The following is a 60,948-nucleotide window of genomic DNA, read 5'->3' as shown; positions in this document are numbered from 1 at the left end:
CTCAGTCTCTCCATTGAGCCAGTTCAGATGTTACTTTAAATCAGATACAGAAATGAAGCATTTAGCAGTGCCAGTCTGTGTACACAATGTGCAACATCGTACATGTGTAATGCGCTCCATTCCTCAACTGAAGACGATGGAGGGCAAACTCTTTGTGTGATAATATCTGTGTTCATAATCTTGGTCTATACATGTACATTTTGCAAACAAGACCTGCATCAAAATAACTGATGTGGTACCTGTAGAAATACCCGGAAAAAAACTGTTGAAGAATGTTAATAGTCTTTTTCTTGTACAACTCTCTGCCTTTGCAGGACTTTGCCCTTCTGTGTATGTCGTCCATGCACCTTTCTCAAAGGAAAGGCTGACATCTAGTGGCCAAACTGTACTGTGCTACACTGTTAAAAAGGAACACTGTATTTGGAAGCTTTTTCTTTGTTTTAAGCACAAAAATGTAAGAAGTAAGACATGTTTTGAATTTTTAACAGAACTCCCCATCAATTCATTCTCAAATTAAGGAATTTCAATGCACGTGCAACGGAAACCTAATTGAAAGTGAAAGACCCAGTAATTTGTGTCAAATGTAGTTTCCGAATTGTTTAAGTTTTTTTTTATTTACTTAATAATCTAATCTTGAGTGCACTTAACAGTAAGTCAGATAATGTATTCTTATCTACATTTCGTTACTTAATGATGGCTACACCTCCGTACTAATTTTGTGTGCACTTAACAGTAAGTCAGATAATGTACTATTATCTACATTGTGTTACACCTTTTATATTTACACTTACATTACTTTAACACCTACAGTACCTGTAGCCATTATGTAGCATCAATATGAGAATCAGAATGTCATCCACTTGAAGCTTATGTTCAAAACATCCTGTCACCAATCAAGACTTGATTAACAAACTTTATACTTGCTCTTATTTTTCTTTGTACAGTTGGAGCCAGAATAGAATCTTTTTGTTGCTATTTCAGACTACCGCTGATGTTCAGACAGTTATTTCAAATGTGTGGCTTCCTGTTCTGAGTTTCTACTCCTGCTTCTATGAACAGCTTTTGGATCCAGCTAGGTTTTGTGGTCACAGCCGCAATAAATTCTTCCTCCTGGCATCTTTGTAAAGTTGTGACTTCTCAGACTGTAAATAAAGACTTTTAGAATAGATATATCCAACAGAGACCAGTGTTCTTCTTAGATGATCTACTTATCAAACAACATGGTTATCATGTGCACTAAATTACATAATTTAGGGGTCATGTGATATCTTAAGTTAGTATTAACTACATTTATTAAGTAGTTGTTATAAACGCCCCTCTTCAAACCCCCAGAACATTTAGCTGTTGTTTGGTTTTGGTGTTTGGTGTATTTAAGACCCCAACGTCGTCTTCCAGGCAGCGCTGCCTGGAAGGCACTAGGATTAGGCAATGGTTAGGGTTAGGGTTAAGGTTAGGTGCCTTGTAGTCGATGGTCGCAGCGCTGCCTTGAAGTCGACGTTGGGGGCTTAAAACACCATCGAGCATTGTTTTTAGGCTCAGAGTGATGGACACTAAATAAAACTCAGTTAGCACTTGTATTGTCTCACGGTAGCTGATTGCAGGATGCTGCAGAAAAACCTTAGTTGCCCTTGACTGAATAAGCCTTTTAGTTAATGCTGCTCCTGTTTTTTTAAGAATACGGGGTTCTGTTGCTGAGAACAGATTGTACATAATCTTTAAGAACATCAGCTCTTTGCAGACTTTGGTAATCCCCACACTCTTTGGCAATAGGGAATCCTGTTGACCCCTTTCTAAACCCTAATGCCATCTTTATACAGGAAATACACTGACTCGTCTGGCATCAGCTAAGCCCTTATAAGAAAGTTTTCTGTTGTCAAGCACAATAATTTATTCCACTGGGCTCGAATCAGTGTGTAAAACTTACCTCAGATCAATACACATATTTAACACTGGAGATGGTAGAAAGGAAAAACAAGGCTTTCCTGCACTTTTTCTTTGTGATTCAGACTTAATCAGGACGGGAAATTAAAGGCTTTGCAAAGTTGTGCCTGCAGCTGTGTAATGGTCGACTTTCAATGAGAGGAAAATGATCACACATGATTTATAGCATTCTCATGGGTTCACATGGATGGTTTTACAGCCAAAGCAAGAGTCTGTATTGTTTTATTAATGTCACTGAACAGCATTAGAATAGACACTTAGCCTACAGTAAGCTGTGTCTACAACACATGGCAATAGAAATCAGGCTTTTTATTTGTTTGGCCTTTGGCTCAAGAAAAAAAAAGGCCTAATAGTTAATAAATCATTAATTATTTAAAATGTAAACAAAACATTAAATATATTAACACAACTCCGAATTTTTCTTATTTACCTTACGCAATTGTTTAATAAACTTAATAAATACTCAACAAAATAATCAGTTCACACAGAGACTTTTTAGTATTTACCAGGTTAATCACAAACAGCAAAGGAAACTCTGCCACAATGTGCATGTTTTCTACACTACTAGTTTCAAGTATATCTTTAGAATAAGTGACTGCACCAAGGAGAGGGACATAGTTTTGTTTATTTTACAAATGGCAATAAATAATTTTTTTTTATTTTGGGGTCATTGGAATAAATAACACTTTTTGAAAAATCTCAACAAAATTCTTCACACAAAACTGAATAAAAGATGTTGCTGCAATTTTGTTAATTTTACAGGGAAAAAAACACGGTTATTATTAGATGAGGAGCCTACGATCAAAATGATGAAGTTACGGTTTTATGCAAGACAGTTTTTACATGTTGTGGTCAATTTAGAGATTTTGGTCTCTTTTGCTTTTATGTCTTCTTTTACTCTAATGGAAATAAAACTTCCAAAATACATAATTAGATGGTATTTGTTTTAGGCTGCATCTGTAGATTTCTTCTAAATGAATGTACATATTTAAACCTAACATTTAAGGGGGAAAGACTCTTAACTCATTAACTGGGGAAGTTCTGTGCTAATATATTTGAGTTATTTTGTTAATCCTGTTCACCTGCAGTACCTTGTCAAATTAATGCATATTAGCGCATATTAATTAGTTAACGCCTAATTTGCATATCAATGTGGCGATTGTGATTCAATACCCCCATGCCAAATTTATGTCAAAATGTCCTCCTGACCAACCATGACAATGTAGCTCAAGAACAGATTAATTTCATGAAAATGGCTGTAGATATTAACGGTCCCCAGAGAATGAATCCTAATTTTTATTTTGTGAACTTGATTTGTTCTCTATCTCATTAACAATTCTACTTGAACACAAGAAATCTGATGGGCAGACAAGCCCACAATGTCAACCTCACGGTGGCACTAGAGGAAACATCAGGGGATCAGCGAAGTCAGGAGACTTCATCCTCTGGAGACTTCATCCTCTGGAGACCATAAATGTCTGTACATAATTTAATGGCAATCCATCCAGTGGCTGTTGAGATATATTAGTTTAGACCAAAGTTAAAACTGACTGACTGACGTTGCCATCACTAGCGTGGGTAATAAAAATGGTATGTTGTTTGTTCCATCCAACACCTTTATATCAAGGGCTGTATATTGCAGCCTCTCGTGGTGCTAGTGGGGCATTAGTCCAATTGGCATAAGTGGGGAATCATCTTGTTAGTTTACACACAAAATCTCAGGCCGTGCTGATCAAAGTTTCATGGAGGGGAATGATAATCTATTTTGGAGTAATACTATGAGGGATTTATTTCAGACATGTACAATATGGCAACAATAAGGACCTGCCCTTTCACTGAGGCTTTTTGGGTATATGTAGATGCAATCATATTTTCAATCATAAGAGCTCTCACTGAAAAGCTCAACCACCCTGCGAAAGCTTTACAAGTACAAGGGAAACTGGGGGGAAACTAGGGGGCATAAAATCTGCAGGAACAAAGCCCCTCTTACAGGTTTGCTAACATTTATTAGAGGACCCTCTCAAGATCTGGAAAGAGAAATTGTTGCTCATTCTTGCAATTTCTGCAACCATAGCAAATTGTGACTACTAATGAGGGCTCTACTTTGACTAATGCAATACTTGTTTACCTTTCTATTCATCATCTGCAAAATCCTGAATGATACAATTTTGATTTCCACCAAACTGGGGAATGATAGTCATTGGATCCAGCATTTTTTAAATTACATTGATCAGCCTAAGGGGGCGCTACAACATGTATTTGTCCATCAAACCCCCCCCCCCCCAAAAAAAAGAAAAATTGTAAGGCCTGACATATTTTCAATATATTTAAATGTATTGTGTTATTGCAATACATCATACTGTTTTATAAATAGGCTAGTTGTGTTGGTCTGTGTATTTTTGTATATTACAGCCTAGTGTAGGCCTATGTCTTTTGACCAGGGGCCTCTAGACCCTGAAGCATTAAACTGATTTAAAATAAGCTGTTACAGATAATTCTGTTAACCATATATGGGAGAGAGGCCCCTGGGCGAGTCTTTCATTGCAAACAATATGGAAAGACCTAAAGCACATGCACAATGCACTTTATACCAGTTGTTATTTGTATAAACGTTCGTAATCACTGGTCATTTGTTCACAAAATGTTTTTGTTACCCATCTTAATAGTTATTTAAATGAGTCTAATACCGAGAGGTATTGTTTTCAGTATTTTGTCCGTAATTAAAAATCATGTTTCGCGATTATATTAAATTATTCGGCAATGAATTCAATATTCATAACCATAAATTACATTTTGTAATCGACGTAATGCTCACGGCTTTAGTTGTAGGTGTATATGATAGGCTGCAATGCTGAAGGGAAACCATTGCAAGCATTTTCAGTGCACGTCCTACTTGTGAAGCTCTACAGCAGGGCGATTTTGCGCGTCCCCGTGACTCGCCATAGAAAGCAACGCTGAGCGTCTTCCATAACAGCTAGGGGTGCAGACTTGAAGAATATCTGAATTTTTCAGGAAACATCATGCTGAATATGGATGTACAGTGGGTGTAGCATCGTTGGAGACCGAGCCTTCTCGGCTGGGGTGACAGCAGGACATTAGCGAAACTGACGAAAATAACATCAGTGTTTTTTTTTCTCTGGGTGCTTTGTCTTGTCCACCTTCACGATAGCAAACCATCATTCCCATTTCAGTTGCAAGATATTCAGCTAGTGACTACTAGCTGCCGCCGGGATGTATCATCATGTTGTCACCTTAAAGTAACTGGTAGGACGTTGGATTGTGAAGGAAAAGCGACACCCTCTCCGAGGTCCCATCGGGTTGTCACCAGGACCTGAATCTGTGTTAGCCACAGTCGCGGAACCCACTGTATTCGGCGATATGGCGGAGCAGGGCTACTCATCTTGGTGAGTGCGCACAGGCATCGCGCTGCCGATTAGTAGTAGCTAGCTAACGTTAGTTGCTGCTGCTAAGCCTGATTGATATAGCTAGCTAGGTCACTAAACCAATGAATTGTATTTCTGACAATTTACGAAAATACTTGGTTCTTCACACATACGCCTTCAGATACATTTTAACAGCGTCGTTAGAGCAACATGTCACTAATCCAATTTTTTAATACTGCTAACAGCTAACTTGAAGCAGCAGCGGCTAATCAGCTCCACCAGCTGACGCTATGCTAACGCTATCCAGGTTCGGTCAATTCCAATGGTGCTTTTGTGAGCGAGTGCTAAAGAGCTAGCTGCCTAGCTAACTGCTTGATAAGCTCATTTGGGTTAGCGACTTGGTGAATGACTCGTTAGCTCACATTATCAGCACTTGCTTTCTGAAATTTGTAATTTTGCACAAGCAGCATAACGTTGCATGTCAGTGTCAAGCAGATTATTGAACGTAAACTGTGTCAACAAATTAGTGTTAGCTGATTAGATAGCTAGCATTAGCTAGTCGTCGACCCGCTGCACACAATAACAAAGGTTCTGCCGTAGAGCTAACGTTAAGCTAGCTAACTGGCATCGCAGTCATATCACAAAATGCCAGTTTCAGGGTGAGCTTGGCATTGTGACCTTAATATATAATACATCCATGATTGTGACACACGACAGATTGTCAAAAGATATATGTGCATAATTGCGAGGTATAGGCTACACATTTAAAGCCAGGTTAACGTTATAGTTTAGTTGTAGTACTTGGTAAGGAATAGATTAAGGGATGCCAGACATAGATTAAGTAATTTCTGAAATGCGTTGTCCCCATGCATGAATATGATCTGACTTCGTTGAGGCCTAGCTAATTGATGTAGACTTAGTTACGCTTGTTTGATCCTAACAACACGGGTTGAATGTTTTAGTGATCGTTTTTAGAGCAGCATCTTATGTATGGACTCCAAACCAGTAGCTCAACAGCAGAGGTTTATTGAATGGTAGAGGTCCACAGAAATGCTGTGTTTTGATCTTATGGGTTTGTCTAACTCTCATTTAATGTCATAATTTGTTGTGATTATTTTCTGGAAATGTCATGTCTTTATAGTCTTTTCATATCAATTGTATGACTTTTATCAGTTAACTAAAGCTTTTCTGCAATTTGAATTTTTGTGAACACCATGACTTTTTTACTTTGACAAATTTTATAATGGCTTTGTGTCATTGAGGTTTTCATAAACCTCATGTCATAAAGCTGCACAATTAGGGATGTTGCTTACAAGACTTCTTATTAACGCATAATTCACATTTATTAACTGTTTATCTAATTTGTCTTGCATATTGATACAGGAGTTTGTTGTTTTTCTCTTTATGTTTGACCTGGATTCTGTAAGGTTAGCGGGGAACTGGTGTGACATCCATTTTTACTATCAATATTTAGCATAGGAAGCAGCAGTACTGCAGGGAATGCGAAGTGACATTGTTTTAGAAAATCTATTGGGTTGGGATAATGTTTATTTTGGAGGTTTTACTTTTTCAGAGACTCAGTGTATTGTCTAAAATATTGTTTTAAATGCAATGTGGAGAATGAAACTAGTGAATTAGTTTATTGCCATTAACCAATGATAAAAATCCTATTTAAAGGTTTTTGTTTGTTCAGGATTGAGTAAAACAAACTAAAGGGCTATGGCTCTGCCCAAAACAGAGTTGATTTAGCCTAATATTGATTTGATGTTTTAGGTTTTGCATGGAGTGCTTCTTTAGCTTTTTTAGCTATGGATTGTCACAGCATTTTCTAATGATCAGAAAACAAAGACACAAACACTTAAAAATGCAATCTAAGGCCCCATTTACACCTGCACATGTGATCTGTATCGGGATACATTATCTGGATAATTGCATCCAATCCATAGGCCTTAGCATTTACACTTGATATTAATAAGGGTTTTTTCCATTCTGCATGTATTGTGATTCGGATCTCTATATACATATAGCAAAATGAGGCAGAGTTGGATGAGCTTGCTGAGTGGATTTCTTTCTTAAGAATGTGACACTGTATGGATTGCATTCACCTGGCTGAAATCCGATCACATGGCACCTCCAGATGTGTTCAGGTTGATCTGATTGCACACTCAACACAATGTGTTCCGCATGCATTTAAACCTGATGATATCATGCTTTTACCTCGTCCAGATAGCGTATCCAGAGACCAATCGCACGTTAATGCAATACAGAAATGGTGTCTAAAATACACAATATTTAGACTTGTTAAGCCAAGCTTAGCACAAAGGGAAAGGCAAAGGGAAATAACTAGCCCTTACCACCAAAAAAGAGAGAAATTCACTTTCCAGCAGCTTCAGTATTGTCTTGTATACATGTTTTTGCTTCCAGTCTGTTAGACTAAACATGTTTTGGACCATTTTCTGTATGGGGCACACAGATGTTATATTAAGATCAATAAAATTAAAATGTTGGTATTTTCCTTCAAAACCATCCCATCTAAATGGGGCCTGAATGTACAGTTGCTTGTGTTAATATGAAAGCTAAGCAGAAAAACATTAAGGACAGTGACCATCTATTGTAGAAATGGCTTACATTTCACTGAAGAACTTCAGAGATGAATAATGAGTGAAGGTGGCAGAATAGTGGAAGCTTAAACAATACTAAAGCTTGTATGTTCAGGCTAGAATATTGTTTTGCTTTGCAACCAAATTGGTAAGTCACATTTCCTTTTTATTAATAATAATAATAATAACTTGGACTTATATAGCGCCTTTCATGGTACCCAAGGTCGCTTAACAAATAGGGGGGTTAGGGGTCAAAGACAGCCAATGTGGTAAAATTATAATAAAGTAACTTAAGTCGCAGAAAATCCTCTGCAAAATGTTACTCTTTTAAATGTAGAAGTTTTAAATCAGGCTTATCCAGTATCACAAATCAAGCTATCCTCAGCAGCGGAGGATGGTCATTTCGAAGCGTTACTTTTGCCAGTTTTGTCTGTCTTTGTTACTTTACCTTGCATGGCAGCTGGATTCTTGCAATATCGCAAGATCACGCAATCATCACAGGATCAAATATCGCACACAAATTCATCATGTCGTGCTTCAAGTAATGCGTTTGTGTCTGATCTGCCAGCTCATCAAAACAATTAGCATCCTGTTAGGAACTACTGGCAGCGACGGGCGTGGTTTATGTGTGGTGTGTGATGCCGCGACAGTTCGTTCAAAACAACAATGGTGGACTAGACATCCAATCACCTGCCAGGTATTTTTTGCCTGCCCTTTTCCAAACGGTTAACAATGACCGATTCTCAGATGGTTCCGTGTAACAAACCATCTGGCGCGGCAGGTTATACTTAACCATCATCATATAACATCTTGAGCCATTCAAAGCATCCCCTTGCTCCCATTACCTTGAAAGCAGACATTTAAACAACCACAGAATTGTGACATACCTCTCACATTACAAGTCAATGTTATGCTTTATGAGCATCTAAAAAAACAATTATGCATTTTGATATTAAAACCATTACATTAAGCAACCACAGGCATACTATAATTTATTGTATTAGTGGCATAGTATGGCGGTGTTAGAAGACAAAGACCTCTAATGATATTGTACAGACATTTGGTTTGGATGCTGTGCTTGGCAGTATTTGCACGTTCTGTTTGCACAATTAGTTTTATAGCTACAGATTACTGCTTGGAAAAACTGCTAATAAGTAAACCACAGCAAGCCCTATTTACCCTTGTGGTGACCAACTGGCTGATGTACAGTTTTGAAGGTGTCTTGTTTGAAAGCTGGAAAGTTGTAGTTTGATGCCACTTTCAACAGCCTTCACAGCCGCAGGTAGCTTTGCAGCTTGCTTGAGCCCTAACCTTCGGTAGGTGGCTATGTTACATTACACTCGTACATCTATGTGTTAATGGGTTTTTTTCTTGTTTCTTCATTTTCAGTTTTGCACCTTGGCAAATGCATGCTGTGTAAGTCAGATCTTTTCAACCATCACTTTTTAGGTGAAATTGAAAGTGGTGCTCCCTGAAATGCACACAGTAATATACAGTCACACAGACATGTAAGAGCAGACCTATGCAGTTCTCGTATAGTGTTTATTTTACTTCTTCATCAAGGCAAATGTCAATTGTATTTGTATCTGGGAAACATTGATCAGTCACTGCACTTGTTGGTGCCCTCGTGAAAACGTTTAATCTGCAAATTAGGAGTGAAATAAGTAATTATCTTAATAATGAACCATTCTGTTTTGCCATTATTTTTATTTGCTACCACGGGGAGACCCAGTATAGACATAATGAAATATTGGCCTGTATTCTGTGTACATTTTATTCCTAACTTTTGCTGTAGCCATTGTTTTTGCCCAATTTTGATGTGCCTTTGCTTTGGTTTAGCATCTCAGTTGAACGCTTTGTTGGACAGCCAAAGGGTCCGGTCTATATTATCTTCAGGGCTGGTTGTAAGAGTGTGATTATGTGGTAAGTGCATATAATACATGTCCCAGTAAGTTTGAGATTATGAATTAGAAAGACAGGACTTTTCTGATGTGGAGAGGGAGGGAGATGGTAAGCATTACAGCCAAGTCAACAATCAAAGGTTCGATGTAATGCGGTTCCGTTTAACTTGGGGCTTATTTTTTCGATTAGTAATTTGGTCAAATGTCAAATGATGAAAAATGTCAGTGTTTCCTTCAGCCCAAGATGACATCCTCAAATGTCTTGTTTTGTCTACAGCTGAAAGATATTTAGTTTACTGTAATAGAGTGAAGAAACTAGAAAATATTCACATTTAAGAATCTGGAATCAGAGAAGTTTAACTTTTCTTTCTTAACATTTACTCAAATCAAATAATTTATCAAAATAGCTGGTAATTAATTTAATAGTTGACAACTAATCGATTAATCTTTGCAGCTCTAGTTCAACTACATTGGGTTTCGGAAAACATGGTCACAGGGTTCAAAATGAGCACTATCCACCAGCCAAATGCTGGTAAATTATGCAAGTGGCTAGTAGATTTGCTTCACTCACCAGCCCAAAAAAAAAAATGGAGTGGCTGTTAAAATATGACCATTCGCTAGCCATTTTGCTGGTGGACATAAACATTAATTTTGAACCCTGCATGGATGTGTTCACATTTGTTGGTAAAGTAGCAGACAACACTTTGTAATACATGGGTAAACAAAGGCATCACCTTGCTTCATGACCGAGCTCTTGCAAACCAAAGGGAAAAAGGTAGTATAGTTAAACCACTCTGCCCACACCGTCAGGTGTAATCTCCTTATGTGAACACAGCAGCAACCACATCAATCAAACTAAAATTCTGAAATTCTGCTTGGCAATATTTGCAGTGTTTCCCACACGTACCGCAGGTTTTTGTTGGCGGACGATAGTTATAAAGAAGCCGTAACCAGCAATATTATTTTCTACATGATAAGTGAGTATCTGAGAATTGATTCGTAACCATTGCTGTCCACGTGTGGAGAAAATCTTTTGTTCAGTGTGATCCCTATTTTTCAGTATCAAGCAAAACCCAAGCATGTTACGATACTTGTGCAGCCATCTGCTAAACTCACCACTGCAGCTTGTTTTCCTGCCTTGCAAAATGTTTTTAGAAGCTTATCATGGTTCTTTCAAGTGTGGTGTGAGGTTGTTGTGTTTTACGGTATGTTTTCAACAGTCTTCTGTACTGGTAAAATTACCTTTTTAGCTTATGGACACAGGCAGAGGTTATTAGCTAATGTGTCAATATATTTTCCATCAACAACAATAGATGTTCTTTTTCTGCAGTCCCAATACGAAATCAGCCCTGTAGTAGAGAGAGGGAGGTTTAGATTTCTTTTTTCTAGTGTTTTTTTTTTTATACCTCCACGTCAGTGAAAGCCGTGGCCGAAGCCATTATGTTTTTGGATTGTCCGTCTGTCCCATTCTTGAGAATGTAATATGTCAGGACCCCCTGGAGATACTTTTTTTTTCAAATTTGGCACAGACTTCCACTTGGACTGAAGGATGAACTGATTTGATTTTGGAGGTTAAAGGTCAAGGTCACATTGACTTCACGTCTGTCCCATTTCTCATGAACGTGATATCACAGGAAAGCCTTGAGGCACAAATGTAGTTGACTTGTTTGACTGGTAATTGGTTGATCGTAGTCGCTGCCTGCCATTAGTTGTTACTAGAGGTGTGACATCACAATTTAATATGTCGCGATATTAAAAGGTGAGTATTTTTTCTCGTCGAGGTAAAAAGTTGTCTCTCGATCATTACACAAGTGCAGAATGACGTCGAACCTCCAAGGACCGATTCACCTTAAATCAAGCGGTGCCAAATTTCGGTACATGTAAGCGCGAGCTTCTCTGTCCTCCCCTCTGCGTGTTTGACAGAGAGCCGGGCTCAGTTCTGACCCACACGCAGAGGTGCGGTGCAGACAAAGCGAGACTACGTCGTCTCGCCAGCTTGTTTAAGTCACAGCGAGTCATGGCAATGCCGGTAAAGCGGTCGCAAGTATGGTTACAGTTTTCAAAACTTCACACAGACAGCGTTTGCTGCGATATAAATTAATGGCGAGATTGCGGTGCAGTTAAGGTTACACTTCCGAGACAGACGGGCACAACAGTGTTTATATGCCCTGGTGGGAGACTGACAGGCTGAGGTTGTAGGGCAAGGCAACTTTATTTCTATAGCACATTTCAGCAACAAGGCAATTTTAACGTGCTTCACATAAAAGCAGGGGCGGCGTCAGCCGATTTTTGCCGGGGCTTCAGCCCCGAATGTTTTGAGTGTAGCCCCGAATTTATTTTGAATAGTTGACTGACAAATATGAAACCGGTAGCCTGGATGCCAGCCCCGCCCAGGGCGTAGCAAGGGGTTGTTACTGTATTAACAGTGAAAACACACCGGAAGGGCATAGATACGTGCCTGATCGCCTGGCCATTCATACCGGACGCTTATTTCTCCGCTCACAAAGCGATTCTCTCTCGCTCTCTCTCTGAGTGGGGGAAAGTGTGTGTGTGTCTCTCTCTGTCCGTCCGTCGGTCTCTCCCTCAATGTGCCTGATCGCGTCTCGCTGTGAGAAGTCAAGACTACCAAAATCACCATGAACAGTGAGAACTCGCCTGCTCACGGTATCGACTCATCGAAGAGCCAGCAGATCAGATAAGCAAAGCCCATGACGTGTTGTCGCCATAGCGACTTCAAGCAACGGTGATTAGACTGTGTTGAAAGCGCAACTTTTCAAGCTGAAGCCAAGAAGCGCTCTACCATTAGGCTACATTCAGGTTAAAGTGGTGTGAGAAGTGGTTCAACTTGGAAATTGCAACTAAGGACTCAGCTCTATTAACCTTAACCTTATTAACCTTAGCCTACATGTTTTGGGGATGAATCTAATGTGCTGGTGTTTCTGGTTGTTACATGCTACAAGGTGTAAAGGGGAATCTAGCTCCTTAAGGGAGTGAATACGTTTTGATAAGGTGAAAGAAAAGGACAACATAAGTTTTTTTTAAGTACTCCTCCAAATCGCAGAGAACACAGATGGGATGAGTTATATTTTGAATGTGCACAAAGTTTTGAACATGAGCAGAAATCTTGCTCAAACACATTTGAAATATTACAGTCCAGGGGTTTATTAATTCATTAAAATTAATTAATGTATCATTGAGGTGAATAATTGTCATATGCACATTAAAGGTTACTTCCCCAACAAAAGACGCAAAAGAGGACGGAGGAGTAAATGATGCCTAGGCTACATGTGTGCTGACTCAGATATAATTAGAAAAGTCGAGCCAAAGGAGAATAAATAGATGAAAGCAATACAGAATGCCTAAGAGCCTTATTGCAATATATTCCATTATGTTTTTTTTACAATTTGAATTGTCCCCAATGTTTCTATTTACATGAAGATATTTCCAGCATAAATTGGTTCAGAAAAAGGTAGAAATATGTGCATAAAAATTGACCTGAATGCAGGATGTGTTTAATGTTCAAAATCTTCTGGGGGAGGACCCCAGACCCCCCGCATCATAAGTCGCCACACAGATCTGGAAACAAAACCTTGGCCTTTGGGTTGCCAGACCAGTTATGATTAGACCAAATATTGGTGCCATCTAACTAACATCTACAAACTGGCCAGCTAAAATGAATATACACTGGCTATTAACAAGCTGGGCCAATTGCTGTTTTTCATTGCCTTCAGTTTATTTAAATGGGTCTGGGCTAAGCCCTGAACCTCCTCAAGTCCTAGAAACGCTCCTGCATAAAACATGAAAACAAAACAGGCTAAAATAGAATATTACAAATACAAGAATACAAGTTACAGTGCAGTGTAAGAAATGAATAATTATTTGATTTAATAGGTTGTAGGGACATGTTTGGGAGGGGAGAGGGAGGTGTTTTATTTTGTGCGGTGCGTAAAATGTTCTAAATAAATAACTAAATGTTTTATGTAAATTATAAATAGGTTTGGAATTATTTTTACAACTGAAATACATGTTTTTTTTGTAACCGAGGGAAAGTACCGGAAAGAAGTTACTGTTGGGTACCGGCACTGAATTTCATGTACTGGTATTAGGTCTGAAGAGGTTAGTTACACTAGAGAGAAGCCATTTGAGTTTCTGGCAAAAACCTTTCAAAGTTTTTCATTTGATTGAATGTGAGACTATTTTGTCGCGAACCCAGTCTCGTGTATCGTCTCGTCTCCTGAGCTTCGTGTCTCGTCACACCCCTAGTCGTCACTGTCATTACCTCAGACCACATCCTGATAACATGGTGTCGTCCACAATCTGTTTTTCTGAGATTAGAGCAGGCTATTCTCCAGAAAGTATGATCACATTGATTTTATAAAGTTTTGTCAAAATGTAATCTTAAATAATCCCTTTTTAATATTACTATAATTATAAATAATATGAAGATGTTATCATGCAATAAAAATGAATGAGATGATGGCTGCAGGTCCATTTTGGCAACATACGCTAAGTAGTAGTCCAAAAGAATCTTTTTCTCTTTCCCTTTTGCCTTTTTGTTAATGAATTTAAGAAAAATCCTTCCTCAGGAAACATGGTTATTAAAATCTAATCCTAATAATAAAACTATCCACGGTACAATCTAATTCAAGCACGACCTTTCAAGACACTGACTACTCAAACATTTGCACAACTCACAAAGTAGGTAATGTTGAAAATGTTGACTTCTGCAGGAATGTCAAGTGTAAAGGATTTTGTAGTCTTTTTGTGATGAAGAGCTGTGGTACACCGAAGAAGATAAATGACAGCAAGCACTGTCCCTTTTTAGATCTTCTGTTATACAGTATGCTCAGCTATGTAGACACAATTATGCTGCTGTGTTCTCAGCTAAGAGCACACATCTGACAGATTACTGAAGCACCTGTTGCTTGTGTCTTGGAACAAAAGCACCACTTTAGATGAGCCTTCAGAATTCCAAAGCCTAAATAGTTTTAATTTGGAGATGCAGGGGTCTAATGCATCTTAAATTCTGAGCCTGACACTTTTACTTATTGTATACATGTGCTCTGAGAAGATAAACAAAATGATTAAATCTGGACCTCAGTCTTGATATCTGTGACCAGCAGCAAATATGGCTAGATCTCTCTTTTCCCTAACATTTTCTAAAACTCATCATTCTGCAGGGCACCCTTTTGCCTCCAAGCTGACTAACCAAACCCAGGACCTCACATGCCCTCTAAAGTCAATGATTTCTGTCAATTTGTATGTTGAGACCTTATTAACACATCTATACAAAGAACAAATGCCACTGAAGGGTGTACACGCATACCAGAGCAGCAATTCGGGGGAGGTCTACTTATTTTCCTGGAGGCAAAATAGTCACTTTTGATCACAGATGACATTCTTGTTCTTGAATGATGTAACCCATTTCATCTGTAATTGGATGAGAAAGTGGAGGCTGATGTATGTTAATTCCCAATTGGCGCTCCAATGGCAACTCCACCCAGTGGCTACTGTAAGCTGGAGTGTTACAGCACATGCGAAAGTTAATATATATGCTCATGGCTCACAATAATTCAGTTTGTGTATTCTATCCCCATTTGTATATCTGGTGAGAACTGAGTGAGATATTATTTTAAATATTCACGCCTCACACAGGCAGCATAAAAGTCTTCATTGTGGCCTGGTGACCTGGCCCTTAGTGGTCAAGTCATGCATGCAACTGGCTTGATGGAGGACGGTATTGGAATTGTGTTATTGAAAACCTAGTCTGTCAGTGAACAAGGACGTCTTATGGCACTTTGGGCTGCCATCCAGCCCTCAACAGTCCGGGATTGTATTTTGTTTTTAAATGTTCCATTCATCTATCTCACCCATGTTCTACAGGCTTCTGTGCCCAGAATTCAGACGAACCAGTTTGATGCTAGAATATGAATTAGATCTGTGGTAGATTAAACTAGCTGTCTATCTGCTCGCTGTGTTGACAGTGAGGCAATGACATCATTAGTATCTTGTTTGTAGGAAAACAAGGTCAGTTTCTTAATCACTTTCTTAACGCTTGAGGCCAAACTGTTGGCAAGACATTTGAATTAAACCTACAAAAAAGAAACTCGTATTTGGATCGGCTATATTGTTTGACGTTTCTTATGACCTACATGTAGGGTCAGGTACACCAGCCACTTTGTAATGTGACGAATCTGTAAAGATGATTCCTGCTGAGTGTGTTTTTTAGTCATTAAGTAGAGGCCTTTATTGGACAACCAAGACTGGGGCAAAGCTACGTGATGCAGTATTGTCCCGGTGTCCTGTTTCCACAGTGAACTACATGTTACAACTCTCCTTCTAGTCACCCTGTATTCATTCCTATTCTACTGAGTGAATATAATTGGTGGCTCAGCCTCTTATCTGCCCCGTACACGCCCATTTTTAACCATAGTCAATGCAAAGCACCTCGTGAATGCTGATCAGTGTATGAATGACACTGGTAGTTGTTACACCGAATCATGATGACTGGCGGAGAAAAAGCAAAAAACTTTTCAGACGTTCAGGAATTGCTGCAAATTGAATCATAATTTTGGCCTGTTCTGTGTATGGAAACCTGATCTATAACTACATATATTAATAATACGTCCAAAACGGCAGGCATTACGGAACTCTGGGACAGCTTCGATATACCTATATGATAAGATTTAACAGAACTATATATTATATCCAAACAAGCCTTAGTGATAAAGTTGAAGATTATATTTAATATTTATTAAAAAAAACACTTAGCTGTCTGACATTTCCCTCTGGAAACAGCCGGTTTCCCCCAGAGTGGCGAGGACCTGTATATGGACCGGGATGGCACGGTTCCAGCGCGTTGCCCTCTCTACTGGACCCAATTCAGTACATAGATCCAAGAGCTCAGCTTTAGGGAATCTAAATCGGCATATTAGCCAGTCATCGTCATGGTCCCTGAAGTCTCTTTTTCTCCTGATTCTTCCATTAGCGTAGTCCTCCTGCAGGGCCAGCAGTGCCATCATGCAGCATTACGCACGGGGTCACCGCATTGTTTATGTTTACAACAATTTGTGGTTAACACCTTGCCAACACAGCATCAACTAGTGGTATCCCCCACCCCGAGATACAATCTGAAGACGAAAGAAAGTCTAATAGGCAAACACACTTTTCTTCATGCAGGTTTTGTCACAAAAGGTATTAAAGTTCCGACCGATAAAGAGGACATTAAGGGTAAAGATTGCGCGAGAGCTTAACTGCTGTATTTTCAGACTTTGACATTTGATGATATATGCTCAGTATTAAAGACAGATATTTAGTTATTTACACTGTGTTCTGCCGTTATCTAATGCTTGGTATTTGATGCTATCCTGTATTCCATGGAGTCGGGCCATCTCATCCTCCTGCACTCCGTTGCAGACAATGTGACTGCGAGACCGTGCTGATTAAACATTAAGAACATTTTTTTTATTTAAGATTTGAGTTGGAGGTGTTTATGGAACAATTATCACTCAGTACAAGCGCAAATAACACTGCTGGATTTAATCTTCATGATATGGATTGAAAAAATGTGCGTGAGGCATCAATACTTGAAAATATTACGAGTAATCTTTATTCCCATTTACTTCTGCAGTCTGACTTCAGTTTACCACCTCACCATCTGTGTCGCCAATTCCTATTTTGTCTCCAACATGTGCGTACGCATGGGTCAGAGTTTGCGTGGAGCACCGCACATTCTCCCGTCAAGTTTGTTTTTTTATAAATCACAACCTTTGCGTAGGAAGTGGTGTACGCACATTTTCAGCCCTGTTTTGTGCGTACGCCACGTTTATAAATGAGACCCCAGGGGTTTTCTATGTGGTTTATAATAATGTAAATATTTTGTGAATTTCACCTGCAATAGTCATGAGGCAGCCTGCATGATACAGTATGTTGCAGAGGAAAACCATTTTGTTGCTTCACTATAACCACGTAAGGATTGAGTGTGGAGCATCTGTCATCACGACTGTTAAGACATCCCCTCTGCCACTTTGCATCCTCTGTAGCTTTGTCTCTTTGTCTTAAAGATTTGTCTCAATATAATAAACTATAATAATTTACTCTATAGTGAGCACTAAATTCAAGTACGCTTTTACGAACATCGCCCAATAGATACTGAATTCTTGAGGCTGATGCAGATATGAGAGTTTAAAATATCTGATAAGGATCCCTTAAATTATTGGGGGGGGGGGGGTGTTTGTACGCAGCGTGACATTTTACAAAAATAAACAGCTGTATGGAATACAAACTATGCAATTTATGACTATTTAGTAACTACCTCAAACATATTTGGCATTTATCTACTGCAATTTCTTGTCGGGCAACATATTCATATATATATATATATAAATATAATATGCCGATATAGCAGTCTAACTTGCGGTGTGACACAAATGTAATTTTGTATTAATAAAATGTGACGCATTGCATTATGGGATTGTTAGCAAATGTAGTGTACTTTCCTTGGACACTATGGGTGTTTGAAATACTGACGTACTGCATACTACACATTCAATGTGTGTACTGCATACTGTCTAATAATAAATGATTAAGTACCATAATCAGCAGACCTTGAAGTACACTTAAACAATCCGTCTTCTCTGCATCATGACTATCAATCACGACATTACCGGCCCAAGCTACAAATGTTAATCAACATTAGCTCTTCCACTCAATGCAATATTTTCCAGTATTCTCTTAAAGTGCTCATATTTCTGCTTTTTGGCTTTTGCCCTTTCCTTTATTGTTATATATCTCTTTTGTGCACGTTATAGGTTTACAAAGTGAAAAAAGCCCAAAGTCACCCCAAAGGCACTTACCTTCTCCAACAGAAAACACTGTTCACAAACTGCTCCAAACAGCTCTATTGTAGTCCAGCCTTTACTTCCGTGACAAACATGCGTAATTACTTTTTATTTTACTATATATGTTTACATAAATATTTTTTTCTACTACTATGGGCTAACAGTTAACATAGAAACGATCAGACATACATTTAAATGCCCTCTGTAAATAGACAGTATTACATGGCTATGCTGCGGCCTTGCTGGTAGGGGCAGTAAATTATAACTTGACCCACTTTCACTTAACTACGGTGCTGTAAAGTCTAGACTCAATCAGATCTGCGTGATCTGCGTAACAACAGCACAGTGGAACGTTTGCCTTTAACAGAGTGATAGTAAGACCTAATATACCATCATTACTGAGATTAAACTACATTCACAGATGCGCAATATTAGCTCACACGTAAAATAGCACCCGCGTGAATTAGCCTACTGTTGCTAACGTACATTCATAAATCCTACATAACATCGTCCCGTACCTACAGGACATCAGACTTACTTATTGATGCACGCACACAGTAGTGTCGACAAACTTAGTCCAATGAGGGGAGAAAGGAAAGTGTGATAGTGTTCCACGTTAACGCCTTTTCTCTCTTGTTCGAGACCGCTGTGTCCAAGGCGAGGCGCATGACCTTACTGCATGCCGATACGTTGCTAGTCCAGGTAGAGCAAGCTACTAATGACAGGGGGAGAGAGAGACTGTATCACTACAGCCAATCCAGTCTGCTCAAAGCGATGGTCTTTTTCACAAATAGGTTGCACGTAAGGGGGGAAAGTAGCTTCCACTGAAGGGGCCCTATCTTGCACCCTGCGCAGCACAGCGCAAAGCCCGACGCAAGTGTCTTTGCTAGTTTAAGACCGACGCAGTTGTCAAATAAAATGGCGCAGGCTAAATGTAGTGCTTTAAGTAGCAAAATAGGGACAATTTTAGACCCTGCCCATGATTGTTTTAATACCACAGTGTAAAACAATATCAGTGTCTTCACTTAGTTGAGTAGAGCTGATAAGTCAGACCAATGGATATGCTGACAGCTAGTCTAATAGATGTCAGTGTTGGATGCATTGGTGCCTTTTAAGGCACTGGTAACATTTGGGGGAGCTAAAATGCAGACTAAGATGATGATGACATTATATGGGGTCACTGTTCTTAGTTTTCTGTTAACTCTGGCCCGCATTCCTCATCCTTGGCCAGAGGGTTTGACAGGAGATGGACAGGTCAGGATTGGGGTCAAATCTGTACCTCAACTGAAGGCAGCAACTTCACAATGCCAGCCTTGTCTTGGCCCCAGAAAAAGGCCTGCATTATAAGGTTGCATATTAAGTCTACGCTCAGTCAAAGCCCCAGATCATTGATATGGGTACAATTTGATGCTTAGACGCAGCGTCAGTCTGCAAACTAGAAGCCTGATTACACATTTGTCTAAAAAACCTGAAATTTTAGGATTAGTTGAGGTTGTTTTAATTTTACAACCTCTTGTTTCTTAGATTCCAGAAAATCTGTTTGTTTGACTGATTAGCAAGCTTAGAGATGAGCTGGATAAGCAAAGTGTTTAAGACACATTCATTCACAAGGACTAAAATGCCACCATCTTCAATATAAAGTGTATGGATACCATTTTTAACAGTGACCCTTAGCCGAGGACTTGCATTATGATGTCCTTCATCACTTCCTGTTTATTTAGTCTAGTCTGTTTCACAAAACACAATAACATGTACAGATTACCAGGGGAGAATGTAGGTCAAGAGGTATTTAGATTGTTGTTGTTTTTTTTTTTTTTGCTGTGTTACTTGAGTAATTTCAGTAAGGTCTACAGATTACTACAGACTGGTATGCTGTATTTTGTAATGTTTGTTTGCAATACTAGATAGTATAGAGAAGACTGATCTTGCAGGAATGTCTTACATGAATAGCATGGTCTGTATTTTGTATCAACAGGATCTTGATAGTTTTTCATTAGATATGTTGCATTCAATGTGATGTACCATACAACTAATGCATACTGCTTTATATTGTTTGATTTTATAAAAAAATAAAAAATAAAAAAAATCGAAGAAAAAATTAGACTACTTATTTTTCAAACTCTGGGTGAGTCATATGCTACCAAATTACATCAATAGGCCTAATTAAAATTTAGAAGACCATACTGTTGTTGTGAACAGAGACACCCTTTTCCTTTGTAAACTGTTTCTAATATGCCAAAAACTTTATGGATCACATTTGCCTTATTGATTTCCATAATCAATAGCTTGTTTTTCCCCAGTTCTTTTTTTAATGCAAAATGTGCAATTCTAATGTTGCTATCACATTGTTTCACTTTCCTTTCTTTGTTGCTTTCTTGTGTGTAATTATGAAGCCCACTGATCTCAGTGGGACAGAATATGTTTGGCTCTGTGCAAAGCAGCAGCCTTTTCGTGTAGCGTGCAGTATCGGCGTGTTGTGTGGCGATTTAAAAATATATTTTAAACACAATGTTCTCGTCGATGGTCACTGAAAATAATTTAAAATTGTTCTCATCTTATTTTGACGACCGTGATAATAGTCTAACACTTTAATTAAACTGGGCCGACCCAGTTCCCCTTATATACACAATGCACAGGTCAGTTGGCCATTGCATAAAATGGATTAAAAGCTTGGTTAGTTAACACTTGCTAATACAGTACTGTCTAATCTCAATTCCTGAAAAAACATTTTCTTCACACACACACTAGAGCTGAACGTTTTGGGGAAACATATTTTATTTTTCTGCCAGATATTGCGATTATGTTTTTTTATTATTATTTTTTAAGTTTAGTTAAAGTTCAATATTCACTGTGTAACAGATTAAACATGAGCATTATAACACGAGACACCATCATAACTGCTCTATTATTATGCAAGGATGAGAACATAGATTTGAATTGTCAGCAATAAGTGTTTTTCTTCTAATAAGCATGGGACATTGAATCTGTGATATGTAATATATCTTATGAAATAACCGTAAATACAATAATAAAAAGGTTAAACCAAACATTCAACTAAATATCGCGGTCTTCATGATTAGCTAATCGCATTCTTTTAAATCACGATTTAGATTTGAAAACGATTAATCGTTCAGCCCTAACACACACGCACGTTAATTTTGTTTGTCGAAGTATTTTAGCTGTGTGCTTTGGAGTGGGAAATGTGCCTGCAGGCATTCAAAGAGGATGTGAGATTGTCAAAGTGCAGCATCTGAAATTATTGACTAAAATTACAGTTGGCATACCATTTTTCCCACAGCATGGTGGTATAAAAAAAATCTGAGAACTGTGTAACCATGATTTCCAACTAATGGTTTGTACGTCTGAATTGATTACAAAGTAGTTGGAAAACCACCCTTATTCAAAGAACAAGCTATACCTGCGCAATTTTCCACAGTTATACAATTCAAAGGGTAGAATTTTCTGGCAAGGTTTGAAGCTCAGATTTTTCTCTCTCATAATCCAAGTTAAAGTGGACGTGGCTAGAATCAGGTCTGTCTCTCTAATAACTTATTTTGTGTAGGGCTCTATTTTCTTTTTGCTAGTGACAGAGGGTGGACATTTGAGTGCATTGTTAGAAATAATAAATGTGTAGTCAGGTAATCATACAACAGTATTCTGTAATATTTAACTAAAATAGTGTCCTTTAGCTAACACCTCCACTGTCACGCTTGGAAAAGCATGAAGGCTAAAATGGCAGCGGCCAGCGGGACCGATTTTTCTCTTTCAAAAATGATCAGAGAGGCTTAGAAACATTAAATTACATAGTGAAAAAATGTAATTGATCTGAAGGATAACAAGTCTGAGCGTGTCAGATGGTGATTTCAACTCAAACATCAAAAGTGTTGTCACTTTGTAATGAATCAGCAATTTGGTCAAAAATAAAACCGTTGTATTTTGGGTAGAAAACATTTCCAAAACTCATTTAATGATAATTATTAATATCAAGTTGCAGTCAACTTGCGGTGTGTTAACGATTCCAGTTAGGACCAACAAAAGGAGGAAGCAGCAGATTCACAAGAGTCTTTTCACAATACAATTTGCGTGTTTTAAGGCTGATTTACTTTCCTGCTGTTAAATGAAGTGGCAGCTTGTGTGTGTGTGTGTGTAGCAGAAAAGTAAACGATACAAGTTGTTAAAGTTAATCAATGTAATGTCAGTATGAAGAAAGTTGTTTTGGAAACTGTTTTTAAGTTTTGCAGCAAAACCATTTTTTGTCTTCAGTATTAGGCTAAAGGTGGTGCCTGTGCAAAACAATTCTTTTTCTAGTTTCATTACATAGACGTTTGTGCTCAGAGTCTCATGTTTGTATCCTCTCTCTCTCCTCTTAAGGGCGTACTCCCTAGTTGACTCCAGCCAGGTGTCCACCTTCCTCATCTCCATCCTTCTCATCGTCTATGGCAGCTTCAGGTGAGTCTCACTAAACAATCACTTCAGCTGTCAAGAGGACAGTGGACAGTGGCACATCTTTTTTTGCCACATGAGCAAGGACCTATAGCTTAAAGTATCATTTTTTTTAAATAACAGTCAATACTTATTGTGAATATATGTAAATATGTGTTTATTTACCATGCAGTTGATGTATGGACCTATTCCCCATGGTTTAGTCTAGTTAAAATGTACATCTTCTGGTTAATGAATTAGGTGAAAAACACTTTTTGCAGTACTGTCGGACTCTTTCACAGTCCAAGTGTACCAGGTGAACAATAGGCGTAATGTGATTTTGGTGCGTGTAGTGCATCGAAATCCACAGTCCTGCACCTAATGTTGTTTTGATTGCTTTAGTTGCATTAGGATATTGACCAAAACACATTTGTTTTAGAGATTATGATTAAGTAAATGGCTTGAGTTTGATTCTCAGGCTGAATTCAGAGGCAGGTATGTTTTGCTCATCCATCTGTTATTTATTTGACTAGTACAGTGCCCGTTCAAAATATGCCTGTTTGGAACGGGCCGATTGCTTTGCTGCTTTAAGTTTTCTCCAGAACCATTGTACGCCAAAATTACTTACAGAAGGACCCCAAAGCACTTAGCAACCACAATGTATCACCTAATACTGACTTACTGTGTACTCCTACTTCAGAGAAAACCATTGTACTCACAGACATTTGCCTTATGGAGTGATGGCGGTGCGCCATGCAAATATCTGCGTTAATCAACCAGTTTTTCCGCAGTCTTTTAGTTTTATTCACAGTTTAATATCCAACGCTGTCCAAACTGCTCCAAATTCCAAACCCCAAGTTCATTGGCTACCCAGGAAACCAAGTGGGAAGTAGATTGGATGAACGGTTCATGAGATATTTCAAAGACGGACCACACGCACGCACACACACACACATACACACACACACACAGATACAGAGGCTTTCTGATTTATTAGATAGATTAAGCTGCAAAATCAATCAGGTCTCTGCTCTCGAAAAACTACATCTGTAAATATACATGGGCTACTGATGCAAACTGTCTTATCTACCATCTAAATATGCTCCATCCTCACTCCCTGATACAGGCCTATTAGCATGCAGCAGAAAAACACTTCAGACAAAAAGTTGTCGGAGCACATTATGGTCGTTTGGTGAATTGTAGTTATTATTTAGAAGTCACTGAGGTGTAAAGGTTCTTGGCTCTTTTGCTGATTTTAAAATGCGCGCTACATTTGGATGGAAACGTGCCAATAGCGATGTTTAACAATTCTACTTTGTGATGTAAGATGGGAATATGCAGGGGAAATCATATTTTTATAAGCGTATTTGATTTTTACAACTAATTGTATGGCTGTGTTCAGGACTGTTGATGTCAAATATGTACAGGAAAGAAAAACAGGAAGCAAACGAAAACATTTTGTGGGTCGACATGAGACTCCTCTGCAGGTTGCGGTGTAGAGCCACAGTTCAGCTTAAGTTCATGGACATCCCACTCTCTGCTAAATCAAGCCGTCAGTTCAACATTTCACCCAAACTTCCTTCCTTTTTCCCCCCAAAATTCTCCAACGAAAGATTGAGTCATCTTCCATTGACAGAGATATTTATATGCATAAGAACTATCGCTTTTCAGGGGTCGTTAGTACTAGTCATCAGTGAACTTATTCTAAATTTGCCGTAGAATACGTCTTTTTAAGTCTCATACACAGCTAATGTCAACAGTTTACATGCTTTTGAGATTCTGATAACTGATGCTTTCCCCCCTTCTGCAGGTCATTAAACATGGATTGTGAGAACCAGGAGAAGGATAAAGACGGTAACCCCACGACAACAGGGGCTTTCAATAACAGCAACACAAACAGCAGTGAGTGTTACATACAGGGCAGGGCCTGAAATATACAGACAAAATGTTTTCTTGGATGTACAGGTGCTGGTCATAATTAGAATATCATGAAAAAGTTGATTTATGTCAGTAATTCCATTCAAAAAGTGAAATTTGTATATTCTATTCATTCATCACACACAGTGATATATTTCAAATGTTCATTTCTTTTAATTGTGATGATTATAACTGACAACTAATGAAAATCCCAAATTCAGTATCTCATAAAAATGTTGGCCAACTGAAAAGTATGAGCATGTACAGCACTCGATACTTAATTGGGGCTCCTTTTGCCTGAATTACTGCAGCAATGCGGCGTGGCATGGAGTCAATCAGTCTGTGGCACTGCTCAGGTGTTATGAGAGCCCAGGTTGCTCCGATAGTGGCTTTGAGCTCTTCTGCATTGTTGGGTCTGGCACATCGCATCATCCTCTTCACAATACCCCATAGATTTTCTATAGGGTTAAGGTCAGGTGAGTTTGCTGGCCAATTAAGAACAGGGATACCATGGTCCTTAAACCAGGTACTGGTAGCTTTGGCACTGTGTGCAGGTGCCAAGTCCTGTTGGAAAATGAAATCTGCATCTCCATAAAGTTGGTCAGCAGCAGGAAGCATGAAGTGCTCTAAAACTTCCTGGTAGATGGCTGTGTTGACCCTGGACCTCAGAAAACACAGTGGACCAACACCAGCAGATGACATGGCACCCCAAACCATCACTGACTGTGGAAACTTTACACTGGACTTCAAGCAACATGGATTCTGTGCCTCTCCTCTCTTCCTCCAGACTCTGGGACCTTGATTTCCAAAGGAAATGCAAAATTTACTGTCATCAGAGAACATAACTTTGGACCACTCAGCAGCAGTCTAGTCCTTTTTGTCTTTAGTCCAGGCGAGACGCTTCTGACGCTGTCTTGTTCAAGAGTGGCTTGACACAAGGAATGCGACGGCTGAAACCCATGTCTTGCATACGTCTGTGCGTGGTGGTTCTTGAAGCACTGACTCCAGCTGCAGTCCACTCTTGGTGAATCACCCCCACATTTTTGAATGGGTTTTGTTTCACAATCCTCTCCAGGTTGCGGTTATCCCTATTGCTTGTACACTTGTTTCTACCACATCTTTTCCTTCCCTTCGCCCCTCTATTAATGTGCTTGGACACAGAGCTCTGTGAACAGCCAGCCTCTTTAGCAATGACCTTTTGTGTCTTGCCCTCCTTGTGCAAGGTGTCAATGGTCATCTTTTGGACAGCTGTCAAGTCAGCAGTCTTCCCCATGATTGTCTGATGATTGATGAGGGACCATTTAAAAGCCTTTGCAGGTGTTTTGAGTTAATTAGCTGATTAGAGTGTGGCACCAGGTGTCTTCAATATTGAACCTTGTCACAATATTCTAATTTTTGGAGATACTTAATTTGGGATTTTCATTAGTTGTCAGTTATAATCATCAAAATTAAAAGAAATAAACACTTGAAATATATCAGTCTGTGTGGAATGAATGTATACATTATACAAGTTTCACTTTTTGAATGGAATTACTGAAATAAATCAACTTTTTCATGATATTCTAATTATATGACCAGCACCTGTATAACTAATCAGCTATCGTTGTTTTTTTTTTTTGTTTTTTTTTAATCCTCCTCACTTTGATGTTTGTTTTGTTTTGCAGGTATTCAAACTATAGACTCCACACAGGCCCTCTTCCTACCCATAGGAGCCTCAGTGTCTCTGCTAGTCATGTTCTTCTTCTTTGACTCGGTACAGGTGGTCTTCACCATCTGCACTGCAGGTGAGTGCCGCTCTTGAACTTAACACAAAAACTCCACAGTGGTAGAATTACTGTAATGAGGCTTTCATGTTTCTGTTGAGTAGTTACACACTGGGGAAGGCCTCTTATCTACGTTGATTATTGAAACTGTAAAGACATTAGCTGCCCAATTAAGCTGACAGAAAACGACTCGAACAAGCAGTCTAGGTGTGTTAGGCTTTTGGATTCACTGCTGTGCTTTGTTCTTCTCCTCAGTTCTTGCAACAATTGCGTTTGCATTCCTCCTGTTGCCAATGTGCCAGTATCTGACCAGACCCTGCTCTCCACAGAACAAGTAAGGACATCATGTGGATTCTGTGTCTTTAAATCATCAGTCAGTTTGTATGTCTTTTACAAATATTTATAAAGCTCTGTGCTCCGGCATATTCATAAATCAGCTTCTGAAACTGTCTGTGAGGCGTAATTCCACTGAGAGCAAGTGGGAAATATATTTTATTTGGGGCGAATTAGCCCTTTTAACATTTATTTTCTCACTTACTGCATACAAAATGATTTTGATTAGCCTCTGGGCTCAGGTGCCTAGACATCTAAAGCACAAGCACAAGGAATCACCAACAACACAAACCACCTACTCAATTACCAATATGAACGCCTCCTCTCTAGTTACAGATTCGGAGCCTCCTATCTGGTTTCACTACACATTTTTGTCTGCTTTACAGAGCCAGCAACAACCCAACCTCCAAACCAAAACCCCTTTCTACTCAGTGCTTAGCAGTGTTGGGGAGTAACTAGTTACATGTAACAGCGTTATGTAATTTAATTACAAAATAAAGGTAACTGTAATCCGTTACAGTTGCTGGAGAAAAAAATATGTAATTAAATTACAGTCACCTATGAAAATGTTCATGATTACATTGGGGGTTACATCTGAATATTTTCTGTAAAAAGGTAGCCTATATGTATAAAAAAAATTAATTGTTTCTTTGCATGTTTTTCATGCGCACAATGTATTCCCTTGCCATTTCCACAGCCGTTAAGTAAAGTTTTATGCTATTCTGATGCTTTCGATTGGTTCTCCTGTTTGAATTTGCAGCGCCACCCGTCTGTCAGTTAAATTGCCTCTCAAGCTGTCTGAGAGTTGCCACTATGGCTACGGATAAAAACACGTCCCAGTGCAGGAAATATAAAAACAATTTATACTAAAACAGTGTTGTTGTCATTACTTAGAATTCATCATGGGGGCGACAGGAACTAAGCACTATAGCTTTAACTTGTTTACAAATAAAGGCTGCTCAGGCTGTATTTTTCATATTTATCATTCATGCATCTCAGGCCCCTCACATTTCAGGTCTGTCTTATTAAGAATCCAGATGAGATTCAAGGCACTTTCATTTACACTTGGCCTGTTTTCTCAGGCTACATGCAAATCCGGGGCAGAGCCACTCCAGTCCGAAAGGAGGTGGTAATGCACCCGAAGCTGTTTGGTAACCAAACAAAAACTCCAGAAGAAGAACAACTTATGCACTTTATCTGCACTTTGTAGTAATAACAATTTAGCCAGCATTAGCTAGCTAAAATATATCCATAAAATACTGGATCAATTGTTTTTATGAATTACGTGCCAAACGTTTTATCTTCTTCACTCGCTCCACTCCCTCACCCATACAGATCAGTGCTCACTCTAGTTGTTCTTTGCTCATCGTTAAGTATGCAAATACTGCTCAATGTTAAAATATAGCAGCCTGTAAATGTTTACCTTCATGTGTGACATTTTCATATGCTGAAAATCCTGTAGATGTTCTGTCCAGGAAGCTCCACTTGGGGCCAAGGATGGGATCTTATGTTTTCTTATCTTAGTTCTGTGTGATTTAGACTGTGTGTGTCTTATTTGTCTTATTGCAGGATTTCCTTTGGCTGCTGTGGGCGTTTCACTCTGGCTGAGCTCCTGTCCTTCTTCCTGTCTGTTATGTTGGTGCTCATCTGGGTACTGACTGGACACTGGCTTCTCATGGATGGTGCGTATCTTTCTGTAATGACTCTTGTTCTAGTGTTATATATAATTTTTTATTTTTTTTTTCAAGGTTCCCAGAAAGTAGTTCTGCAGCAGGTTTTGTACTATGAGGATCCAAAGATTAGTAACTAAACTGCAGGACGGTTTTCAGTTCACATTAATTACATTTCCAGTTATTAAACCGTGAATTGAAGTGTGTAAGGAGAAGTTCTGTTAGCATAGCTGCTAACTTTGATGCTGCTGAGTAGAAAGGATAAATTCAGCCATCTCAATCTTCAACAAAGGCGAGAGTCTGGACAAAATTCTGTTTTCATCAACTCCTGGGAAAGAAGACACTTGACATCATGACTAATACAATAGGAAGTTTTTAGCAGCACTATTTTCAGGCTCTTACTGCATTGTGATGCATGCTAACACAGGAAGAATACACTGACGTTAGTCAGCTGCTATATAAAACCGGCATTTAAGCTAACTGGTCTCAATCAAAGTGTGAATCTGAGGGAAGCACTGACAACGCAAAGAAAGGTGTGTGTGTGTGTGTGTGTGTGTGTGTGTGTGTGTGTGTGTATTGTGTGTGTGTGTGTGTGTGTGTGTGTGTGTGTGTGTGTGTGTGTGTGTGTGTGTGTGTGTACCTTTTTTTTGAACCAGTTGACTTGAGTAATTGGAAACATGTTACTGGCAGTCTTCTTCAGTAATGTGGACAATGCAGCCATAAATGGTAACACTTTTATGATTTAAAAAAAAAAAAAAACACTTGCACAGATATAACTGTTGGAAAACGATTTCATAAATCAAAATCTGACTTATAAAATTGACAACATTCATAGAAGATTTCGACACAAGCTTGACATACTATGTATATAAAAAATAATGTTACGGTGCCCCTCTGGGTTTTTAGCACCGTTACACCGGGTTAGAATAAATGCAACAGTATACACATGCAAATACACATTATAATTAACACATACTTTTATTGACTCTTCTATGCATGAAAACTCTGACATGACCATCTTGTGTCTTATCGGGTCAAACCAGGCACCCGAAAGTGAATCAGGACAGACATTTCATCAGAATAAGCTGACCAATTAATGAGGCCTGTGTGCACAGTAATTAATGTTTCTTAAATAAACTCGCTAAAATCAGTTCCCATGTTGCTATTTCACCTCTTTTCCGCTGAAACGTGGAACTGTGTTTTAAATCAGTTTTTTTTCCTCCCCGCAGCTTTAGCCATGGGCTTGTGTGTCGCCATGATAGCCTTCGTGCGGCTTCCCAGCCTGAAGGTGTCTTGCCTGCTGCTGTCAGGACTGCTCATTTATGACGTGTTCTGGGTAAGACATGGTCCCATTCAAACTTTCACCCCCATCACAGCTGGCATACAAGCCACTGCCATGAGATACAGCAGACAGACCATATATACAAGGACACACTGAATTATACACACTATTATCCCTCCCTGCTGTCATACAAAATGGTAATGAGTGAGCTTATGAAAGCCCTTACATGTGTTTTCTAAACATACATGAGCAAATGCCTCCTTGCCAGCTAGATGATTTGCTGCTAAGGAAGTGATGCATTTTACATTTTCCAGCAGCTGTGTGTGTTGAAGGAACTTCGTTAGTTAGCATTGATGCAATAATGACCACCATAGCTTATCAAATATAAGAGAGCTACCTTCAAAATTCAACCTTGATAGACAGACATGAACAAAATAAATGGTGAAGAGGAAGGCAAGTATGCTACAAAGGACAGCAGGTGTATCCCTGAGCCAAAATCAAGATGAACATCACAATTTTCCTCTGAGAAGAAAAAAAAAAAAAAATCTATCTGTCTTTTTCTGGCACTGGTAGATCAGCACCAGCACTGAGCAGAAAAACTCAAAAGCATTGGCCACTCAACAGCTATAGTGTCACAAGTCAAGGGGAAGCAGTTTTGTGAATGATCATTTTTAATATGAGAATGTGTATCAGTGGGTTAGTGAGTGACAGAGATGGGAAGTCATAGTTTTATTTGAGATTTGAGGAACTGCAGTGTGTATTATCCATAATTTGAATTAAACCACTGAACAAATGAATCAGTTAAGATCTCAATCTGCAGGTAGTAGAGCTCAGGGGGATCTATGAGCACCTGTTTGTTTAAATAGTTGCTGCCATTATTTCTTAGAAAGGATTAAAGATGGGTAACATTGTCCTTTTTAAAAAAAAAAATATAATAATAATGCCTACGAGAAATGTTTGACTACAGAAAACTGCCCGAGTTTCTCTCAGGTTTTTGTCACATAACATTTGAACAGAACAAAAACAATGTTCTGCATACAAATACATACTAAAATCATAACTGACACTGCACAACAAATATTTACTGTAATTGCTCTCATCTTTACCATGTTGTTGGGGGGCCTAGCAACCTGCCAGCACAGTGCCTTCAACTACACCTGTCTTCAGTGTAATTTTCCCACTGAGCATTTATGTTCACAATAATATTATAAGAAACAAACATTGGATGAATTGGATACATTTTTCTTACCTGCTTTGAGATGTTTGCAGCAGTGATTGAGTCTGTTTGGATATAAATCAGGTATACAGGCGATACAGCAGCAACCTGCAGCAGCAGAACATTTGGCGATCTATCAATGATCAATTTATTCAAATATCCAACTGGCTACAGCTTCATACAAAAATGTGGGCTTTCTTGCTCGTCTTCATATGATTATAAATGAAATACTTTGAAAGATGGTCAGACAAAATAAGTAATAATAAGACATCATCGGCAAGACATCATAAATTCCTCCTTTTCCCCTCCAGGTGTTCTTTTCAGCCTACATCTTTAATAGTAATGTGATGGTCAAAGTTGCCACCCAACCTGCTGAAAATCCCATAGATGTTCTGTCCAGGAAGCTCCACTTGGGGCCAGGGATGGGCCGCGATGTCCCCCGTCTCTCCCTACCTGGCAAACTGGTCTTTCCCAGGTAAGACTGATGGAACCACGGCGGGGGGGGGGGGACTGCTAGCATAGCTATAAACCTTTTGTTCAGATTTGACATCTGGTAAGGACCTACATTTGCATACAGAAACAAGTAATGAAATACAAATTTGCACATAACTTGATGGTATGCTTGCTTTGGACCATGTTCCTAGTGTTTCTGTATTTTGCCATCCCAAACATATTTGTACTATTTCCCCACCTGTGCAGCTCCACAGGAAGTCACTTCTCAATGCTGGGAATAGGAGACATCGTGATGCCGGGGCTGCTGTTATGCTTCGTCCTGCGCTATGACAACTACAAGAAGCAAGCAAATGGGGAAGTCCCATTGGCCGGACGCATGCAGCGCGTCTCCTATTTCCACTGCACTCTAATCGGATACTTTGTGGGTAAGCAAGCAATCGATGGATGGCTGGATCGGAAAGGTCGGGGGTTTTATTGGTTGTTGATGCTAGGGTGCCATTATTTTTGATATTTTCCAAAAGTGTTCAAATCCGTTCTCTTTCAGGGTTTAAATAATAATTATAAAATAATAATAATAAAAAAAGAATTATGTGATTGCTAATGATGTGATTCTGTCCTCAGGTCTGCTGACTGCCACTGTGGCCTCCAGGATCCATCGTGCTGCTCAGCCCGCTCTGCTCTACCTGGTGCCCTTCACCCTGCTGCCTCTGCTCACTATGGCCTACCTGAAGGTACGGGATGGGATGGGACAGCAGCAGTCACTTATTTACAACAGATTAAAGTTTAGCTGTGGCACTTTTTGCCGAATTCTGCAGTTTTCTTGAATTCTATAATTGTGAAGAAAGAATTAACCCTTGTAAGAAGGAAATGCAAAGAACATGTTTTGTATCATGTTTCTTTACACATAGTACAGCATAGTTTTCAACAGTGCAGCTTTTATTCCAAATGCGCTGTATACATGTCCAATCGGCCCGTTCGGAACAGGCATGTTTTGAACCATGGACTGTAAAAAATAATGGACGTAGCATCGGTGATGACACCCATTGGTTTGTGGACTGCCATTTTGAAGCCAGGAGTTTGCATTTTGACTGTCGCCATATTTGTACTTTGGAGCCAGAAGTGACCATATGTGGACAAAAGGGTGGAGCTGGGGAGGATGCTGCTTGATATGAACGGGCACTGCACTGGTCCAGAGAATTTTAGAAAGCTAAAAACTAAGTTTGGGGCAAGTACCATTGAAGAATAAGTCTACAGTATAAATGATAGTTTGATATTTTTAATTTTTACTATCTTAAGTTTTCTTGGCTGACCTGGCCAGTGAAGATGTATCAGAAAATATTTGATTCAAGACTCATGACTCGTGTATCTACTGTTGTCTGGGGTCCACAGGGGGATTTGCGGCGCATGTGGTCCGAGCCCTTCCACACCAAGACCAGCAGCTCCCGTTTCCTGGAGGTATGATGCACCCTGGGATAAACGACCAGTGTGGGGAGGACTATGGATCCTTTACCTTAATAAGAGGGAAGGAGAGAGGGCACACTCCGAGTGAGGGCATGTTGTCATCACTTGTTCATGCTTTCCGCCAATCTTCTGTGAAAACCCTCAGAAGGACACCAGTGTGTGGATCACAACGCCCCAACACAACTCATTTTTGGTCCCTACACCCTCCCCGTGTCATATCCGCTTCCTCTTTTCTGTTTATTTCCTCTTCATAATAGCACATCCTGCCTATGCTGTTTTTGTTCTGCCCCCTGCCTCTCTCTCTTCCTTTTTCGTCTCCTCTAGTTAGTCTCATTTTCCGCTTCCCTCCCATGGCTCGTTCTATTCGTCAGGCCTCTTCTCTCTGCGTTTTCTTTATTTCTTCTTTCTTTAATTTTCTCTGCATCTCTGTTTGTCACTGACTCAGATGAACTCAAGGGCCAGGCCTCCCCCCTTTTTGTGGACTTAAGGTTGTGAGACACGGCTGGGGTTTATATATATTTTTTTAGCATTGTCGTGGTCATTATTATTATTAATATTATTATGGAACAATTTAAACAAACAAAGAAGAGGCGGAGTGTTGCAGTGGCACAGGACAGTGCTCGGGAGCAGCGACACAGTAAAGAACCCCCACCCCCCCTTGCGCTTTCTTCATCTGTCCCATCATCCCACCACAATGGCTTCATCCCAGCGCTCCTGCCCTCCTCTGACACTCCCTGTGAGCCCCACCCTCCTCCTCTCTGTTCATCTGCTGTCCCCATTCCCCACCCTCACAGATAACTATGTATTTTATTTAGAAAAGTTTTATTCTTGGCATATACAGAAATGATGCATTATAAATTGTTAAGCTGTCCCCAGCGTTTGAGGGGCCGCTTCTATTTGTATATATGTGTATTTGCAGTATCTTGAGTTTGTATTTGTGTTCGGGAGCATGTTGAATAGGGTAGGAAACTGACATCAGCCAACAGGTGAATTTTGGTGAATTTTGGCTGCCAGTTGTGCTGAGTCGACTGGTGAGCCTTCATCATTTACAGGTTGTTTTCTAAAGTTTGTTAGCTTGTGTGATAGAAACGTAGCTGATGAAAAAACAAAACCTCTGCATCGGTGGCTGGTTGATGAAAAACGTTTCCTGCTCTGTGTGTGTGTGTGTGTGTGTGTGTGTGTGTGTGTGTGTGTGTGTGTGTGTGTGTGCGCGCGCGCCTGCCTGTGTGTTTGGGTGGGTGTGTGTGTTTTGAGTGAATGGTTGTTTTACTTGGTTTTAATTTGATCATGAAAACGGTGACAATAGTCAGGTTTCCATTGAGCTGGGCGTGTTAGATCAAACTGCATCATAAAGACGGAAACCGTTTGCGTCTAACTTGTCAAAAAATTACAGGAAACGCAACAGGGGTCATTTTTCTTTTTTGCAGACCGGTTGAAATGTAAACAGTGTTTGGTTTTTTTTTCAAATAAATGAATGTTGAATTAATTTTAGGGTATGTTACTTTCCATCATGAAACCACATCATACATCATGCTGGGTTTTGTACTGAATTTCTCTTGTGCACATCCATAAATTTACATGTATTTATGGCCATGGAAACACTAAAAGCATTTTATTTCAGCTTTCATATGTCTATAAATGTCTAAGCATGATGATATCAGATCAGTTTTTATACATTTTGACAAAACACAAGTCAGTGGAACAGCACAACAGCACATCTCATCTCAACTTCACCTCAGTCGGTGAAGACCTGACTATTGTGAAAGTTTGGACTCAAAGCCTGGAGATGAGGGAAGATGTACTGTGGATAGATTCATATGAGGTTACAGATGGAGGGTCCTCTGGGTGGACGGTTAAATGTGTGTGGGTGTGGTGAGTGTCATCACTTAGTCTGTTTGGACCTAGGGAGGGGAGGAAATCAGTTATGCCCTTCAGAAATGGAAATTAAAGCTAACCCATAGGATGTTTTTACTGTCACCATTTGGTCTTTGACAGTCTTACAGTTTTTGTTATTGTCCTTCCACCTTTTTGTGGTGCTTGTCAGTTAATATCTAATGTATACTGGAAACCGTGTGTGAGTGATCGCACGACAGGAAGTCAAAGAGACGTACGGACGATAGTTTGCTGGTTTATTTTTTATTTTTAACTTTTTTTATGCTATCTAGCCGTGCATGTCAAGTGTACAGTGTATCATTTCTCAGACTGCATTGACTGGGCTACTGCAATTCTGAGTCTCTGCTGGCCGACACCGAGGCACTGGACCTTTGAGCTCGAGCATCGTCAGTGGGTGGGACACAAACTGCAGGTCAGAAAGACTGCGATTGGTCAGCTCTGATTGATTAAGGCAGAATATTATGAGCTGAATGCTGTCAGGTTGGGACGTCCGACCTGCCGCTCAGTGCAGTCGTCTAAACTTGGACATCGTGGAACCACAAGCCCCCTTCACCTCTTCATGGACATGGCAAGAAAATATATAGATTTATATACATATATATATATATATATATATATGTATGTGTGTGTGTGTATATATATATATATATGTATATATATATATATATATATATATATGTATATGTATATATATATATATGTATATATATATATGTATATGTATATATGTGTGTATATGTACATACATTAATAAATGATGACGATCATGGTGATAACAAAAAATGTTTTTGTTTTTTTATATAGAAAATGGATTTCTTTTTACCCCCTTGTTTGTAATTTGTTTTTTCTTTAGTGCTTTAATTTTTATTTCATTTTTATTTCCACCTCTTCTCCCCTCCAGCAGAGGCATCCAGCTCTGTTGGTGCATTGATATTACGGCTGAATGGATTCTGTATAGAAAAATGGTGAATAAATAAATTAAGAACTGTGTAGTGAAACATGAATCCTGAAGTGCTTGATCTAAAACACTTTGTTCCCCCCTCTCGCCCTCTTCCCTTCTTTCCCTCCTTGTTCAGGATTCTGCTGTAAATAAACATGACTCTAACTGTAACACTAGTGTGTCTTTTTCTTTTGGTCACCGGTTTATTCAAATTTGCTTTATTGGTTACTTTTTTTAGATTCAAATTCTATGTAAATTTGTGGTAAATCTACAAATACAAATCAAAATACAATTCATTGTTTAATATTAAACCAACATCCACAATAATGTCAGGTTTCAGATATCTATGATTTGTTAGCAATTCCCCTCTAAACTTCTCAGATAGTTTTCTTTAAATATCTGTCTGAGGGCCAAAAACAAATTGAATATTTCAGCTCCAAAAATAGCGAGAAAGCCCAAATAATTGTTTGTTTTTTCTTCTTTACGTAGATTAATCATCTTACAGATTGATCTTGTGGGGGCCCTAGGATGGGAACCACTAAACTATATAAAGTAGTTAAATATACAGTATAGCTCCACCGTGACCAGTGAAATGCTGATAACACATTGTTGCATTACGCATATCTGTCTACAAAAACATGTTGCACACTGGTTTGGTTATCATAATCAACTCTGCCTCGGAAAAGGAGATACAGTTTACCGGGTGTCACAAACCGGCTCAATGCATGTGACAAAAGAGGGGAGACCAAACAGGTTAAAATGCCAATAAAGTGTTTATTGTAAACAAACTACTATTAACAAAAGAATCAAAACAGGTGTGGAATCAATGTTATCAGTAGCGTGTCTGTGTGTGTGTGTGTGTGTGTGTGTGTGTGTGTGAGTGAAAGATGTTTGGACAAATGACAACTGCAACAAAGGAGATAAACCAAACCCAAACCAGGAGATGTGGAGCCTAGGAGAAGGAGAATGCAGAGAGAGAACAATCAGACATGACTTGCCTTGGTTGAGGGTGTCCACCAATCAACTAACGAACCCTCCCAAACTGCCAGCTCAGCCATTAAAGCCAAAGAAGCCAACAGCAGGCAGAAAAGGGAGGGGTCGTAACACCGGGCATAATAAAAACCAGCATTCTGGATTCAAATAATTCTCAGTATCATCACATGAAAAGTGTGTGTTTTGAGATATCAACTATGTAAAGACAAGAGACGACTTATAAAAGCATTAAGAGTACAACTACTGTACGTACTATCAGCAATGACCAAAAAATAAAACCTTGAAGTACTCCCTATCTGAACAGAGAACTACATCTAGTATAAGACCCACTCAAAACAATAAACAGCTGTCTGTATGAGGAAGTTTTGTCAAACACACAGTATAATAATGACCTATAATATTCATGGGACTGAAGAAGATGTTAATCACACCAACTCTGTCTAAGACTCAGTAACTTTAGAATTCATCAGTATCTTTGGTGGTTCCAAGCAGGTTTTATAGACTCTCAAGTAACTTGTCACTGTGACATTTTATTATTAACAATTGTGCCAAAGAAAAATTATGTCTAAACAGCACATTATGTACAAAATGTAATTTCTGGGTCAAGTCTGGTTTGCCTTGAATTGCATTTGTCATTTAGCATTTCTACTGAAATAAAAAAAAATCTAGCATTCATTAAAAAAAGTATACAGTTTTGAATCGATGTTCTACTTTTCCAGTGAAATATGAGACTTATCACATCTGAGTTTAGAGCAGATAGTGTGCATTTGAAATAAGTTCCAATGTCTTATACAGCTTTTAGGAATTTGTAAAACAACATCAGCTTCTTCCTGTCTTAGTTGAAGTTAATTCTATTAACTGGCAGTGTGCATAAACCTGTGCTGATTCAACTTTGTCCAGCAGATGGCGACACAGTACAAATAGCTGAAAACACTGCCAGAGAAGTCAGAATTATGAAAGGCCTGGTGTAGTTTCTGTACTCAAATTCACCATGCTCAATACGTTTGTATGGAGATCTCAACCAATAATATAAGTACATTTTCCAGAATAGCCATGTTTAAACAGCAGTGTCTTTACAGCTAAATGTAACATGCAGACAAACCACAGCAGTGTAAAGTTCATGTTTCTACAGCGAGCCTGAGACATGAGAAGTTGCAGAATCAGAACAATAAAAGAAAGAAATCATTCCTAGATCAGGCAGTCAACTGAAATGAAATGAATCAAAGAAAGGTAATTGGTTCCTGCAGGGCACCGGTGAGAGATCTTGTGAGCCTTCATGGGAAAATGGCTGCCTCAATGACAGACCAAAGACGCTGAGTCAAGAGTTTGTAGAAAGGCTGCTGCAGAATGGGAATAACATCCAGAAATACAGAGTTCTTGTCTCTGAGTTTGTAGCGGATAAAAATCCTTTTGTCTGTTTGATTCCCTTTAGCTGCTCAGTGATAACAGGTCTGTGGACAAATGACAAGTTTAGGACATAAGTGCTTGAGCAGAGTCAAGAATGAAGAACAGCCTAAGAAATGTCACTTTTCTGGAAAATGTGATTACACTCATTGAGCAAATCCATTTAGCCTCCCATGAACAGCCAGTTTAATGAGTGCTGATCTTATTTCAGATTTTTGTTTCCCCTTTGTGAATTTCAATATGTAGTGCTTTTTGTTGCTGACAGACACTGAAAGACAGACGGACAGCCTGACCTACTGACTGACTGGCTGCTTCACTCGATGGATGGATGGAATGGACGGTGGGGGGATGAAGAGCAGGACACTGGGTGGGTGGTTGGTGGGGGGGGTTGGGGAAGGTCGGTGAGGTCAAGGCAGGCAGGGTCCACCCCTCTTCACCTATTGGCCAGACCGGCCAACGAGTCCTGTGCAGCTTTGAGGCCCTGAAGTGGACAGAATTCCACCACAGCCATGGGGATTGTAGCATGTCATTTGTAGAAAATTTTGGCGAGATGATCCTAAAAACGAAGAGGTTGGCCCACGCATGGAATGCAGGGTTTTGTATTCAGAGGTGCTCGTAGGGTCCTTTCCCGTTGATCCTGAAATTACAGACGGGCAGGTGATAGGGCAGCCTCAATTAGCCAAGTACTGCAGGTTTGAATGTAGGGGATTCTTTTGCTTTGCAAATTAATGGCATGAATTCGAAGAATATTTTTCTAATATTAAGTCATTGAAACTGAAATAAACAATTGGAGCAGTAATCCCATTGAGTTTGAAACAGGTCATTTCAAACTCAATCGGTGCAGCCAAACATTGTTCAAACACATTGTTTAAAAAAGTAATTCTAGAGGAGATCCCAAAGTTTCTAAATGTACCAAACATGTCTGTATGATGGCAGAAATATGGCTGGAATTTCTTTGAGGAAATGTGTATAAAATGCTGCAAATATTTCAATTTGATGAAACGGTGTAGCCATAGAAAACAGAGCAGGAACAAGCCAATATATCATATGTATGAATCTGTCAGACAGTACGTAAAGCTACATGAAAGAAAAATAGGAAAAGTGTGTGTAGGGGGTTGGACTGCACTTCCAGGATCCTGTACCTGCACAACACATTCAACACATACAGTGTTTTTTTACCTCCCATCAGAGCGGCAGACATCTATCCCCAGTCTAACTGGTGAATATATAACCAGGAGAAGCTCATAATAAATTTCAGAGTCAGTAGCACATGAAGTCAGCCAGTGCAGGTAATTTAAAGAGTGCTGGTATTTATTGGCGGTGGCCCCTGCTCATGTTAATGGCAGAGAGGTTCCTTCCCCTTCTTCTTCTTCTCCTCTCTTCCAACCAGGCATTCCAGGCTTGTTTAAATAAGGCCTGCCTGCCTAGGCGCGGGTGGATTCCCCTCTGGCCCTTTGCCCTTTGACCTAAAGTGCATTCCATATGTAAAGTGAGGAATTCCTCTGAAGTTCAGTTAATGGGGTTGAGTTTTTTTTTCATCTTTTGGACTCTGCTCATGCACTCACCCAGTGGAAAGGGAGAAAAACAAGCTTGATGTACACTCGCCAGGCAGCTGTGAGTTATGGTTGAGGTTTGTTGTTTATTGGCGGCGGTTAAGAATTGATGTCTCCCACCAGCAGATTTGGAGCTTCCATAAAACTTGTGTGATAATCCTGTGGGATCATGACTAATTGATTAAATGGAGGATATTGTGGAGTGGAAGTGTGTGTAACTTAGACGAAATGGAGTTTGCTTGCTTGCTGAGCCAACGCTGTTGATGGAGGAATATAGTGGAGACATAATGAGGAAATGATCACTGTTACATATGAAGTCAAATGTTTCTTGGGGAGGTTTTCATTGACTGAATAGAGGGACTAAGGATAGAGGGAGTCATAAACTACAGATAGTAACGCTCCTTAAGGCAAACATTAAATAGGGGTTATTTAAATAAAATTGACACTTTAACAAGTGTGAAAACAGAAGTTATTATGTGCAAAACATTTTTTTACCACTGGTTCCTAAATTTACAATTCCAAATGTTACTTTTTTGCTTACTTGTCTGGAGCTCCACTTGGATCTTTAGAAACATCAGGAAAAGTTATTTTGTAATCAATATATGGATAGAGCAGTCATATTAAAATGTAATCTTAGCAGTATACAAAACACATGATTAAAAGCAGAACGGTTCAAATTTCCATAACTTGGTTTTGTAAAAGAGACCTTTGTGTTTTGTTGAAATCAGCTTAACTTCCTTAGTGTTTGGGGTCCCACACAGACCCCACCATTGTGGTATATGTGTAATAATAATAATAATAATAATAATAATAATAATAATAATAACAACTGTAAATTCAACCACTTTCCCCCCATAAAATAGCCTATTTTCCTCGTCCTCTGACCTCATTAAAACCAAATATGTAGGAAAGTATTGAAGTGGTAACCCTTGCCATAAATGACCATAAAGTATTGCTATTACACAGAATAATCAAACATTTAATGTTTTACATGTTATTTGAGCTACGCATGAACCCATATGTGCCTTTTGTTTGCCAAAAAGTAATTCACACTCCAAATAAACCTGTCATCTTATACAGGGATGTTACTTATGAGAGGTTAAGCTCCCTCTTAGACCTCTTACGAACAAAATGTTATAAAACTCCAATAACAGAAATCCAAATAGACGTATTTCAGATTTTGAACACATACAGAGCTTATGGAAATGTTTTGTATTTAACAGTGTTTTACAGCTGGTGTCTTCAGAAGTAATGTAGCACATTCATCTGTTCAAACATCAGGTTTATATAGCCTATAGTTAGGGAAATTCATGAAGTATGAAGCTAGTGAATGTTTCTAAACTGTGTACGATGGGATCTCCAGGGTTAAAGGCAAAGAAGGACAGAAATGTAGGTTGCTTAGTGACTTATTGTTTTACACATCCTGCTCTGTGAACTTCTGGGCCTTAAAAAAACAAAATATCAACATTTCCCAGGTTAAAATCATGGATGATGGAGAACACACCCGAGCTCCTGAGTGAAGAAGTGTATCTGAAGATGGATCATGGGTGAAGGTTCTTCTGCTGTTGTGCTTTAGGAGCCCTGTGTACTGTTGGAGAAGCTGTAAAAGGCTGTGCCACCCACACAGCTGGAATGTCATGCATGCAGTCTATAGAGTCTGTTTCAAGAGGGAGGCAGAGGGAGGAGGAGGAGAGGAGGGGAGCCCTCTTTGGAGAGGCAGGGTGCACGGAGGCTCTGTGCTCAAGGTGGGGTCTACTACTACTTCATGAAAAAGATGAAGCAGAAAACTCACTTCCCACCCCCCGAAAAAAAACTTCTCCATTAACCTTTTTTGTGGTGGGAAAATTATCAATGACGATCCATCACGGTTGTTTGGTCTTTGGTCGATGAGAGGAAGGAGGGGAAATGTGGAGAGAGACGTGAGATGGAGGGATGGGGGTTGGGAGAGGTTAAAGGGCAGAGGAAGAAAGGAGGTACATTTTCGGAGGATGGGAGGTTGGAAAGAAACAGAGGGAACAATAACTCCCATGTTTAAAAGGCTTTTCTCAACCCCCATGACACCTCCGGCAGCAGTTCTGCAGGGAGTGTAGCTTTGGGGCTCTTTCCCCTCAGGCTCATTTTCAGAAGAAACATTCTCCAAAACATGACATTTGTTTGTGTCTTTTCTCTGTGTATCTCATTTGCTCTCAACAAGGTACATTTCAAAATACTCTATGTTTTTTTTTCCTTTTATATTTTTTCTGTAGATTAAACCTTTTAAACACATCTGAGCTGATGGTGTCTTCGTTCTGTAAATACAAAAAAACAAACCAAAGAGGAACATTTGCAACAAACAAAAAATCTTATAAAACATAATTGTTTGATTTCTTCATGATTACAATTCTTTAAAATACATCTAATGAAATGAGTTAATCTAGTGGGATAACATGAGTTCCTTATGTTACAGGAATATACACAAGGTATGCTAACAAAGCACTTATTTCACTGCCACTTTTATTCAGATTAGGCCTGTTTTCAGGAGAAGTTGCATGTTCAACAACAGTAAAATACATGTATTTCCATTACTTTGAAATGACTGTGTTAATTCATTGTTTGATTGTAAAATGTTACAGTTGTGTAATATTTTTGACATTTGGGAAACGTCATTTAAATAAGCCAAATGTTGCATTTAAATCAGGAAACGTGTTCATAATCATAATAAATAGTTTTAGTGGATTTCTGTGAGTGCAGGTACATTTTAGAATGAATTATTAGTCATTTGTTTATGTTTTTTCCATCAATTAATTGCTAGTTATTTAGTGGCAGTGTGATTTTCCTTATTCAAAGAATGAGTAACAATACATTTAATAATAATAATAATAATAATAATAATAATAATAATAACATACAACTGAATGTCAAGGTTTAACACACCTTTAAATACATAGAAACATTTGGATAACAACAGCAATGAAAAAACGATTTGAAGATATTTGTGAATTAGACAAAGGAAATGGCCTATGGCCTTTTTCTCTCTTTTAAATTGGATAATGTTTTATTTAAAAGTGTAACTATATAATTGATTTGAAATTTGAATTACACAAATCTGGTGTCAAATCTCAAAGTATCCTCCAGTAGTTTCATTTTATTTGACTTTACCAGAGTAGATCAACCAACATGTGTGAGTGAACTTTTATTGAGTTTGTTCTGTTCTAAAGCCACAAAAACATATTAACAACCAGTCCTTTCAAAACATTCATTATTCATATTATAAATAGTTCTGCTGCCTGTGATTCCTTTTCTATTGTGGAATGATATTAACATACAAGTGTCAGTGAAAGGAAAAACAACTACAGTAATTAAACTTCTTCGTCTTTTAAATAGGTTTTGAAGGTTCTGAAGGTTCATGAGGAAATTGTAAATCATTTTCTAGTGCATAATGATTCAGTTTTATTCTCTGCAGAAGCAGATTTCTAATATTTAACACAATACTAAATCATTTCATTTATTTAAATACTTCTTGCAATTGTTTGATCTCAGAAATGAATCTCATATAATGTGCAAAACAGCTACAGCTTTTTATTTTCACATAATATGGATTCAGTCATTTCCTAAGTGTGAACTGCTATTTGCTTCTCTGTGAGGATTAATAATGATAATAAGTGTCTATAAGTAATTATGGTGTGTAGTTCAGATTCGTTAAATAACCTTATTATTCAGGCACTTAAGCAGGAATCTCCTTTCTGTCTGCTTTCATTAGTTAATGAGTTAGCAAAGGAATTATGTAGAAATAGTTTCAGAAACAGTTATGAAAACAAAAGATATAATTAGACCAAAAACAAAATGTATTTTGTTTCAAAGGTAAACTCCACTTTAGTGTCAAACACTTTGACAGGACACTTTGAGTCCAGTTTGAGGAGAGTCTCTCTGTGGAGGCAGAGGGGGCATCACCGTTCCAAAGCTTCACCGGATCCATCATGCCCCGCCTTACATCAAACATTTTTTTGCCAACTGGCTGCACAATCAGATCCCTTCTGAGTGGGCTGGACTCGGGTGGGTGTGAGGGGAGTAAAAAGTGGGCCCTCTCCCACTGGATAATGCCATTATTTCAGCTCCTCTGGCCAGGAATGCCAAATTTCACAGGCCGCTACTCCTCTCTGTGCGTCAATCAAAGCTTCGCGAGGGGCCGAGGCGCCCACTGGGTCCGCCTCCAGCACCGTGTGGTCTGATCCAGCCATTGATCCCCCACAAACCATATCATACATGCTCATTCTGCGTGTTCTTCTTACTCAAACTGGGATCATTGTGCAACTTTTGCAACAATTTCCTATTTTTCGTATTTCGTATATCATATTTTTTATTATTATTTTCATACAGTTCGCTTATAATGCGCAATTAAAGACATAGGCTATATATCGGAATTAAGCGTCAAATGTATGCCTGCATGTATATGTTCATATTAAAATTGACTCTTTTAATTCGATAAATATGTAAGCCTGATCCGCGCTGCCTGTGTGAGGAGATAAGCTGGGTTTAGTCCATATTTGAACTAATGAGCAGCATTACTGTCCCAGCAGAGGCCAATTAAAGGCTAATTATAATCCCTTTGTAACTGCACAAAAGGTTTTTGCGCCAAAAAGCAAATAAAATAATTAGTGATCGGATACGTGAGGGAGAGATGATGAGAAATTTGTGAATGGGACACAGTTAATCAGGTATTCGTTGTACGGTGTGACGCTTCCCAGCGCGCAGCCAATCCTGTGCGCGCTGGAAATGTCGAACACGCCGAAACCAAACCAATGGCTCATCATAAAGCAAAGACTAGCGCAAGAAGAGGCCAATCAGTGGGAGGCATGCAAACGAGGAATTTGCTCCGGCAGGCTCTGAATGTCAAGTAGTCAAAGATGGAGTCGGATCTGCGAGGCCGTGTGCTTGTGCATGGAAGACTTGCGATTTTTTTCTGACTCTTCAAGCTCCGCACATTTGATCTCTAGTCGCTCGCAGCCTTCAAGGAACGACGGCGTGAATCCACAAAGCGGGGGACCGTGAAGAGTGGTTTGTGGAGAAGGTTGCTTTTCTTTGTTTTATGGACAACTTTTTTCCCCCTTCTCTTTTTGCCTATAACGGATTGTCCCTCCCTTGGCTAGATACTATTCGTGATTTTAGAGGAGGAGGTGGTTGTGCAGAGAGCGAGGAGGGGGGAGGGTGTCCACTGTGAGTTGGAGCCGATTTTGCGTAAATTGTCAGGAGCTCAGTGCAAACTTGGAAGTTGCAAAGGTCTAGATGCGAAGATTGAGGGGTTTATTTATGCGACTTGAGGGAGGGAAACGGCAAAAGGAGTTAAGAGTCAATCCCGCGCGCTGCGCATCTGGAAGCTCGCTCCAAAACTTGATCAGGACACGATATAACGCCTTGTGGACAGATAGACGCGCCCTGCACCTTATTGGGCTGTTATCGTAGTGTAATGGGTCTCCGAGGGGGACATTTTCACGGTGCTGGCGTTTGTGTGTGTGCAGCCTATAGGCTGTTGTGCAATCTAACAAGTCGTCAGTATTGTGCTGTGGGCTTGTGAGCTGGCAGGAATGGCTTGCAGAGCAGATCCAATGCTTCTAACGTGAAGGAGGCGTATAGGCCTCTCACAGATGTATGGCGGAGAAAACGTAAAGCTTTCAAGAACAGGTAAAAAAAACAAATAACACCTTGATGTGTTTTATAGGAATAATGAGATGGATTAGACAGAGAAATCTACATGGTGTTCTCGAGCGTCATTTTTCCTTTAATGGTAGCCTATAGATTCTGTAGGCTATGTCGTGTAGCAACGCGTTGTTTGTGCAAACTTGCACGACCTAGCCTACTTTGCTTCTTATTTTCGCCGTTGTTGCGGTTTATTGTTAAGTAATTTCACTTTAAATGAGAAATGCAACTTCTTTTTATAAGTTTTTTTTTTGTTGAAGAAATCAATGGCTTTATTTCGTCGGAGTCTGCTTGTGTTTATTTTTAACGATCATTCGGAGGGAAGAATTATACTGAAATTATTAAAATGTATTTGATAGTTGAAGTATTTAGGGTTGCAGCGTGTAGTTCTCTGAAAGCTTTGGGAGTGTGTCTCTCTCTTCTTCCCCCTCGTCTCCGACCTCCCATTTCTCCCCCAAAATTAGAATGCATGTCATTCACTGGAGAGAATAGCATGGGCCCACATGCTGGGAAATACCCATTCTCTCAGGGAGAGAGTAACCAATGCTGCTTAATTTAGGAAGTTTACTCTGAAAAGTTATATTGTTTAACTGTTATATCCTATCCGTCTCACACAAATGCAGAATAAAAGCTAAACAAGTGTCACCTTAATAGGCTGATTTTCTACAGTAAAAACTGCAATGAAGAAAAGCTTGCAAACTTAAAAATCCAGTTTGACTTTTGCTTGATTTGAGTACTTCTGTGATCTAACGACTCTTGATTTGATTCTTCAAAATAAAAGTACATGCGTTTCTAATTAGTGATTTCTTTTATTAGTGCAATTTCTGTGTTTTTATTTTTAGGAGAAAAGGGCTAGTTGAGTCGGTATATGTGCAGTGGAGTCTGATGGTGTCCATGTTGTTGTCCACTGTCCTTTTTCTGTTGCACTACTGGACATTGAGATGAGCAGTGCAATATTAAAAGGGCATTGGCTGATGAAACAGAGACACACACACCTTCCTTTACTGTCTTAACTCTTAATGGAGCTATGAGGGTGTCCTTAAATGTGATTATGGGTCTGTGTTTGTGAGCAACTATGTCTCTGATTAGTATCATACAAAAACTCTCCCCTTTTATTACTGTGCTTTCTTTTGTATACGTAAAGATAAAAAAAAGTTACATATTCATATTTTCTTTTTAGCACACCCTTAACAGTTATTATTACTTAAATATCAAAGAAATTAGCTAAATTCAAATTTCAGCACAATTTGAACATTTCAATACCTGCCTTTTTTCCTGCTTTAGAAGAAGCCCAACAGTCAGACAAACCGCATTGTTGCTTATTTATATGTATTTTGAGTTTGGCAGTGAAGAATGGCTGTCCACGTGCTGACACATGCTGAGGTCAGCTGCTTTGACAATGTTGCACTACTGTACCATCCATTCTAGCAGTGCAATAGTATTGTCATAGCATTTGGCCTCAGCTCATACTAAACTGGTGGTAAAGGGCTCATTTCAAACAAGTTTGTGTAGAAGTGGAGCTGATGACTGATAGCAGGTGCTGGTGCAGAGCGAAGCCTCCTGAGCTGTTTACCCAGTTCTGTATTTACAGAAGAGAGTTTACACACATTTGTAGGCTGACACAGGCACTCATGACCTACATTCAAACCGATGTGCATTTAGGCATTTTAAAGGAAGAAAAACAAATGACCCAATGCTTTTTTTCCCAAAATTATAGCATCGATTTTTGTCCATCTTGCGTGATTGTGCATTGATTGGAAGTCATCGTTTACCCACCTTTTTTAATTTACGCCACAGCTCATGAAAAAAGTGGATAATTATTCAAAGTGACCACTAGAAGAGCAAATCAATAAAGACAAATTTGAATAATAACAGAATACAGATACTCATACAAACATTCCTGATGCGTTTTTATACCTTAAACGTTTCCATTATCTGAACTGGATTTTAAAGTTTTCTAGATTTTATGGTAAACAAGTTCTCTGTTAAATCCACTTGTTTTTTTCAATGGAGTTCAGTCTCCTGTGTTTTTTTTCTTTACCTGTGTTGTTTTGTCGTCACACTAAACACTGTAACAGTGTATCAGGGTGCTGATGGTAAAATAAGCAGATGGAAAAAAAAGGGGGGTGATGTGTGTTTTTGAGCATCCTCAGTGGTAGCAGGTCGATGGGGGGATGGGAGGTTTGGGAGGAATGTAGGGAGCAAGGCCCTCTCTTCCCCCTCGCGTTTTGCCTTCTCTTCTGTCTTTCTTTCTTCCTGTGTTGAGATTAGGTGTCACTGCTCCTGTGTGTGCCTCATACTTGAACCATAAAGTAAGAGAGTAAAGAGGTTTGTTTGTTTTGATGACTGTCAGCAGACCCCCTCCGGGTGCAAATGTTTAACCACAGTCCAGTTTGCTGTTACAAGCTGCAGCAGAAGGACACAAGTCATTATTAGAAAAAAGAAAAAAGGAAATGTATTGCAAAACAATGTTCCAGGGGAAAGTGATTGTGGTGTATTAAAGCCAGTTTGTAAAGTCTCATCAAAATTCAAAAAGTACTTTTGAATTTTACTCAGATGTAAAAGTGAATTTATGTGATTGCACACTGAAGGGAAGGCAAAAAGGAGACCTCAGTCACTTGACTGTGTGAAATTCTCCCTGAGTAAAGAACGTGACTTGTTTAGGCTTGCTTGCAATGCTTGCTGGGAAATCCTGGAATGTGTGGAATGGGGGACGGTGGTGCTTCTGCAGTTATCTGACTGCATGGAGCAGTATCCTGCACTGAAACCCAACATGTCAGCAGTGCTTTTTTTGAGCAGCTTTATAAAACTAGAGAGAATACAAGCTGATGAGATAACAACATCTGTATTTCATTAAATACATAAAACGCAACATACTCCAACTGCTACGCATGAAACTAATGTTTTTGTTTCTGTCCTTTTGTAAGTTGTCAATGGGCCTGCTGTTCATGAGCGGATGTGTTTTCATTACATTGTACTTAATGAAGAATTTTTTTTTTTTAAACAAATGAAATCCCTGTTGGAGAATTTGCTGAAAAGAAAAGCTGAACTGTTATTCAAACATGATATAGTAATGTGGAATAAACAAACTTGAATGTAGGCTATATATGCCATTTTTTTGTTATTTTGCTTTGACGCCTTCTCTCTGAATAAAGATGATTAAATACGTTTTAAATTGCTCATAGTTACTTTCTTGGAAAAACAAATTAAAAAAGAATTTAATGTTTAAAAGAAATCAATTGATTGGCTATCAGATGTGTTAAAAAAAAAAAGAAATCTGATTTTGACTTGAAATAGCAGATCTGACATTTTTATGCCTGACTGACTTTTGTATTAAAGAATTAGAAAACAGTAAGTAAGTATATCTTATTAAATTGAAACATTGAAATCTCAGGCCTGACCACAGCCTACAGGCTTAAAATGTGCATCTTTACTGTTCACAGATCAGTTTTGATTCAACAAACTGATGTCACTCAATAATTCTTTATTTTTTTACCTCATAATACATTGATTAAGTCATGTAAACTCATAATGTGCAGCCAAGCTTTGTTCAAACGCACAACTTTATTTTCACTTCCTGGGGAAATTACAAAGTTTTTAAAGAAACCAAATACTCCGATTAAAGTTTGGGAAAATATGAAGAAAAAAAATAGAATAGTGTAACAGAATATTGTAATGATGTAATGGCACAGCTAAAAACATGTTTGAAAGAGCAGATACAGCATATACTGTTATGTAATGAATAGCATTGTAAAAAAAAAAAAAAAAAACATGAAATGCTAATCATATTTTGATAGAATATGAAGCTGTACAGACTTATTGCCACTCATTACTGATTTAAATGTTTGAGGTGGAGCACCCAGTTTCTCCCTCCTGAACGTTAATATTTACACTCTTGATGTCCTTTGCAAAAATGTTTCCTCATGTTATGTGATATAATGAAATTGAAGTTGTGTTCCACAACACCGTGCAATCAGCCTCCACTACCTCCATGTTAATATCATTATCAAAGGTGTGATCGAGTGCTGGATTATTTTAAAGTAAGCCGATATTTCTGCAGAGGGACATGTGGGTCAAACTCTAAACAACAGCACGGAGGAACTGGTACTTTTCACACCTCTGCAGTACAGGTATACGCTCTATATGTGAGAAGACAGCTCTTATTTCACAGTGCATTATGTTGTCTCAAGGAGAGAAAAGAGGGATCAGAGAGTGAGAAAAGGTGTGTATGTTTGTCAGGAGAAGTTTTACAACTCTCAAAGCAAGACTTGTTTGAAGAATAAATATTACTGTTTCCTACAGCTTCTCACAAACATCTAGTTCCTTAAGAGATGCATTAACATATAATGCCTCAGTACATACCTATGTCTATATGCCTATCTCCACACAGATAGGTAGCAGTTAGTCTGCTGTCATGCTGCTCATTCAGGTTTCTTTAATTCAAGTGTGCTGCAGCTTAATGCCATCCAAAGGACAGGAGATGTAGCACAAAGTCAAAGATGGATCTATACGTTAATAAGTTTAAATAAAGAACGCTGCATCAAATGAAGGATAGGAACTAGTATCACTATGTTTCATTACACATCAAATGTCAGAGAACACTAAGGTTAGTTTATGTACACATAGTGACAACATGTGGTGGAGAAGCAAATAAAAACAACATATTAAATGGTAGCTAGGAGAGATTAAAGCAGGTGAGAATATAAAACATGACGAAATGAAATAATCTAGGACATCTATGTGTGTGTGTGTGTGTGTGTGTGTGTGTGAGAGAGAGAGAGAGAGGGAGGTGCCAATGAATGCAGTGGGTGGCTCCAAATTTGGAGTTGCCTTTAATGTTTAATTTTAAAGAATAATAGTTAGATTCTCACACAGTTATATGAATAGTGTCAAGATGTCCTTATAGATGCTCGAACAGTCCACACTTCATTTTAGTGAACACAATAGGTCAATTTCAGCACTTATTACATTTTTAAATGTTTTCCTTCCCATGAGTTAAAGCCAAAGTTTAAGTTTCCTGACATCGGTGGAGCCTTTATCATGATGTGTGCTATGCCAACATCAATATCAAATATGAGACTGATACTATATTTGTATTAGTCTTTCTGCAGAGTGAAATGTGGGGAAGACGCTCCTCTGTACAGGAGCCCAGCAGGAAAACAGAGATTCTGTGCACACAACCCTGCAAGAACACTGTATAATTTCTTCTTATAAAAGATCACATGTGAGCACTGATTTCATGCAGCAAGGAAGAGAGAGAGAGAATATGTGTGTGTGTGTGTGTGTGTGTGTGTGTGTGTGTGTGTGTGTGTGTGTGACAACAAATTCCTCTCAGCTCTCTCTTGATAAAGGTTCAGCTCTCGAGGGAGCAGGACTGTCAGAGCCAAGGAGAGAACAAGAGGGAGATACAGTGTGTACAATATTACTACACAGGTGTGTGTGTTTCTGCTATGACTAGCAAAATAAGAAATTAGGGGAAACACAAAATCATGCAGCAGTCAATGAGCTACTGTTTAAGTTTTAGAACACATATTCTACTATTTTATTGTAAACCCAGTGATTCATGTTATCTGAGATATAGAGATGGATCATTGTTTTATCAGATAACATTTTTTACTTGTTTGCAGTATTCAGCCAGTGAACACACCTTCACACACATTGATCTGACCTGAGTCTGTTGCAGAGGTGATTCACTGCCATCCAGTGGACAACAGATGTAGCACAGAAGGAAAACTTTAAATGTTCTAGTTCTTGTTTTATTTGCCCAGGTTTTGCATGACCTGTCCCTGAGATTTCTGCCTTCTCCTTATTTAAAAGGAGAGACATGATTTTTGTGGTGCTGAAAAATTACATTTGAAAAACTCAGCATTGTCTCTTTCCAGATACAGTGTCCTGGTTACTCTGGATAAGCCACATACTTCACTGGAAACAGTTTTCATTGTAACTACTTTCTACAAAACAAACAGAGGAGCCCCTGACACAATGCAAATGATTATGTGAGCATGTTCTTCAATATTAGCTGAGATCCTCTAATGCCATATTACACCATAATGTTTAGTTAAAGTTGTTAAATTGTGAACAATGAGAACAAATACTATGAATAATGTATGAAATGATTCACCAGAGGTTGCAGAAACAACAAATAAATAAAGTTACTTCTTAAATACCATTACACAAACCTCAGAACAAAAGTGCACATTCACCACTACATGTAACAACACAGTAATCCTGAGTCTGCTTTTGCTTTGAATCCTAAAGTCTAGCTGCATGGCATAGCACTTCATATCCACTAGGTGGCGCAATAAGTTCGTTTTTTTTTGTAAAGGAGGCACGTCACCCTTTATACAAGCACAGGTGCAAACAGTCACCTTCATCGGTGTCCAGAAGATTATTCAGGAGCATCTTCACATGTTCTTCTTCTGAAACCTCTCGGTCAGCTGTCTTCAGCACTGCCAGAGAGAGAGAGCAAGAGAGAGAAATGTTAATGAACTATTAACTGAATTCAGTTCATATCAAGTAGGATTATATTACTGCATCATAATAAGAACAACAACCTTAGTTTCTGTTTATCGTGACAATATTGTTGGTGACAGTGAGCTCTGAGGCAATGTCAGCCGAGTTTTGAGATAACGCTTCATGGGGCATCTGAAAGAGTTCATGAGTGAAAGTGAGATGAAGAATGGGCGTCATGATGAACTATGAAAGAACAGCGATTTGTTTTCTGTGCAGTATGTATGGGTGAGAGCTGACCAGGACTGGGGGAGCCATGAAGAGATAATTAAAGGGGTAGTGCAGCAGGTTCATGCAGGTGGAGGAGTATAGATCTGCATAACGCATCAGCTGGCTGGCAAACAGTGTCTGCCTGGCGCCGCTGCGCAGGAGGCTGCCCATCTGGCCATAAGACATGTCCATTCTGTAGGTCAGCACCTGCAAGCACAAACAACAGACTACATTAGCAGAAAAACCTGGACAGAGTGTAATAAAACATCGGAAACACAACTGCTTATAGACATCCTGCTTTTGGTTTTTAAATGATTATTCTGGTCTAGATGAGCATTAAAGAGATGGACAGTGTGTAGGATTCTTTGGTTTTTGAAGAATTGAAGAACTTTTTTGAAATTCTTAATCTAGTGCACTGTAAAAAAGAAAAAAAAAGAAAAAAAAAGAATTGGCATTAAAACAAGAGCTTCCTAGTTAACAACACAATATTTCATGTGTCAACTGCTGTAAGCAAAGTTCTCGATGCATTGATTTGGGCTGTCAATATAAAGGGAGGGAGGGAGAATTTGAATGAACAACCAAACTTAACCTTCATCGTAGTGATGTCTTGATGTGCTTGAATATTTCTAATGACAGTAAAGCTGTGTGTTAAATGTTCCCAGGAGCAAAAAGAAACATCTTTAGGACATCCAATGTAGTTAAAACAGCGTCTTCTTCGGCAACATGATGCGTCCATTTATAACTACCTATAAACTTGAAGAATTGAAAATAAAGTTGTGTTTTGATACGTAGAGCTGACCTTCATTCTTGTCTGAACGGCATCGATGTCAGGACACTCGGAACTGCCGCTGTCCAGGTGCCTTCAGACGACCAACACAGAAAACAATGAATAATAATAATAATAATAATAATAATAATAATAATAATGATTTACAAATTATGAATTACTAAAGTTATACTTAACTAATGCCTTTACTAATGATGTAATCATGTTCTAAATTATAATACAATAATTTTTTTAGGGTATAAATGAAGATGATGAAGTAACAGATCATAATGTATTCATCAATTCCATGTGAACTCATGACAAATGTATCATTTATTAGTGTTTATAAACTTCATAAACATTCAACAAGTGTTAATTAACAAGTACAGAAGAACTCACTTGTAAATTTCAGCTAAGAAGACGTCAAGACGTTTCAGCTCCTCAAACAGACCTGCAAATCAAGAAAGGCATCAAGACTTTGAAATGACCACAATGCAACAACAACAACAACAACAACAACAACACTGTTGTCTATTTGCTCTTACTTTTCTTCTGGTCCCACACTTTGAGCTCTTTGTTGAGCTCCGGTACGACCAGAAAAGTCTTCCAGCCCTGACGTTTTTTAGACTTGAGAATGTCGCCAAAAATGTGGTCGCCAACGTAGAGGATGTCTTTACCTTTGACATCCAGCAGATCACAGATGATGTCTGAAGATCCTGCAAACATTTATTCAAATTATTACATACGATAACATGGAAGAGGGATTCACTTATAACCATGCATCCATATCACATGCACACAGAAAAACACACATACATATGGAAGCACAGAAAGGCCACAATAATTACACTTTTATAAGCAACTGAATACCTAACTTTGAAATTGAACCACTAGTGAACCTATTTAATATTGAACCACTGAAGGTATAGCATTGAAATATTTTACTTTAAAAACCATCTTCATATATTTGAATTCCACCTTTGACATTTCCAGAAGGTCATTTCAAGTTTGCACACACAACTAAATTATTTTCTTTTTTAGGGTTAAGAAACTCAGACAGAAAATGAAAGCGTCTAGAAACTAAAGAAAACATTATAAAAGAATATATATTTAAGTTGTTCGGAATAATTTGATTCATTTTTGGATCTAAATCTTCTATTCAGGCCAAAAGAATCCAGTTAAATGTTATATCTTGAACATTTTTAAACTCTAACATGTGGGCTGCCGTGGAAAAATTCCCATGAGCGAGTGGAAAACTCGGACACTTGAATTTTATATTTGAATTTGTGAAGTTTTTGAGATTTCATTACTTAATATAAAATAATAAAACTTAAACTTTCTCCATATAGCACTTTTAAAAAAAAATGTTACTGGGTGCTTTACAAATTAGAAACTAAAACAAATCCGCACCACAAAAAATTGACCAAACCCAGCATATACAGTACATTAAATTAAACAGAAAACTTCCCACTGTCATGTCATTTAGTTTCCTGTTTTATGTTGTCTATTCAATCCCTGTGTGTATGTTTCCCTGTTATTTGTTCATAGTTGTGTATTACCCGTGTTCTTTCTGTGTTCTCTGTTTTTCCTTGTTCTATCCATGTGCATGTTTCATGCTTCTGTTTCCTGTTTTACTTTGTAGTGGCTGTTTCTCCTGCGTCTTGTCTTCTTTTACTTTCTGCCTTGTTTTCCCACCTCTGTGATTGTCTGCCCTGCCCTGATGTGTTCCACCTGTTCATCAGCCCTCTGTCACTTGTCCCTCGTTTACTCAGTGTTGGATTTACCCAAATTTTCACCCACACTTCTCCAAACTGTACACAACCAACAAAGAGAGGAATCCTCTTCCACGTACCTTAATCATAGTAGTAATGAGACATGACACGGCTCCTAAACCTGTGTCCAAACCTCTGTTCTTATTTATTAATTCGGTATATTTTATGTGACATTTTCTAAAAAAACAAAAACAAAACAATGAATAAATAAAAACACAAATGAATCTCACCTCCGGAGTAAACGGTTCCATGTTGGAGGTCACCTGTGTACGTCCCAATCCGAAGCTTTCCTGTGTCCTGTGTCCCAAAATACAACATATTATTGAAACCTGCTTTGGTTCAAACACTAACATGTAAATCTTCAGTATGAGAGACTTTTTCATACCGTGTCCACTTGTCTCAGCACAGTCCCCTCTCCAAAGAACAGCGGCTTTCTGGTGTCCACAACGATGAGGTCGAAGAAGGAGCGCCAGGACTGTTTTGGACTTCCAGGCTAGAAACCAAAGTAATGTTTATTCACATGATTCAATTAAATGGACATTTTCTGAATATTCAAAGCAGAGTTAAAATTGTCTGACCTTAGCATTATTTTCAAGCAGGTATTTCATAATGGCCTTAATGAGAAAGGAGAAAAAACATTTTAAAAGTCTCCAGTTCATTTAATTAGTGTTTAGTCACTATATGTTTGGAGGCTCACCTTAGTGTAACTGTAATTACTGTTGGTGGCGAGGAAGACCTTGGCCACCACTTTAAGCCGAGTCAAGAGTACAGGGAGATTTGACTGTAAAGAACACATTCATTTGTTTACTATTTCAACAATTTTCCAACATAGACACTATCAGGAAAAAGGCCCAGCAGGGGATGAACTTCCTGCGCTAGCTCAGGAAGTTCAAACTGCCTCAGGAGCAGCTGATACAATTTTACTCTGCAATAATCCTGTCTGTTCTCTGCACGGCCAAATGTAGTTTGGATCAGCCACCAAACAGGACAAGAACAGACTACAGCGGACAATCAGGACAGAGGAAAAATCATTGGTGACAACCTGCCCTCCATCCAGGACCTATACATCGCCAGAGTCAGGAAACGTGTAGGTAACATCATTGCAGAGCATTCACAACCTAGACACAATCTGTTCCAATCTCTTCCGTCTGGTAGGCATTACAGAACATTGTATGCCAAAATGACCAGACACTTCCCGCAGGCTGTCACTATGGTGAACACTTAACACCGTCCATAGTGCTAGGAAAATCCCTGTGCAATAACCCTATAACACCAAGCATCCACTTTACCAATAAATTATATATTTCATAGTTTAAATACTCACTGTTCACTCACTGTAACATTTCAATATCATCACTATCAATAGAAATATAAGCATCGCTGTATACACAGTGTAAATACTGTAATATTCAATTAAATTTTATTTATAGTATCAAATCATAACAAGAGTTATCTCAAGACACTTTACAGATAGAGTAGGTCTAGACCACACTCTATAATTTACAAAGACCCAACAATTCAGTAATTCCCCCAAGAGCCAGCATTTAGTGCGACAGTGGTGAGGAAAACTTCCTTTTAGGGAGAAACCTCGGACAGACCCAGGCTCTTGGTAGGTGGTGTCTGATGGTGCCGGTTGGGGGTCTGATGAACAGTAGCAATTATAGTCACAATAAAGATAATGGAACTATGACTGGAAATAGTAGTTGTAGTAGTTCATGGCATAGCAGGGTACTGCAGGGCATAGCAGGACGTAGCAGTGCGTAGCAGGGCACTGCAGGGCATAGCATGGTGTAGCAGAGCATAGCAGGGCGTGGAGCAGGACCATGGCGACAGCTGCAACCATGATTTAGGTGCCACCCTAATCCAAGGAAAACTGCGGAGCGAAAAAACTCCGGGGAATAAGCTTCCCAGAGCTAAATTAGCAACAAACATTTCTGGGACATAGATGCACACAGATGTAAAGAGAGAGGTGTATCAAAGGAAGTCCCCCGGCAGTCTAAAACTATAACAGCATAACTAAGAGCTGGTCCAAGGCAAACCTGAGCCAGCTCTATAAGGGTCGGTACACTGTAAAAAAGTGCAGACCCATCTAGTTATGTCCACTTATTTCTTATTTTTAACTGAACGAGCTTACACAAGTTGTGGATTTTGAACTCAACTTTATGAGTTTTTGAAAGTTAAACTTGCATTTATTCATTGGGTTGACTATTTAAATTTTTTGTCAGATATGCATGTGTTGATTGAACTTGGGTATGTAAGTTAAGTTATCAGTTGAAAAGCATGTTAAAGCATGGACACAATAAATTAATTATACACCGCAGATAAGTGATGTAGCCTATTCAAATTTCAACTAAAATATAACACGTGTTGTGGCAAACAAGAAAGCACTAGTGCCACCGGTGGAGGGAGTACCTGTTAACGGCTTATGAACTGTGAATTTGGCATTTCACTCTTCTCAAATTGAAATGGAAAGTACTTTTCAAAAGTCAAACGTTTAGCTCCGCCCATGTAACTTTATGAATTCCGTTCATTAAACGTGTCTGCTTAGAATGTAGTGTTTTGTTGCCTGGTAATTGTCATTGTTGTGCTGGTTTACATTTGTAACCATGAGTTAAGTGACTGTTACGTTTGATAAGAAGAGCTGGAGTATTGCAGCACTAAACTTTAAGCAGTAATAGGCTTCCTTCAGCTGTTAAGCTGTGGCGTGTCACTTCACTTGGGGCCATTTTGTGTCAAGTGATGCAAGATCAGCGGCTTTAGAGGGGTCCCTATTTTGTACGGAGCCCTGGGGTGGCTGCACCCAAACGCCCATGTTAACTCCGCTATAAATGTGGTTATGTTGTTTTAACTTGAAACTGTGAGTTGTAATAAAGCAGGAAAGTATGTCTGTTATACTAGGCAGGGAAGGTTTCTTGCATTATTAAAGAAAATAAATGATTTGTTTTAACTTAAAGTATGAAGTTAAACCAAGTAATAAAAAGTTAAATCAATGAAAAGAACAACTTTAACAAAACTAGAACACTGTAGTTACATCAACCTCATTAACTTTAATTTCTAAGTTGAAACAAAGGCAGTCTTCAAGTTGAGTGAACTTCGATTTTCAAGGCAGCAGGTGAACTTGCATTTCCAAGTTAAACTACCTTGAATTTTCTTAGTGTAGATGAATCTGACGACTACAGTACAGAATAGGCACATATTTGTTTACCTTTGATCAGCTTTGTTGTCCTTGGTTTTAGCTGAATGTCTATTTATATGTACATTGAGAGCAACAAACAACTAGAGTCAAAATCCGTGTATGTGTTCACACATACTTGGCCATTACAGCTGATTGTCATTCTAATCTTGTCAGTTTACTCACATCTTTGATCACGTATTTATCCAAATTCTTGATAGTTCGTTCCTTCAGGGTTCCCTATACAGCAAACGGATACAGTATAACCGTTAGAGACAAAGTGTGATTTGCCATGCCAATGTGTCCCATTGTACATTATACATCTTGAGATTTGCTAATTTAATTCACCGTGTCGTGAATAAAGTCCATTGCATCTCTAACATCCTGGAACATGCTTCTGTAGGACATTAACAAGTCGCCGTGCTGGAAACCTTTCAGGAGGCTGGAAGAAATTTAGCAGCAGACTAAGAGTGGTAAAGTTTGACAAAGAATTCCCTGGTTCATTTATAATCGCAGAGAGAACAGTCAAACGTATACGATAGTAATAAAACGAGTCCACTCACTTTGTGTATCTGGTGCATCTAGTAAAGAAGTCTACAAGGCAGGTGTAGAGGTAAGTCTCTGCAGGTTGCATGGAAACACAGGTCAGTTAGTTCAGTTTTAAGTTGCTCATATCATATATCAACTTCCTTTTTTAAATGAGTATGAAATGCAGACAAGGAATTTATTTTAAATCCTCAGGAGTTTGGGGTAGTAAACAGAATTACCCATAAATTATTAATATAACTGTGAAATTCAACATTTCTATAGGTGCATTTTATACCTGAAAGATTGAAGAGAGTGTTTAGAATGTAGAAACGGTCGGTGTCGTCTCTTTGAATGAACTTGTTGGGGTAGTAGTTGTTAATGTCTTTTCTGTGGAACACAAACATAACACGGGTAAAATAAAAACTATCACAAATACACAAATGCAGGCTAACTGACTGAAATGAAACAAACTATGTGAAATCTTGTGATAATCTATTAAAAACAAAACAAATTAGATTATACTTATGTGTATCTGCTGCTGTGGTTTGTACCAGAAAACAAGTGAAATCTCATGAAAGCTCATCTCAGCTGACCATCATGCTGCAGTCATTATTAGCAGTTTGTGTCAATAAATAACTAAGAGTAGCATCCAAAAACAGGTTTTAATTCAACTGGGTTTTCCCAGTCACAGCAAAAATAATGTAAAAATGCAGAAATATATCCCTTTTACTGTTGGTTTAACCTGTATGTTAAAACTCAAACTTCCGATTTTCTTCTTGAAATACATAACCAATGGTGAAAGAAGTATTCAGATAATTTACTCTTCTACGTAATAGTAGCAACACTATAAAAAATCTCCACTACAAGTAAAAGAATAAAACATTTCACTTAGGTAAAAGTATAAGGACCAAAATGTACTGAAAGTACAAAAGTAAAAGATCCAAATAGTAAATGCCTTTTTAGTTGTGTTTTAAATTGATCTTTGTTTAATTTGTATGAGTGCTTCTCTATCTGTTGATTTTTATACTACTTATCATGGTAGGCTTGCAGAGACTGTAGCCTATCCCAGCATGCACTGAGCAACAGGTCAACACCCTGATTTCTAATTCACCCAATCTGTCTATGTCTTTGGACTAATGATGTCAACTTTCTTTTATTTCTTATTACTTTTTAGAATGGGTTTTATGGATTAAACAGGTAGATATGTCAGTGATTTACCAACAAAACAGAGTATGTGGCAACATTTCTGTACTGAATTTTGTAAAGATTTTGACTTTACCCTTTGAGGAAGCAGAAGCCATGACTGCAAACCAAAATATTCCCATTTGAATCTATCTTCAGAAGGTTCCCGTATGTGGTGTCGATCACTAAACCGCTGATGGTGGGGAAAAAAGAAAAGGTGTGAAGGAGGTTATGAAGACATGACATGAACTGGCAGTTGAAGCAGATATAAAGGAGGCAACTGTTTATTTCAGGACTGCAGCTACCAGAATATTGATTCATTTACTGATCATTTTATTATAATTAATTGATTGCTTGATCGGTGGAATGTCAGAAATAGTGAAAATAACCCATCACAATTTCCTAAAACCTAAAAAGGTGATGTCATGTTTGTTAGTTTTTATTTTGATTGAAATGTTTATTAATTCATATGTACGGAGCCCCACTGAAAACATGATGGTTAATTTCAAGTGGTTCATCCTTAAAATTTCAAAATAAAACATTAGTTTCTGAAGTACATCAGATAAATTGATGACTTCATTGTTGCATAACTTCTCAATTACAGAGGTAGATTTAAAACTAACCGTGTGGGGAAGCTGGGGTCGTATGTGTAGCGTAGAAGCTCATGAGGGTATCCAACAGACACCATTCTGTCTCTTATCAGTTCAAAGCCCAGGCTCTCGTAGTCAGGAGACTTATACACTGCAAACGCAAACACACAAACACAAGCACCATTAGCATAAAGCCGGTAAATATTATGTTGCAAGTTTTTAAGAGAAAGTCCTAAAACCAGAATAAAGAATTCAATACGACAGAGTTTAGATTTAGAACCTTCTCATGGTGACACAACATGTTCCAAACACAAAGGTTTTTCGGTAACATACTTGCCATCGTGTAGTCCATGTCAAATCCATAGCATTTGATGTTCTCCAGTGTCAGACTTCTGTTGGCGAACACCCTGTGATCAAACACAATAACACAGCTGAAGTCTGACAGCACAAGGCCTCGGAGGTGTTATTGTGGGTTCATTGCACAACCCATGTCTGTGGTGGATTTGACTGATGAGGTTTCTTAAGGTATGTTGCAGTTCTTGTTTGCATCAGTTCTACCCAGAGTTTCTGTTCATGTGGG

The 60,948-nt window shown here is 38.7% G+C and overlaps 2 protein-coding genes across 3 annotated transcripts in view; one reads left to right on the top strand and one right to left on the bottom strand.

Annotated features, from left to right (window-relative positions):
- Nucleotides 1–4,831: 4,831 nt before the first annotated feature.
- Nucleotides 4,832–36,186, top strand: sppl3 (signal peptide peptidase 3). The gene is made up of 11 exons (XM_078271379.1): nt 4,832–5,345; nt 23,037–23,114; nt 24,898–24,989; nt 26,669–26,788; nt 27,023–27,101; nt 28,670–28,782; nt 30,000–30,106; nt 31,580–31,743; nt 31,968–32,146; nt 32,343–32,452; nt 33,111–36,186. Exons 1-11 carry the CDS (start codon nt 5,320–5,322, stop codon nt 33,180–33,182), a joined length of 1,140 nt encoding a protein of 379 aa, XP_078127505.1. The 5' UTR covers nt 4,832–5,319; the 3' UTR covers nt 33,183–36,186.
- Nucleotides 36,187–49,105: 12,919 nt separating this feature from the next.
- Nucleotides 49,106–60,948, bottom strand: part of LOC144531364 (cytosolic purine 5'-nucleotidase-like) — a 12,920-nt gene continuing 1,077 nt past the window's right edge. Inside the window, exons 2-18 of one of the 2 annotated variants that reach the window (XM_078271456.1) lie at nt 60,702–60,775; nt 60,402–60,519; nt 59,876–59,971; nt 58,892–58,983; nt 58,632–58,689; nt 58,417–58,510; nt 58,255–58,308; nt 55,594–55,677; nt 55,475–55,510; nt 55,282–55,389; nt 55,127–55,193; nt 53,670–53,840; nt 53,524–53,575; nt 53,158–53,218; nt 52,389–52,565; nt 52,193–52,283; nt 49,106–52,087 (exon numbers count right to left, since the gene is read on the bottom strand). In XM_078271456.1, the coding sequence (XP_078127582.1) occupies nt 52,194–52,283; nt 52,389–52,565; nt 53,158–53,218; nt 53,524–53,575; nt 53,670–53,840; nt 55,127–55,193; nt 55,282–55,389; nt 55,475–55,510; nt 55,594–55,677; nt 58,255–58,308; nt 58,417–58,510; nt 58,632–58,689; nt 58,892–58,983; nt 59,876–59,971; nt 60,402–60,519; nt 60,702–60,775 (1,432 nt within the window). In that variant the 3' untranslated portion in view covers nt 49,106–52,087; nt 52,193. The remainder of the gene's footprint in view (nt 52,088–52,192; nt 52,284–52,388; nt 52,566–53,157; nt 53,219–53,523; nt 53,576–53,669; nt 53,841–55,126; nt 55,194–55,281; nt 55,390–55,474; nt 55,511–55,593; nt 55,678–58,254; nt 58,309–58,416; nt 58,511–58,631; nt 58,690–58,891; nt 58,984–59,875; nt 59,972–60,401; nt 60,520–60,701; nt 60,776–60,948) is intronic. The other variant, XM_078271457.1, reaches the window with a different exon arrangement.

The sequence above is a fragment of the Sander vitreus genome, chromosome 16 (assembly GCF_031162955.1).
Source record: "Sander vitreus isolate 19-12246 chromosome 16, sanVit1, whole genome shotgun sequence".
Taxonomy (NCBI): Eukaryota; Metazoa; Chordata; class Actinopteri; order Perciformes; family Percidae; genus Sander; species Sander vitreus.
This window is presented reverse-complemented; position numbering and strand designations above follow the sequence as displayed.

Coding starts and splice junctions, on each gene's coding strand:
- sppl3 (XM_078271379.1), top strand. CDS start 5,320: ATGGCGGAGCAGGGCTACTCATCTTG. Junction 26,789..27,022: donor CTTCACCATCTGCACTGCAG/GTGAGTGCCGCT, acceptor TCTTCTCCTCAG/TTCTTGCAACAATTGCGTTT. Junction 27,102..28,669: donor CCCTGCTCTCCACAGAACAA/GTAAGGACATCA, acceptor GTCTTATTGCAG/GATTTCCTTTGGCTGCTGTG.